Below are 65,606 nucleotides of genomic sequence, written 5' to 3' on the forward strand. Positions count from 1 at the left end.
GAGGCTCAGGAGCAGACAGAGCGCCTGGCCTGGCCTGCTGTGACTGGGGATGGGGGCAGAGGGGCGGGTGTGGGTGGGGTCATACCCTCCCCGAGAGGCTGGTGAACCCCGTTAGCCATTCAGTTTTCCGTCCACCTGTTTCCTGGCAGCATTTCACCCACTGTCCCTGCTGTGATGGGGCCGGGGCTCTGCTGGGCACATGCAGTCTAAGGCGCTCGGCCCCGCAGCTGCTCAGGCCTGCTGGTCGCTAAAGCTCCGGGTGGTGCCTGTTTTGAAAAAGGCATGATGTCTACACTGGCCACGTGGGGTCACCCTGGGGCCAGCTTGTCGGCTCTGCGGGCCCCAGCCAGGTATTAGCCGCAGCCCTGTGGGCACTTCTGTTCCGCATTTCTCAAATGAGGAAGTGGGTTGTTTTCCCGGAGCCCAGGCTTCCGCCAGACCCTGGGGGCAGGGTGGGGGCAGGAGGCTGATGTCCGCAGGCCTGGCTTGGGGCAGGCGCATTTCTGATCGCAGCCCATGTCCACACCCGTGTGCGCCCTCCCGTCTCCTTCAAACGTTGTTCAATCGCAAAGCATCTCAGACGTGCAGAAAGACCGGCCTCCCCTCTGAAGACCTCCCCCCGCACGCTGTCTGCACTGCGGGGCATGCGGAGGTGGCACTTTCTGCCACTTGTCAGTTCCACCAGCTGCAGGCCAGTCCCTGCTGGACCCCAGGCGGGAGAGGGGACTCCTTTGTTCTGCTGGGACTATGTTAGCGTGGGTTTGAGACGAATCAGATGCCTTTCCAAAAACAAAACAACTTCCCAAGCCTTCGAGGACCTTTGATAGGTGTACAGCCCCTCGTTAGATGGACAGGTCTCTGTGATCCAGCACCTCCCCCTCTGCCCCCCAACAACCCGGTACCAGGGTGGGCAAGGAGTTGTTAATCCCCTGGGCCGGCACTGCTGTGACCGCTGGGGTGTGAAGCTGTGACTCGCTGGTGAAGCAAACACACATATGCTCCCCAGCTTTGTTCCCCTTCTTATTAATACTTAGCCAACTGCCTCCTGCCACACAGGCACCTCGGGCTCAGCACCGGCTCCCACCCCACGCTGACTCCCCGGACTCCATCCTCTGTCCCCACCCCAAAGCCCAGCACGAGGGGCCTGGCAGGCAGGCACTGGGTGGGGGGAGGGCGCGTGAGTCCTCCTAGGCCACCAGCCCCAGGGCAGCCTCCCCACCTCCTCCTTGCAGCCCCTCGGCCTCAACCTCTTCTGGAGGCCGCACCCTGAAGAGCACAAAGACAGCAGCCTCAGGTCAGCAACACTCTTGCTTCCACACAGATGTGCATGTGTGTCTGGGACCTGGAGGTACCGTGGAGGCCGCTGTGAGGGTACAAGCTGCCCCCACACGTCCTGGCTCCTGGGCTCCTCCCAGGCAGGCAACCAGGGGGTCTGGAGCTGCCTGGGCCAGGCCCCCCCCAGCCATTTCCTGCCTCACCCCAGCCGCCACAGTGCGTGAGCTGCGGGCCCCCTCCCGCGTCTCTGGGTGGATCTTCCTGCTCCTAACACACGGACCAGTGGGGGCTGCCTGTAGCCCAGATTCCCACAACCAGCGGGCTCTGGACCCCCACCGAAGCTGGCACCCACCCTCTCACCACTGAGGCGGGTTGTAGGCCTCCTGACCCTTGAGTCAATGCTGGGGGAACAGACTGTCTGCTGTTTGCCGAGGGCCCGGGACCCAGTCCTGGGAGCCCCGTGGCTCTGGCCCGGGCCGTGGGGGCAGGGCTGCTGGGTGCTGCGGCGCACGGCAGGCCCTCTGACTCAGGGTGCGTGTGGGCCCAGTGACTCAGGCTGAAACCCTGACGGAGGCCTGCGGTCCGGAGTCTGACGGTGCTTCCCAGGGCCATGTGGCAGGGGGGGCGGAGGTGGGGGGCGGCAATGAGGTAGTGAAAGCTGGGGACAGAACCACGGCTGGGGCGGGCCCCAGCCCCCGACTCTGAGTGTGGGAGCGGCAAGGGAGCCTGCATGCCAGAGAGAGAACCCTCGCCCATCCCCCAGCCAGGCTCGGTGTGTGGGCCAACACGCGGCCGGCACCTCCCGGCCCCCCCTCTGGGCAGAGCCCAAGGCGAGCCCACTCTGACCCCCAGAACCCCAGAGCAAAGCAGGGTGAGCTGTCCATCTCGAGGGATTGCAGCGAGGACCCTGGAGTGGGGGGCCCCGCAGGGCCTGAGGTCTCTTCCCAGTCCCCCCAGCCCTGTAGGCCAAGGGGACCACCCGCAGGACGTCAGGTCGGCAAACACACGGCACTGCCAGCCAGGGGTGGGGGGCATGTTCTGGGTTCACGGACACCATGATGACAAGACCTCTCGAGGCCCAAGTCTTCAGCTCTGCCCAGTGAGGCCCCGCCCCTTGTTCAAGGTGTCCCTCAGCCTGCTGGACAGTGTGCGGCCACAGGTCGAAGGAGCCTGGTTTGGGGCAAGTCCTCATGGGTTCAAGTTCAGGGTCTGGTTGACTCGGGAGCCTTTGTCCCCAGCCTCTCGCTCACTGGGTCTCGTCCTCGCGCCTGGTCAGCTCCCTGAGTCGCAGGTCCTTCAGCTTCACCAGCTGCTCCAGCCGGACCACCTTCATCTGCAAAACCTTCAGGAAGACACGCATCCCTAAGACACTTCAGCGGGACCGGAGCCCCGTCGGCCCGCCAGAGCAGACAGCTGCAGCCCCCCGCTGGAGTGTCCGGCCAGCCCGACTGCAAGGCCACACGGCCAGAGGTCAGACCCAAGGCCGTGAGTGGGACACCCGAGGGAGACAGACTCAGGTGCCGCCGCAGGGGTGACAGCGGGTGCGAGGACAAGGATGGACGGGACTGGCTCCTCCCCCCGTGCTGCCAGTCCCTCCGCAGCCCTGAGCGAGCAGGCTGGCGTGTCTGGCTGACGCTACTGTCACTGCCGATGGACACTGTGCGCCAGGTTTACGTCTAAGAGTTAATAGTCAGAAAACATGAATGCGCAGATGATGTAGAATTGTACACTCGAAACCTATACAATTTTATTGACCAATGTAACCCCAATAAAGTCAATTGAAAAAAGAAAAGGATGGCCCTGGCCAGACAGATCAGTTGGTTAGAGCATCACCCTGGTATGTCAGGTTGCTGGTTCGATCCCTGGGCAGGGCACATACGAGCAGCCACTGAGTGCACAGGTAAATGGAACAACAAACTGATGTTTCTAGTTTCTATCTCTCCCCCAATAAGCCTACAGTTTCATCAGAAAAAAACAAATAGCACGTTTCCATGAAGGAGAACCTGCCCCAGCCTCCTCCGCCAGAGATGGCCCTGGCGCAGCCTCCCCTGGCTGGGAGTACGGACCTGCCCCCATGCCCACAGGTGAGCGACGTAGAAGAGGGCACTGGAGAAAGCTCGTCTGCCCCCACCACCAAGTCCAAAGTGAAGTCAACAGTGTAACAGCCACACTCTGGCTGAGGGCAGAGCACTGCAGCGGGCCAACGTGGGGAGTCGCGGTCTCAACACACACATCCCCCCCGTGAACCCCAGAGGGTGTCAGCCAGTGAGTGGCTGCACACATCCCCCACGTCCTGGCCACAGTCCTCTGGTGCTCTGAGACAGGCAGGGGCAGCCCGAGGCTGCCCACCAGGGAGACTTCCTCCTGGGCCAACAGAGAGGCCACCTGCCACCCCCCACCTGCCCCCCACGCCCAGGCCCTCCACTGCTGCCCCCCACAGCTCCTGGGTATGTCATCCCGTCTGAAACACGCACACCAGAGATAGTCACTGAATGACAGGGAGCATTGCTTTCCCATCTGGGTTTCATAAAATAAATAGTTAAAATCCACTTTGTTGGCACGTGGACCAGGGCCCGGGGCGTGGCCACGGGGGGGCTACGCAAGCCTCACTGAGGCAGCAGCTTCATGTCTCATCACTTCCTTCCTGCTGTCCCTCAGCAAAGGCAAACCACATGGTGACATCACTTCCCACTTTCTCAGGAAAACAGCTCATCGGGACAGCAGCGCCCACCTGGGCACTGCCCAGTTACCAGTTCCTGTGGCCCCTCTGATGCTGAGCTGGCTGCTGTGGCCTGTGCGCCCGCTCCACCCCCGTCTGCGCCGGAGCTGCAGCCTGTGCTCCCACCGGTGGTCCTGTTCTGGCAGCGAGGGTGTCAGGTGTGCGCAGGAGAACCAAGTGTGTGTTCTCAGACCAGGTGTGCACAAGAGAATCAGCCAGGAACCCTCAGAACCAGGCTTGCGCCCTCAGGACTCGGCGTGCACTTTGGGGACTGTCTTCTGCTCCCCGACTTGGCCCCCATGGCCCTGGGCCTGCTGTGCGGCACATCTGGGTGGGGTCTGCAGCCTGGAACATGGGCCCTGGGGTTTGGTAACCAGGGAGACTAGGCTATGAGTTCTTGGGGGGCACTATATGTTTCTGGAGTTTCTGAGTGTGTTTAGGAGATCCCATAGTTTGTTTTCTAAATAATCAGACTACCTTGACCGTCTCCTGCAGGATGGCCAGTGCCTGCTCCTTTTCCTCCAGCAGCTGCTGCACCCCAGGGTCCGGGTGCTCCCAAGGCCCAGATGCCAGGTCCTGACTGAAAAGTAAGCACCTGGCCTTTAGCCTGTCAGCTGGCAGGACAGGGTGGCCGGGGTACAATGGCAGAGGGTTCGAGAGACAGAGCCCACCCTCTGCATGCACAGTGTCCCGACTTCTCTGCGGCCCTCTGACTCTGAAGGGTCTTCACACCAGAGGGCACTGGGGGGCTCGGCAGGCCTGCAAGACAGCAGATACGGCTCACGCCCCACATGAGAGGCGCCCGGCCAGCAGCAGCACACGAGCAGTGCCTCGGGGGCCCGGGGCGGCCTAACGCCACCCTGAGGCTGCCGGGAGGCCTCCAAGAGCTCCCAATTGGAGATGTGCCCACTGAACACCAGCTGCCCTGTGGGGCCCCGGACAGAAGCTGTGGGCTCCCCCTGGGGAGGCCAAAGCCCGGGAGGCGATGGCGTGGGGCTCCCCCCTCAGGCCCCCAGAGCGAGCAGCTGCCCTCCTGGAGGCCTGCCAGCCCCACGGGCCCTGTGTCGCCTGAGCACACCTGCCCTCCCTGGCACACACGCCCGTCTCTGTGGTGCTGCCCCGCACAGGAGGCCGTTTCCCACACCCGGGGGCTTGAATCCTACCGGCATGCGGGGCGGGTGCGAGCCCCACCCACAGCCCTTCCGCATCGGCACTGGAGCCTCCTGCCTCCCGTGAAGATTTCAGAGGCTGGACAGGAGACGCGGCCCAGCAGGGCTCCCACTGGGCAGCATGGCTGGCTTGCCTCCCTGCTCCCCCCAGACAGAAAGCGAAGTGGTGGGTACAGGGGACAGGCCTGTGCAGGCCTGGGAATGGCCGTTGTGAAGGGTGCATTTCCCTGTCCCAGATAGGCTGGGGGTGGGGGCTTCATCACCGCTATTTCCCGGTCTCACCCTCCATCAGCAGATCGCGAGACCACGTCCAAATGTGACAGGGAGTGGGTTCGCAGGTGGTACCTACGGGGGCACCAGCCCCTGCGGCTGCACGGGGTGGGCCCTTGCGGACAGCGCCATCCACCACCTTCTCCCTCAGCGCACACAGGATGGGCTCGATGGCCCCAGGCATGCTGGTCACCACCTTTCGGATGTTGCCCTCTGACACACAGAAGCACAGCTTGGAAAAGACTTTCCTATGGAGGAAGCAGGGGTCGGGGCGCCACCCTCAGAGCAGTGCACCCTGGCTGTCCTCGGATGGGGCGCTGGGACTGCGGCCCCTTCTTGTCCCGCACCTGCAGAGGCCTGGTGGCCACCCATCAGGGTCGCAGAACACTGGGTGCCCTGTGTGGTCAGGCCTGGCGTTTCCAGTCAAGGCTACCATCTCCCTGATAAGTGTCTCGGGGACACTGCACAGCAGAAGCCACCTTCCTGCCTGAGTCACCCTTCGCTCTGAGCAAGTCCTGCTAGTTCACCTCCAGCGCCCAGCTGCCCACAGCCACCACCTCCCCTTGCCTCAACCTCCCCTCACAGCCCCAGACTAGGAGCGAGGTCCTCAGCATGGTCTCCAGGGATGCTTGGTGGCTCCGAGCGCCCTCCCCACCGTGCTCCAACCCCTTGGTTCACCACAGGGACTCGGGGACTCTGCACCCTGCTCCCCAGTACAGCCCCCTTCCCAGGCACAGGTCACCCCACTCCACTGTTCTGCCAGTTGCTCAGGAGCCCTGCCCCACCCTCCACAGCACCCTTCACACCTGACGCGTCTCCTTTATCTGTCTTCCCTCCAGCCCCCCGGCCCCACGAAGGCCAAGGCTGTTCACCGGTGACAAGTGAGAGGGGTGGCCAGTGTGGGCTGGACACACAGTCAGAGGTCAGGACTGATGCCCTAGCAAGAGGGTCTCAAGCCGACCAGTGCTGTCTTCTGGGTGGGGAACTCCCAGGAGCCCCAGGTTGGTGGTGAGAATCCGATGGACAGAAACACGGACACTGACAAGGTGTCAGGGGAAAACCCACAGCAAGGAAACACCCTGAGAACCTGCCCTGGAGATCAGGAGGGGTGGGGGAGCCATGGAGGGAGGGCGCTCCGGGAGCAAGGACTGGGGCTCCCACAAGAAAAGGGGGGAGGCCGAGAGCCTGCCTGTTGAGGGTGCTCCAGTTGCTGAGCTTCTGGTCGGTGTTGCAGGTGGCCACGTAGTTGTGCATGTCCACCAGCCCCGGGCGGAAATGCTTCACAATCTCCGCCAGCATCACTGGGGGTGAGGGTGGGGGACGCAAGGTGAGCTTGCTCCACCCAGCTAGGAGCCCCGTATTTCCTTCCATCATCAGTCTCCATGGCCCCGAGGTGGGTCAGGACAGAGAGCAGAGCCCGAGGGGAGTGATCGCTGGGACCAGGGTGTGGGTGCCCCAGGGGCCGGGCTGTGGGAGCCGGGCTGGAGTCAGAGGTGCTGGAGGGAACCCCGAGTCTGCGCCGCCGGCCCCAGACACAGCCGGGGAGGGGAGCTGCTGAGTAGCGGTGCGGAAAGCACAGCGCGGCCCCGCTCTGCTGCCACCTCCTCCTCCGCCCGGGGCGTCAGTGCCCCCACATTGCCCCCCAGTTTCTCCCGTCCTGCGCATCCCTTCCGGGGCGTCCCTCACGCCCTGCTCTGGGGTTTTCAGCACTCTGCCGGGAGCCTGGGGAGCTGGGACCCTTCGCCAGACACCGGCCCTTGCCTGGCCATCGCGTCCGGCCGGCCACATCCCTCTCCGCCTCAGCGCCGCGCCCGCCCTCACCGCCGTCGCTGAAGTCCCGGGCCAGGTGGCGCTTGGGGCGGCTAAGCGGGAGCCCGTCCAGCCAGGCGTAGAGGCCGCGGAGCGAGCGGGGCGACAGCGGCGGCGTGGCCGTGGCGCCCAGCATGGCTGAGGAGTGACTGTTGAAGCCGTTGCCAGGAGACGGCGCCGGAAGTGGCGGGTGGTCTGGGCCGTTGCCAGGAGACGGCGCCGGAAGTGGCGGGCTGTCTGGGCCGTTGCCAGGAGACGGCGCCGGAAGGGGCCGTTGTTTGGATTGCGGCCGGGAGACCGAGGCGGGGCCGGAAGAGCCAGCGTTCCGTGGGGTCGGCTGAGTCTCACCTGTGGGCAGCGGCTGGGCTCCCGCCAACGCGTTCCCGCGTCAGTGCACCCGGTCTGCTCAATTTGTGGGGGCTTATGGTAACGTGGTAGAGCAAAGAGGGTGTTAAGTGGCCGCCCTCGTACAGGGTACATTTCATTTTATTTTTTTAAAAATGTTAAAAGATTTTATTTATTTTTTAGAGACAGGTGAAGGGAGGGAGAAAGAAAGAAAGGGAGAGAAACATGGGTTGCCTCTCGCATGCCCCCAACCGAGGGCCTGGCCTGCAATCCAGGCACGTGCCCCGACCGGGAACCGAACCGGCAACCTTTGGTTCACAGGCCTGCGCTCTGTTAGCTGAGCCCTACCCGCCAGGGCAACATTTCATTTTAAAGCATTGGACTTGTTTGGCTTGTGCCAAATTCCATCCAATAAAAATCTCTCATTTAGATGCCGATCAATAATTTAATAGTAAAAACAGGATTTTTCTTAAATAACAGGGAAACAGGCTCCGAAGGAGGGGCCTTCCTGGAACATGCGCACGCGTGCGCACGCACGCACACAAGTGGGCACACGCGCGGCCTTCCGCCTGGAGGGGCCTGGAACAGCGGGGAGCCGGCGCCCACAGCAGGCGTGCTCTGCCTGCAGGAGCCTGCGCGCACGGCGGAAGGCGGTGGCCCTTTGGAGACGCACACTGGCTGCTGTAGGTGACCCCTCCTCAGCCCTGTGTGTGGCCCATGTGGGTGAGACCTGAGGAGCAGCTGTGACGCTGGGATGCTGAAGCGTGACCTTGGCCACCAGGAGGTGGCTCTTCTGCTGGGACTTCAGTGGACCCAATCCAGAGGGGCGCCAAGGGCCTGGGCAGAGGCGCTGGCATTGGCTGGCACAGGGAGCTTTGAACACGAACAACTTGCAGGCAGGTGTGCAGATGCCCCCACGGTGCTGTGAGCTCAGCCATCACCTCCTCTGGGCTGGGGGTTTCAGAGCTACCTTTGGGCCAACGACTCCCTCAAAGGAGGAAAAAAGAAACGGTAAAAATCACCTGCTACAAAAAATACAACTGAAGCTTATTTCCTTTTACACTTCTGCCTGCCGAGGGCACGAAGCTCCCCACTACCTGACACTGCCCTGGGCTGGGGGTGGGGGGTGGGGGGCTTACCTCGGTGGGTCCAGGGTTGGCCCCTCCAGCCCTGGGCTTGACTGGTGGCATGGGGGGCATGCAGGTTGGCTTGACCACCTGGGAGGAAGCAGACACAGTGGCGGTGGATGCCCCCTGCTCCAGCTAGGACAGAGCTCTGTCTTCCCGATTCTGCTCTGCTCCACTCAGACCACAGGCTGCTCTGCTGAGCTCTCTGCAGAAAAGTCCCACCCAGCACCATCCTCCCACCCGTGGCCACAGCAGAATGAAACCTGAACCAGCTGGACACGGTCGCCCTCTCCCCAAGGCCCCAACCCCACCCCAACTTTACCAATGAAAAGCTTTTAAACTGCCACAATGTAGGTCTTGGAAGTTCAAAACCAAGGCTTAATGACTAAAACTCGGGACGGAGGTGGAAGGCTGGCCAGGTCTAGCCCAGCCGTGCTCAGCCCTGGCTCACACCCCAGCACCCAGGACTCCTGGGAGGGGCCCAGAGTTTGCAGTGTTTGATAATCCAGAAGGACCCTGCTGAAGAGCCGGCTCCTCACAGCCTCCACCTGGCTATCACCACTTCCTGGCCCAGAAAGCTCTCTGTCCACTTGCCCCCATCTGACCTGTCAAAACCCCTCTTTAGACCATTTCTTGCAACTTTCTGTAAGTCAAAAACTAGTACTGAATAAAAATTAAGAAGGAAAGCAACAGAGAACATCTGCTAGGCGAACATCCCACCAAAGGTCGAGAAGGGAGAGCAATGTGGATCACTTTAAAAAGTAGGAACGGCTGCATCTCAAAGGATCTCCAAGACTTGAGGCCACAGGGAGAAACCCGCGGGAGTCAACATCACCAGTGAGACAGGGGGACACCAGGAGCCCCCACGGACGCTGGGGGGTGGAGCCTGCCTCAGGATGCGGCCACTAGTGAGAAGGCCCCGCCCCCCCGCTCTCCCCATTTGCCAGAAGCAGCTGCGGCAGCCGCATGCTGGGGACTGGCATCGGTACAGGGCCCAGGTGGGCTGTGAGGAGGCCCAGCAACTAGGAGCCGCGGGGCCTAGACCCTGTGATCTGCAGAAGGGACTCCGGGTAACCCCACAGGTGGCCAGGTCGGCAGGGGAGCACCCACCCACTCCTGTGGGATTTGGGTTGCTGGGGGTCTGGCCTGAGGGGGAGCGCACAGGTGCAGGGGGTCTCCTGAGTGGCCAAGTGGCCAAGTGCTCTCACCTGTCTGGGCTTCAGCTCTGGGAGGGGCTTGGTGGGAGGAGCAGGTCGGAGCTGGAGGGAGGAGGAGGAACAATCAGGAGCCCAGGCCCCTGGGCTCATGTCCTTGATGGACCCGCTGATCAGCATTCTGAACTGGCCGCACCCTGGGGTCCCCAGCCTACCAAATCCAGTCCCTGGACCTTCCACCTCCCAGAACCCAATTTTCGCCACCTGGCTGCAGGCCCCACCACTGCTCACCTGCACGGGGGCCTGCTGCGTGTACACGGGAACTGGGAGGGGCGGGCCGGACATGGTGACCGGAGGCTGCAGGAAATGGGGTTGTGAGCCTGGATCTCACAGGGCCGTGCCTCCAGGGGCTCCACCCCATCCCCCAATCCAACCCCCCAACCCCAGCTCAGGACTGGATGTCTCTGCCCCTCCCAGAGGGAGAATAAAGCTCTGCCCCGCCGCCGGTAGGGCCCACAGCCTGCTCATGGCCTGCACGGTCCCTTCTCCCTCAGCCGTGGGAGCAGCAGAGGGCGTAGTCTGGGCCTCAAAACTGTCCTCAGTCCCTGCAGAGGCCTCAAGCCTCAGATTCAAGTTCAATTCCCAACCACGTGGAAGCTCAGATCACATGTGCTAAAGCCTCCTTCCTGCCTCCCAACAGGGTGCTTGGGGCAGCTGCTCTGGGGCCCTGGCTCCAGGGGTTTGGTGGCCCGGGGAGCCAGTGGGTGCTTACAGCAGGGGGTGGCCGCTTAGAAGGCACTGCGGAGGCTGGAGGCCTGCGTGGCTGGCCTGGGGTAGCACGTGTGGTAGGGACCGGCTCCAGGGGGTCCACGGTGGGAGCTGCAGCTCTGCCCTTCGCTGGCCCTCTGCCCCCCTCATGGAACACAGGGTTAGAGAGCCCCATGGTAGTCTTGGGTGCCACGTTCCTGCCGAGAAGGTGAGATGGGTCAGTGCATTTGGGCTCAGGGTCGGACCCAGAGACTTGGGGTCCCTGAGAATGGGGTCCCCCGGCCAGGCCGGGGCACCACAGAACTACAGTGCCCGCCACCCAGCACATGGCGTTCAGAATAAACAGCCCTGCACTCGTGCTGTGGCCGGCAGGCACGGGGTCCAGATTCTCACGGTAGGCAGCCGGCAAGTGGGTGGTGGGGTCATCCCCAGAGAGCTGACGCCCCCCAGGGCTTCCCACATCACCCACCTGCCACCGAACTCGTCACCTGCCCACAGCCCAGCGAGAGGCCCCTGAGGACCCGCTGCAGGTTCCCCCTCCAGAAGCAGCGGCTGTTGCCCAACAGCGTGAGGAGGGAGGTGCTTGTTGCAGACACAGACATTTCGCAACCCCAGGGCACCCTCACCTCCGCCGGATGCGGTTCCCGGCCTTGCGGTAGATGACCGCACCTGCCAGCATGAGGGCCAGGGCCACCAGGAGCAGCACAGGCACCAGCACGGCCACCAGGAGGTTTCCGGATGCTGCGGGGCACACAAGGCCAGGTGTCAACAGGGCAGTAGGACTGAGAGGGCAGTGGGGCCCCCTCCTGGGGCCCCTCCCAAGCAGCTGAGCGCCCATCTGAAGACCCTTGTCCTGTGGGGCCACGGTGGGGTCACAGGCTCCTGGGCCTGACCCTAACCCTATGGGGTCAGGATGCTTGGGACTGCAAGTCCGAATCTTTAAATTAATGAGGCCCCAGTGGTTTGGGGGCACACGGCTTCCTTCTCACACCCAGGTGGCCCCACCGGACCCCATCAGGCCATATGGGCGTGAAGGCCCTAGGGAGTTAGCCCTACCTGTATGCACGCTTGCCAGCAGCTCTGCGCAGTGGGGTGGGGCCCAGCCTGGGTGGCAGTGGCACGTCCCCTTGTGGTTGCACACCTGGGGATAGCCAGGTGTCAGGAGTGGGCCCTCCGAGTGTCCCTGTGCTGCAGCGCCCAGTGCCCACAGAGGCCCCAGGCCTGTGAGGGACTCTGTCATGACCCCAGTGATAGGGACAGGTTCATGCGTCCAGGTGTGCAGGGCTGACACGTGCTGACAGCAGCAGCCCTCACCGGGGACCACATACCAGAGGGCCAAGCACGGGCGTGACCCCCACCCTCTGCAGGCCGGGAGCTCCAGCCCCTTTTTTCAAGCTCTTGGGGGTCTGATGTCTGTCCCCTACATCACAGATGGTCACTAAGAGCTAAGCACTCCCTCCCATCTCAGAGCAGAGCAGCCCCAGCCTACACACCCGTAGGTACCATGGCCACCTGGGCCTTGGAGGCCCACACAGGTCTCATGTGGGGCCCGCCGATCACCCCCCAGCTCTAGGTCCCTGCCCTCTGCCCGCCTGGGCTCGTCCTGGGCACGGCCTACAAGTCTCCCTCACCCCAAAGGTCCACGTACCCCATGGCCGTTGCACTGGCCAGAGCAGTTTCTGGATCTATAAACTTGGAGGTCCTGGCACAGCCCTTTCCAGCAAACCTGGAGGGTGGAGGGGTCTCATCAGGCAGCAGTCTCAACCCCCGTCGCCCCTCTCCCCCCGGCAGCCAAAGCAGACTGAAACCTGTAGGGGAGCTTCCAGGGGGGCCGCCGTGGCCACCACAGCCAGGATGGCTTTGTCTGCAGCCCACTGCTGCCACCAAGGCCACAGAGGACCGGGCCCAGCTGTCCCCTGGGGGGCCTTACAGATAGAAAGGTCTTCATGTTAACTGAGAACAGGCTTTCCTGGCGCCTCTGTGTGCACCACCTGAGTTCCTACTGAGAACACAAGAGTCTGTCCACACAGCCCTCCAGCCCTGCTTTGGACCACATGAGCTCACGTCTGGGACTACAGGGGGCGTGTGCAGCCTCGTGTCTGGCCACTCACCCTCTTGTCACCGCACTCGGTGCCTTCAGGCACTCGCTCGTACCCAGAGCCGCTGTCCAGGCCAAGAGCCTGGCAAGCACCTGAGGAGACGGTGCAGGAGGTGCGCCCTGGGGGCTGCTGCCCCCCCTTACAGAACAGGATGTCACACTTGGCCCTGTGGATGGAGGGACTCGCTGTAGTGCCAGCTCTGCTGGGTCTTATGCTCCCTGCACGCTGGCGTACACGGGGCGACCCAGGGGACTGCCAGGACAGGAGGCCTAGGACTCCGGGGCGGGCATGGGGTTCACTGATGGGGCATGCACACACCCAGACACAGTGACCCACCCTCCCTCCCACGAGGGCAGCACAGTCAGGCCTGGGGGTCCAGGAAGGCAGGGTGGGCCCCAGCAGACCTGACTCAGGCCCCTACTCCTCTGTGCAGAGGACTTTCTTGGGCCACCCCCCTCATGGGGACGTCGCAGGAGCCGGGCAGTCGGGCTCGGCCGGGTGCTCACCTCTCAGAGCCCAGGCGGATGATGTTCATGCAGTCCGGTGACACGCTGTAGGTGTGGCACTTGTCCTCAGCGGCCCAGGTGCCTGCGGGCAGCAGCATGTCAGGCCTCCCGCCCGGGGCAGGAGCCACCCCCGGCCCGCGGGTCACCTGCCACCCGCCTCACCTGGCCCCCACAGGTCCCGGCACCTCTGGGCCCGCGTGGGGCAGGCCCCGTTGTAGCAGTAGCCCCCCTGGCAGGGCGTGCCGTTCTCCTGGAAGGCGTCTTCTGGGCAGGCCGGCTGGCGGCCGTCACAGTGCTCTTCCAGGTCACAGGCGTCCTTCTGGGGTCGGCACAGTTGGCCAGCCGGCGTCACCTGGCCAGCAGAGGAAGGTCATTGAGGCAGTGGCAGGCGCCTGCTGCTGTCCCTGCCAGGCCCAGGGCCCATCCCTCCCTACCCCACAGACCTCGGGGCGCAGCTGGGCTGGGGGTGGGGCCCGGGCCATGCTCACCCTGCAGTTGTGGCAGCAAGCACCGTGGGCACACTGGGCCCCCTGGGCCAGCTGGCAGGTGGTGGCGTTGCAGCAGTGGTTCTGACAGTCCTGGGGGGTGGGGCAGTGCTGAGGGCCTGAACACCGGGCCCCCTCCCCCACGGCCACCCTCGTTGAGCCGGGGCCACCCCAGGGATCCCCTGTGGGCGCCGAGGGCAGGAGTGTGTCCTGACAGTGGCTGTGGGCGTGCAGGGCACCAGCGGGCGGGGATGGGGCGGTGCAGGGCCCGGTACCTGGGGCTGGCCGCAGTCACACTGTTCCCCGCGCTCCACAAACCCGTTCCCACACATGGGGCCGCCCACCAGGCGGGTGGGGTCCGGGGCGTTGGCCAGGCAAGTGGTCCAGGGCTTCTCCAAGAACGTCCCCAGGTCAGCCTGGCTGCACTGGCTGAACATTCTGGGGTACGGGGAGCTGAGGGAATGGGCATCTCTCAGGGGGCGGCGGGTGGTGGGCAGGCCCGCTGCACCCCAGGACACCGTGCTCGGCAGGAGCCTTCCATCAGGGGCGCTGGCCTCACCTGATGCTGGCCGCCATGACACACTTGGCACTGCCATGCGCTGGGCAGTAGCAGCCGGGCACGTTCTCATCATGGTCCATGCCCAGGTTGTGACCCATCTCGTGGGCCATGGTGCACGCCACGCCGATGGGGTTCATGCTGTGGTCCTGCTCCCAGAGACAGTGCTGAGCAGGGCCACCCACTGGGCCCGGCCACCCTCCTACCGGCCCTGCTGCCCCAAGCACGGGTGGCCTCACTTCCCACCAGCACTTCTTCAAACATAAAAGCATCCTCCCAAAGAGGCAGCCAGTCAGGGATTCACGGGGACAGCTTGGGAAACAGCAGGCGGGCCTGGGTCCTGTGGCCTCCCCCATAGGTGTCCCTCCGCCATCACTTAGCCTGGCTCCCTACCCAGCCCAAACCTCCGCACCTGGTTCACAGCCCCTGAGCTCCGGGAGCACATGGTGGACACCTTGGCTAGCCCCACGGTGACACCAGCGAAGTCGACCCCGCTGGAAACAAGAGCAGTGTGTGCAGGCGGACACTCCAGGAACACTGCGCTCCTGAGGCTCCTCGACCCCGCGGCCCTTCCCGGCCCCCGCTGCCCACTCACGTGATGAGCTGTGCGTTGTCATGAGCATGCCGCCCCACCAGGTGCTGCTTCCGCCAGGCCAGGAAGTTGTCCAGCGTGGTGCTGGCATCGGAGCTGACCTCAATCTTGTCCCTGCCATTCCAGATGTCCAGGCCCACAAGGACCACGCGGAACCCGAGCTCCTGATAAAGCTGCCGGAGAATGGGACCCATGAGTCAGGCTCCAGGACAGCGACACCAGGCACCCACCCAGAGTGGCCAGGCCCAGGTGCAGAGACGCGTCCGCTGGGTACACCCTCCACCTCGACAGCCAGGGCTTCTGTCAGGCTAGGTGACACCTGGTCTGGAATGGACCTGTGCTGCTTGGAGCCTGTGCTGCTGCGAGTCCCGGCAGCCCTTGCTGGGGGTTCCCCAGGGTGACACGGCACCTACCTTGTCCACATGGTTCACCACTTCCAGCACCCGCTTGCGCACAGCCTCTCTGCTCCCCAGCTGCTGGACCTGGGGGACAGCCGACCCTCAGCCAGCGCCTATGGGTGCCCCCTCCCACCCCCGCCACCCGCCCCACCCGCCCAGGGCACCTCTGCGCTGTCCGTGACCACATACAGCTCCACATAGCGGGTCTCTTGGGGCCGAGGCTGGTTCTGTGAAACGGCAATGAGAGGCCGGTCAGCGGCCCCCGCCACAGCCCTCGGGACCGCAGCCCGGTCTCCACACCGACCACCTCCCGGGCCCCTGCTCTGTGTGGGGGGCCTGTCTGGGAGGTGCCAGCCGCCTCTGCAGCTGCTGGGCAGTCAGGCCCAGGGGCCATGGCGACGGCGGGCAGCTGCCTCACTTCGCTGGGCGCACAGGGAGCGGGAGGGGAGCTGGGCGGGGCCTCACCCGGGGCCTGAAGGCTGCCAAGGTCCTCGGGCCCAGGACGCCCTCCAGGCTGGTGTTGCTGACCCCGCAGGTGCCCGCCTCCTGCCGCAGGTGCCGGGCCTCATAGAGCGCGTGCTGCCCCTCTTCCCCTCCTCCCCCAAGGGGCTCGATCAGGTGGATGGCTGCGCCCGCCTGGAAGAAGCCCCTGTGGGGAGAGGGCAGCAGGCAGCTCGGTCAGTGCCCGCCCCTGCATGCCGCCCAGGGAGGGACAGAGGACCTGGGAGGACAGGAGGCCCTGCTCTGCTCTGGAACATTCTGGGGACACTGTCCAGGGCCCGTGGGAGACTCATGCATCAGGAACCTGTAACTTGTAAAAGGAGCCTTGACACCCACGTGCGGAAAGCTGTCCCTAAGCCTGGCCCTCTCCTCTGGGCCTCTGTTTGCTCCTCTGGAAGGTGCAGGGTGTGCTGGACCCTGACCTCCCAACCCACCTGAGACCGTCACAGGTGCTGAGACTGGCAGCAGAGAGCGGGTGCCCCTCCACGTGGCCCTGGTAGAAGCAGTGGTCCTGTGGAAGGCAGGCATGAGATCTCTGCCGGTCCCACTCCCGGGGCCCCACTGACACCTTGGGAGGGCTGCCCAGGCAGTACCTGCTTCTGCAGCGGCTCGGTCACCTCGGAGCCATTGGCAGCCACGTAGGTCTCCATGTATCTCGAGCCCACCAGGTCCCTAGAAGAGAACCACTGTGGGGCCGGGGCCCACCTGCCTCCCCCCTCGTAGAGACTCCAGGGAGCTCGATGCCGGGACATCTGCGCTGGGGGCAGGCCCGGGCCCCTGCTCACCTGTTTTTCCGCAGGTGCAGGGTGAAGGTCTGCCCTTGGGCCCCGAGGGCATAACTCACGCTCTCCGGGTACAGGCCCTGAGCCCGGAAAACAGAAGGGTCCAGGGTGAGGGGTCTGCCCAGTCTGTGCCCCCCACAAGCCCGGGGTGAGCTCAGCGACAGGCTGCAGCCCAGGCCAGGCCCCCAGCCCAAAAGCCCCTTGGAGGACCCTGGAGCAGCTCAGCATCAGGAGCGTAGAGGATGCTGGGCCGGGTCGGATGGGCTGTACTGTGGGGGTCCTGGACAGGCCTCAGGCCTCAGTTTCCCCACCTGTCCACACGAGGACAACAACGACGCCCCTTCCCCAGGAAGCGAGGGGGGGGGGGATGTAGCCCAGCAGGAAACAAAGGAGGCGGGGGTGGGGGTGGGGAAGCCCCTCCAGCCCCAGGGGTCTGCCCCTCAGGAGGTCCCACCCTTCCTGGCCCTTGCCAGACACCTTGTGCACCTTGCCCTCAGAGTGGGGGGAGGGTCCAGGGGCTCAGGGCTCTTCCTGGGCACCGAGATCAGGACACACAGGCAGGCACACTCACACACACACACACATATTCTCTCTCTCTCTCTCTCTCCCTCTCTCTCTCTCTCACACACACACACACACACACGCATGGCCCAGGAATGACCCAGGCAGCTCTGGGGAATCCCGGCCCAGCCCGCAAAGCCCCAGGAAAGGTGTGTCACTCCAGCCATGCAACGCCACAGGCCACCAGGGAGTGCCCCACCCCTCCAGTCCAAGGAGGAACTTGACTTATCACTGCTGAGTGAAACTGGGGAGTGGCCTGGGCCTGCGGGGCTCCTGGAAGGAGCCGCCACCCCAGGGCCTGGCAGAGCAGCCCACAGGGAGAGGCCGGATGCAGGAAGGTGAGGCCTTGGGGAGGGAAGCCAGACCAGGGCAGAGAGCTCAGGTGGGTAGGGAGCGCCTCAGGGGTCTGCCCCAAAGCCCAGAAGCCCACCTGACTCTCCCCACACACCACCCCTAGGCCACTTCCGGGCCAAGACTCACCAGGCTGGAGGGCAGGGCGCGGCGGACGCGGGGTCCTGGCAGGCGCTGGGGCCACACCACCTCGTACTGCTCCACGTGGGGTAAGGGGGTGCTGGAGGCGACCACTGTGGGAGAGAGAGGTCAGCAGCTGTGTAGACACCTAGCCCCTGTGCTCGAGGCCCCTTCCCAGGTGAAACAGGGGAGGGTCTGGCGTTAAAAAGACAACAGAACCCCCACCCCAGGCCGCTCCCAGACAGCCCCTTCTCCTCCCAGGACTGAGGATGCACACAGGCCCTGGGGGCAGAGACTGCCCACCCTACACTTCCCACCTGGGAAACAGACCTGCCTCCCTGACATGGAGAGCACCCCTCCCCCCCCAGCCGAAGGACAAGACAGCAGGGCAGGCCCGGTTGAGGTTGCTGGATGGAGAGCAGCCGCCCAAAGACCTTGCTCTCCCTCGTCCAAGGTGTCAATGGATGTGTCTCTGTGACCATTACCTTGTAAAACTCCAGGAGTTAGAGGCCCTGGGCCCGCAGCCCTGCCTGCCCCCTGGCAGCTCTCTTGGCCGCCTCCAGCGTGGGGCTGGGACACCTCGGAGCCAGCGTCGGGGCAGGGCCGGCAGCACACCTGGTCCTCCCCATGGGGCCAGACAGCCCCCCTCAGCCCCAGGGCACTGCTCCTCAGTCCTTCCCTGCCGGGCTGGGGGTCCCAGAAGGAGTGGACAGTCACCCCAAGCCCCGAGGAGGACCCGCCTTGTCCCGGCCCCAGGCACTGCTCTCCCTCGGTTCCTCCTGAAGGTCAGTCTGTCCACCTCCCAGAGTCCCCCTGCTGAATGACCAACCCACCCGGGACCAACAGGGGAGGCCCGGTGACCAGCCCTCCCGGGACAGCCGCTCCCTCACACCCCCACCCTGTACTCACCCTGCAGCCACAGTGTGCCAAGCAGCCAGAGCCGGAGGTGGCTCACGGCCCGGGGGTCCAGGAGCATGGATGGGGGCCTCGGGGTCTCTGGAGGGGGATCAGGGGACGGGGAGGGGGTGGGGTGCAGGTGGGGGTCTGGGGGTCTGGGGTCCGAGGGCTTGGACAGGAACCCTGGGACCAGGGTGTATGAGCAGGACCTGGGGACCCAGAGGCTGAGAGAGGGGTGTGTGCAGCTCCGTGCGAGGATGCGTCTGGTCCCAGCGCTGGGCTGAGGCTCCTTCCCGGCCCCGCCCTGCCCCAGTCCTCACCCACTACTGCTCGCTGGGGGCGGGGTTTGAGGCACCTTGGGGAGGGTGCCCTGCCCCTCCTTCAAGTCCCTCCTGCCCTGTTGCTCTTCAGTGTTCCTGTGGCTACTTCTGGTCCCCTGGGGCCCCTGTGCTGTGCCGCTGCCCAGCACACAGAAAGGCTTCACAAGTGAGGACCGCATTAAGGCGGGGGAAGTGAACGGGCTAATCTGAGCCCTTTCCGTCAAGGCTGGGCCTTAGTGGGGGAAGTGACTTGTGAAAGGCTGTCTGGAGGGAAGGGGGTCAGAAGGTGGGGATGCCCTGACTTCCTGGGGAGCAGAAGGCTCCTGCACGGTACCCGGGAAATCCACCCAGGCCCTGGTCCTGCTCCTCGGGGAGGGAGCACCTGGGGCTCCAGCCCACCTTGCCTTCACAGACTCCACTCTGCGTAGAGGCCGCCTCCCAGTGGGCTTGTCCATGGAGCCGTCCCAGGACGACTCTGGAGGGCCTGCTCTCCCTGTCCTGCCAGGTGGGTCCCCCCAGGCTAACCTGATGCTGACTGCTCCAGGTGGGTCCGCGCCCTGGGAAGCCCGGCCTGCACTGAGCCCAGTGGGGTTGCCCCACATTCCAGACATGCTCCCTGGGATGCTGAGGTGACAGGCTGTGGTGTCCACAGGTGGTTCCAGGTCAGAGGTCAGGGTTCAGCAGGCCATTATTTCCCAGGAGGGTGGAAGACGGGGTGCCTCAGGCGGAGGCGACAGGCCCTGACCACAGCAGGGGTGCGGGTGCGGCGACGGGGCCTGGACCCGGGGCTCCAGGGAGGCACCAGGGAGGCCGGTGCTGCCCGTGTTCCGGGCCCTGAGCTCACCCACCACTTTGTTGTAAGTGCCATGTGGACCCCACGTCCTCCGTCAGTGTTACTTCTGTTCCTCAGTCCCAAGTCCCAAGTTGTCTGACAGCAGAAACCGAAAGGCAGTGTGTCCTGTGCAGGTGCTGCGTCGCCGTCCGGTCCCACAGCAAGCTGACCGCCCTGTGCACTGCTCACCCACGGGGACTTCACATTAGCAGCCAGGACCCACGTGGGCCCAGAGCCCACCTACCACACAGGAACCCCCACCCAGCCCTCAGGACACACCCAACTGGTCCCCACCCGCCAGTGACAGGTGCTGCTGGAGGCATCACCACCTGCAGCCGGGAGGTGCAGCCCAGGGCAGGGACAGAGTGGGCCTCAGGGCCAGGCAGGCGGGCCCTGCGCTGAGCGTTGGGCTCCTCTGCCCCGTCCCCACGCGGCACAAAGCCGTGACTGGCAACCCGGGCAGGCAGATAAGCCTGTTTGCTCACAGGCCACACCTGCACGATCTGCAGAGGAGGAAGCAGCTTGGGGCTTGCCCAGCCCTGCAAGGCAGCAGCCCAGGCTGGGCCAGGCACACGCACGCCCCGCGGGGACATCTGTGCACCTGGGCTGCCAAGGAGGCTACTCGGGACCCAGCAGAGCAGCCCCGAGGTGCTGCTCACAGCCGCGTCGGAGCGCCACCCACTGAAAAAGTGGAGAGGCTGCAGGTCCGTGGGGTGGGTGGGGCAGCCACGCCCCCACCGCCGGCCAAGGGGCCCGGACTGGCCTCAGGACAGAGAGCTGCTGCCCCCTAGCGCAGGGGCCCAGCCCTGCACCGTCCCCGTGAGGCCCCCAGGCAGTGACCCTAATGTTGCTCAACCACACTTTGTCTTTACTGGAGGCCAGAAACTCTCCCCCAAGTGCCCCCGCGCCACGTGAGTGGGCTCACAGGGGCGTCTGCCATGGAGATGCCGCGAGAGAAGACAAGGAGCTGAGTGCAGGTGACATCCCGACTTTATACTCAATGTAACAGCACATGCGACGGGTGTATTTCGGGAATGCTTGACTGGAAACCCCAAACTCACTGATCCTCAGCAGCCACCCACCCCGGGCCCCCACGTCCTCCTCAGCTGTGGTGAACGCAGGGCCCCGAGGCCGTCACTGCGCAGCGACGGCGACCTTGGGAGCTGGTGCCGGGGGCCCCCGTGGCACCGGCATGTGGGGAGCCGCCTTCTGGCTCCTCTCTGCTGACAGGCGCTCCAGGCGCTCTGTGTAGAAGCCGTTGAAGTCGAGCCTGTGGGGTGAGGGTGGGGCTGGGGTTACTCCTGCAGATGCCCGGGTGTGGGGGCCCCCGCCCTGCGGTGGCCATACGAGACCCCGTTTCCTCCACACGGGTGGATGCCACTAGCATGCTCACATATGCGTGCACACACACGTACACACAGGCACGCACACACCAGCCTCAGGCTCCACACAGCTTTGCCAGCTCAAGCAATGCTGAGACTGGAACAAAAAACATAACTACAGGCAAGACAACAGGACCTCCAACCAGACGTGTAAGCACCGTCAGCAGCAGAATGCGGGTCCCCTTGCCCAGCCCGACACTGGACTCTGCAGGCACCCAGCCTTGCCCAGCAGCAGGGGCCCGAGGGTGCACCAGGTGTTGGGGATGCTCCCCTGGCCACCTCCTCACTGTTCATCAGGAACTGGGGGTGACACTGTCGCTGGGCATGCAGGGCAGGGGATTGTGGGTGCAGGCCCAGGGAGTAGAGCCGTGGGTGAGGCTGACCGTTGCCACATCAGGGGTGCCGGGGGACCAGCAGCAGCGTAAGGACAGACACCCTCACGTCTGTGGGGACTCGGGGGGCAGGGAGCCCAGGGGTGGGAGCAGCGCACGCGCACCTGGAGATGACGCTGGCCATGCCGTGCTCACAGTCGCTGGTGCTGTAGAGGCTCAGGCGGGCCAGGAGGTCGAGCAGGTGGGCTGAGAAGTTCTTGTCAAACTTGGTGATGGTGGCCTCGAAGCTGGAGGCCAGCTGGGGCGCATCCACGTGCTCAGCCAAATGCTGCAAGACAGGAGTCCGGCTCGCCCTGACCTTCCCCTTGTGTTCCAACAGCAGAATGAGTTTCAGGATGTTTTCAAGGGACGGAGGGTCCGGTTAGGGCATCACAAAGTTCCTGTGCCCGCAGGATGGAGCTGCTCAGACCTCAACAGTCTGTGTTCTGCCCTGGCCACCCCTCACAGAGGGGACGGAATGGGGACACGGGAGCTGGCACCTAGACTCACATGCTGGCAGCGGCCGACGGGCAGTTAGGGATGGACCCTCCCCTGTGCCAGCTGAGCGCCAGCCCCTGCGGGCCGTCCCCACAGCTCAGCCCTGAGCCACCCCCTGCTCTGTGGACAAGCTGGCCTCACCTGGAGCGCAGCCGTGCTGGCGTTCGAGGGGGTTTGGGGCAGTAGAGTGGGGGTCTCTGTGGCTTATGCTTAGAACCTAACTTTAGGACGGTTGTCTTTTCATCAAAGGGAAGACAGAAATGAGAGGGTGGTAGCAGGTCAGGACCCCAACACTGCCAGGCCTCAGGGAAACAGGCCACACACCTTCCGGGCGAGCTCCTTCCGGGCGCGCTCCTCAGCCCGCTCGGCCTCGGTGGGCGGCCCCAGCATGGTGCCATGCTCCAGGGTCAGGCGGCCCAGCTCCTCGTCCAGCTTCATGCTCTGTGTAAACCTCTTAGGAGCCAGAAAAACCTGCTTTTGTTATAACCAATTTGCTGCTAGGGACACCCCACTACGTGCCCCTGGGAGGCTGTAGGTGGACGGACACCACTTCTAGGCTGCCCGTCCCCGGGTTATGGACTCCCCTCTGAAAACACTTGCTTTTCACAGCATTTTCCAGTTTGCAACCCAACGTGGCTCCTAAGTGAGGAGTCAGTCCCCATGCCCCCGTCCTCTCTGTCTTCGGCGCTCTCACCTGCACGTTCCCCTGTGGGCCCCACCACCTCAGACGCCCCAGTGCCCTTGGGCCCTGGCGAGCCCCCACGTCACCCCTTCTGCCCCACTCATTTTCTGTTGCACCGCTTGTGACAAGTGCCCAGTAAAAACCTAGTCAAATGAGCCAAGTTCTGACAAAAGAGCGCCATGTGTTCAGGACGGCCAGGTGGGGCTCAGGAAGGACACTCGGGGGCCCCCGCTGGCCGACGGACGGACGGGGCGGCGTGGGCGGGGCTGCGGCCGCACCTGCATGCAGTTGGTGAACATGACGCACACAGACATGAGCTTGGAGAAGACCTTGAGCAGCTCGGGGTTGGTCAGCATGCAGTCCTTCAGGCAGGTGTCCAGGAAGCCCGTGTGGTGGCCCAGCACGTCGTCGATGTTGGAGGCCTGTGTGGGCGCAGGGCCTGAGCACGGCCGCCGGCGTCCACGCTGACCCTCGCGCTCCTGTGTTCTGTCCGTTTCGGGAATGAACCTATCTACGGGCTTCTGGGGGAAAACTCCAGAATACCACTAAAAGGGGATAACACTGAATGCGCCCCGAAGTCCAAGGTTTCTATTCCTGACAGGAAGGAAGGAAGCACGGCCACTGGGCACCTGCCTCTGGAACCTGCTGAAGGGCGAGGGGTCTTCTGGCCGAGAAGCCCCAGGAGGCCTAGGACCTGCTGGTGGGGGCACGGGGCGCCCCGCTTGAGGCTCTGCAGCTCCCGCAGAGGGCAGGTGCCGCGCTGTTCAAACGGCTGGGCCCTGGGGCCTGGTGTGTGGGAACAGCCCCCCCATAACGTGCGAGGAAGGACAGCGCGTGTGCAGAAGGCACGGCTCCTCCTGACAGGGCTGCGCATGGCCTCGCTGACGGCACCCCTGCCCTGACTCCCACCCAGCACCTTGATCCCTGGAGACCCTACGCTCGCGACGCCTCCTGGCTGCTCTGGAGCCTCTGAAGGGCCGTGGCCACGAGGTCGGAACTCACGGATCTCAGGTTCCTCTCAAGGACGTGCCAGGTCGGCTCCATGACCTCGAACATCATGTAGCACTGGATGTTCTGAACGAAGTTCAGCATCCGCTGCCGCAGGGTGAAGGCGCCGGCGAACCTGGGAGAGCAGACGTCCCGGGGGTGCTGTGGAGCTGGCTCCGGCCCACGGCCCGCTCCCAGCCTCAGAGTGCAGGGGGTCGGCAGGGGCGCCCGCTCCCAGCCGCATGCCTGACGTGGCCCCTGGGGCTCAGACACAGGCAGACCACACCGGGGGCCCCAGGCCAGCGAGCAGAGCTCCTCAGCCTTAAAACAGACGGGCTGCCAGCACCACGAGGCCCCCGCGCAGAGGCAGCCAGCCCACAGGCTATGCAGGTAGCTGGGGGACGGAGCGGGCGCCCCTCGGGGACGGCGATAGCCGTGCACACTCCGGGTGGCGTCCGGGGACCGCTTCCCGAGGGGACAGAGGACACACCACTTGGCAGAGTGCAGCGCATGCTGCTTGGCGGCCTTGTTGCTGATCCAGACGCTGCAGAGCTGCCGCTCCACGTGCTTGCAGTAGAACATGTGCCGGAACAGCATCTGGTAGCGCGTCAGGGCCTTCCTGCCAAGGGGGAGAGGGCGTGGGGGTCCCACTGACGAGGCTCTGGCCGGGACCACAGTCGGGCAGTGAGTTCGCTGACACACAGCTCCGGGCCCAGCCACCACCGCCGGGCAACCCCACGGGGCACACCAGCTGCAGAGCGAGGCGGGGGGCAGGCACGTCTGACCCTTCCCCCCAGAACCTAGAAGCTGTCCCTGAAGCTGGCGCCGACGGACCAGCTCACCTGTTGATGATCAGCGACAGGGGCCATTTGACCACGTAGTCAAACGAGAAGGCCTCCAGGCCGCTGAGCGAGAGCTCGGTGGGGTCGGCCTGCACCATGGCCTTCTCCTGCTGGGTCTCAATGGCCAGCACCCGCAGGAGCTGCGTGATGAGGTCGTGAGGCATCAGGTCAATCTTGGGGGAGAGAAACGGGAGCATCAGGTGTAAGCCCTTCATCAGTACCTGCTGCGCTGGCCACAAAGTGCATTACATTTTTTTTTCCTGCAAAATAAAAGACACTTTTCGTTTTCACCACTAACTTTACTGATCTGGAAAGTCTGAGTATGTCAGCTGCCTCCTGTGTGGTGCCCGACTGTGGAGCATCCCCAGCGAGAAATCTCCAGCGCGGAACTCCACACACCCCTTCTGACACAGCACCTTCTCCACACACTGCACAGATATTCTTCTGTGTTTCAGTGGCGTTTTTACCTTTCTTGAAATAATAAAGCATAATATGCCAAAAATGTTGCATATTTTCTTCTATCTTCAATATGAAAATGGATGCACAAAAATTCACCAATTTTGACGAGTTATTTTTAAATGCACACTGATAGGACAGCTGTCACAACACAACCTAACAAAAGTTAATGAAGTTAAAGACAACTAAGTGCTACTAGAGCCATCATACGGAAAAAAAAACCCACAAAACTTTTAGGCCACCCAATAAAGGTCTCATCACTGTGCCCTCACTGAAAGCGGGGTAATACTGTACAGGAACTGTAATTGAAAAAATGTTTTAACTTTGTATAATTTACCATAAAAGAACACTGAGCCATGACTGCCACCCCCCCATGCCTGTCAGCGAGGAAAGCAAGCAGGACTAGGGTACGTTCCTCTGCATCTTAGAGTTTGGCTTGAAAAACGAACCATCCGATAAAGACTTCAAAAATGAAACCATTTTCTATGAAAGTAGAAAAAGAAAACCGCGGAGGACTGTGTGAATGAGGGTCCACAGGGGCACCAGGTAAACCCGAGCCCCTTCCGAGAGCCCCTCTCCCCACTCGCCCAGGCCCAGGCCTGAGGGGCAGGTTACCCAGACAGCACTGCTCCCAGTGCCCGCTTACTGGAATGTTTATCAGGGGCCAACCACCCGCCTGGGGCAGTGTGAGCTCCCACAGCTGAGAGTCACCGAGAACGAGGGAGGAGGTGGCCTGCTCACCGTCACCATGGGGCCTCCCGTGGGGCACCCAGGTCCTCAGGCTGAGGTCAAAGATCAGCCTACTGTACAGGGGCGTATATGTCTTTTTTCTTTTTAAAGATTTTACTTACTTATTTACTTTTAGAGAGGGGGAAGGGAGGGAGACAGAGGGAGAGGAACAATTGGTTGCCTCTCGCACATGCAACTGGGGACCGACCCCACAACCCAGGCACGTACCCAGACTCTGAAGCAAACCAGTGACTCCTCGCTTTGCAGGACGGCACCCAGCCTGCTGAGCCATGTCAGCCAATATATTTCAATCTAGTAATTTCACTTCTAGAAACCTCCCCTGCGAAAATACTCTTGCACCTAAGTCCAGAGCCCAAAATACACAGGCAACAATTGAAGGGACAAGCAGACAGCAGACCGGTGGGATGTCTGCAGGACACGTCCCACACGGCGGATGCGCTTCTCGAGTTCACGCACAATGGTCTCCAGGCTGGACCACATGCCACAAAACAAGCCTCAGCCCCGACAAAATCGAAGGCATAGAACGCACTCCCTGATCATAATGGAAAACACTAGAAATCAACAACAGAAGGAAAACCAAAAGTCACAAATACGTGAAAATTAAACACCCTTAAGAATGAACATGTCAAAGAGGGAACGGAGATTAGACAAGGCAATGGCCCGAAACGTCCGGGACGCAGTGAGAGCTGTGCAGCCGGCACCTGCAAAGACCTCAAGTCGATAACCTCACGTCCCCCCTTAAGAAACCAGAGAAGGAACCAACTGCACCCAGAGTGGCCGCAGAAGGAAACGACGAGATCAGGGAAGGGACAGAGGACAGAGAGCCAGCTCCCCGTCTCCGCACACCTGCGCCTTCTCCTCCCCCCTCTCCAAGCTCCACGGGCCCTCCGTTTGCCTCTAAGTGGCTTCCTGAGCCCGTTACTCCCACCTCTGTGACTCTGTCAAATTTCTCTCACGCGTGAGTCTGGGCTGAGTTCTCTTGGCCCGAGTTCTCGGGTGAGGCTGCTGGACCGAGGTCAGGCCTGGCCCACTGGCCAGAGGCCTGGCATGGTTTGCTGCCGCCATGAGGCAGGTCGCTGACTTGGAGCGACGGCGCTCACACCAGAGCACAGCCTGCTTCCCCACAGTTATTCTGCGACAGGCGCTCTGCGGAGTCTCCTGCCTCTCGCATCATCTGAGAGTCAGAGAAACCTCTGGAAGAAACGTAGCCCGATGGTGTTGCTGCGAAATTACAGGGGCCTCAGAGCAGGAGGCTCTTTGTTGTTGTTGACAGACTGTCCCTTCTCCGGGCTCTGACATGACTGCGCTCGGCTAGTATATATGCCATCACTGAGTGACGCTGTCACCCCTGCTTCACAGAGGTGCAGACGGAGCATCTGAGACAACGAATCACACACACAGCACACATACACACGCACGTGTGCACACACGCACGTGTGCACACACACACACACAGCGCATGCGCACACACACCCCCACATAAAAAACAATAGGAAAAAATGCAGGACTCCCAAAGCTGCTTCTCTGAAAGGCCAACAGGACTGAACTGACAGGCGCGCAGCAGTGAAAGCAGGGACGTTACCGCCAACCTTACAGATGCGAGTAGGGTCGCGAGAGGCAATTCCAGCTCTGGCTCTAGCGACACCAGTGACTGAAACAGACCCGAGAAGGAAGCGACTCTGCACAGACCTGCAGCCAGTAAAGGGACTGAGACGTCCTCACAGGCAAATCCCACCAAACATGTCAAGGATGGACCCCAATCCTCCGGAAACGTCCCCAAACTGAAGAGGAGGGAACACTTCCCTGCTCAATCTACGAGGCCAGTGCTACTGGGGACCCAAGCCAAAGACACACAGTGCAGTGCAGGCCAACGTCCCCAAAGAACAGGGACTCAAGAACCCTCAGCAAACCCCGGCAAACCGGATGCAGGCACTCGGGGAGAGGGCTGCACTCCACGACCGAGCGGGACTTTTCCTGAAACGCAAGGACAGCTCCACGCACAGAAGTCAACATGACACACAGGAAGGGAGGACCCACGACCGTCTCGAATGCTCTCGACTGAGGCAGAAAGCATGGCCGTCCGGCACGGGCCTCTCCTGGGCTCGGTCCAGCCCTCGCTCTCGGGCGCGGCCCACCTTGAGGTCGTCCTTGAAGGGGTCCGTGTTGGCGGTGCTCATGCGCAGGGCCAGCTCCAGCAGCGCCTCCAGGCGTGGGGGCGTGATGTCGTCCACCGGCTTCTTCAGCTCCTCCTCTGTGAGGTCCATGAAGTGCACGAAGAAGTCTCCCTGGTCCATTAGGAAGTAGCGCTTGATGGACCTGGGTGAGGTGACGGGCAGACGTCAGCAAGGCCACCTGGCACGCGGACCAGCCGGGACGTGGAGGAACGGTGGCAGGTGACTGAGAAGGCCATGTGCACGCAGAGGGCTCCAGCAGCAACAGGCGGTGTGGGTGCTCAGCTCAGTGCGTGGCCGGTCCAGCTCCCACACGACCACGTGCCGGGTCCTGCAGGGCATGCTGCCAGGAACAGGTCGCTGTGGGGGCCCAGGAGGGGGTGCAGAGGGGTCGCTGTGGGGACCCCGGGCAGGGAGCAAGGCTGGGCAGGATGTGTCCATAGGGGTCTGGCAGTAGGCCAGACACCAGCTGGCCCGCACCCATTTGTAAAAACAGGCGGCACTGCGGGGAGCCCCAGGTCTGGCCCAGCCTTCCACCCGTCCCTTGCCGCGCTAGGGGGGCTGGTGCTCCGGGGAAGTGCGCACCTCAGGTGTGCCACCAGCTCCTGCTCCTCCATCAGGAAGTCCAGCAGCACCTTGCTGGCGTAGTTAAAAGCCTTCTCAATCTGCTCCACGTACGCCCGCTCCTTCAAGGTGTAGATGATCTCTTTGGCCACTGGGCAGGTGACATCGTGACCGCACTCCCTGACCACGTTTAGATATTTTCCTGAAAAGAGACGGAGGCAGAGTAGAAACTCCGTTACACACACAAGCAGAGGACCGGTCACAGAACAGACTGTGAGGAAGCTCCAGAAACCTGCTCTGGCCACGGCGGAGACACCTGTCACCAACCAAGGTCGGACGCAGTCCCTGCGGAGGCTTGCGGTAACAGCTCACACCTGGATCTCTGAGCAAAACCACAGACACAAGCCCCAGCAGCCTAACAAGGACCAGGCTCTAAGCCACCTCTCACCGTCCCCGGCAGCTCCACTCTCAGCCGGTGCGAGGCCTGGCCGCCAGCCCAGCTCCCGGCAGCACCACGTGCGCCTTCCTGACCCAGTGACTGACCACGCACACGGCCGGCCCGGCAGCCTATGTCCTCAGAGGCTTCTCCTGTAAGGCGTGTGACGCCGTGAGACGAGATGCACAGGTTTGGTTTTCACCCCCCTTTCCAGCATTGAGCTAACACCCGTGGCACCTGGTCATTGAGAAGCCCCCCACCTGCACCTGAGCTTATGCTAACACGGGGTGCCTGGCTGCCCAGTGAGCTTTAGGGGAGGCTGGTGGTCAAGGAAGCAGCCAGGCGATGAGCTGGCTACAATGCTCGGCCCTGACTGGCGGCCGAGGAGGGGCCTGGGGCTGGGACTGGGATGCCCAACTGTGCCCACAGGACAGAGCTTCTACAGAAATCCTGAAAAGGGGTTTGAGGAGCTTTTGGGTGGCCGGTGAACATGCCTACCTGTTAGGAGGGTGGTGCACCCCAAGTCCACAGGGACAGAAGCCCCTGTGCTCAGGGACCCTCCCAGTCCTTGCGCCACAGATCTCTCATCTGGCTGTTCACCTGAGTCCTTCCTGATAAACCAGTAACCTAGTAAGTCAAGTGTTTCCGAGTTCTGTGAGCTGCTAGCAAGTTACTGAACCAGGGGCGGGGTTACAGGGATCCCTGCTCTGTGGTCACCTCGGGACCCAACACTCCTAACTGGCATCCAAGCGGGCCCAGCACTGTGTGTGGGGAGTCAGCGCCAGGGATGCGCTGGACTGCAGGACACCCCGCCGGGGTCCGCAGAGACCCGGGGCCTGCGTGTGGGTCCGGAAACCCCCCCACGTGCTGTCAGGGTCACGAGTATAGCAGGTTTTCCTTTAAGTAAGAGTCCCAGAAACCTATCGGCAAAGAGGAAGGAGCGGGACCTGCTGAGACCGCCCGCTTGGGTCAGGGACAAACGCAGTCACGGAGAGCCAGGAGCCAGAGCGCGCCGGCGCCTGCCCTGCCCGGGCCTCACCTGTGCTAAGCACCTTGCCCGCCATCTTCTGCAGGAAGGACGGGATCTGCCGCTGCACCACTGTGTACCGCTGGTCCCAGTACCGGTCGTTGTAGTCCTCCTGGATCTTCTCCTTCCGCAGCTCGTGCTCCTCCACCATGAACTCGCTGCAAGCGTGCAGGCGTCCTGGGTCACGACCGTGGAGGCCAAGCAGCCTCACCGCCGTGAACCCTCTGTGGTGAGTCACCGAGCCTGCCAGCCTCACCAGGGTAGCGAGGCCACCCGGGGCCACAGAGCCGGGGCGAGGCTGGTTTGTCTCTACTGCAGCCTGTGCCTGGACCCAGCACTGCTGTCCAGCACAGGAGTGGGCACAGGACACACCTGGGACGCGGTCCCGTCCACCAGAGCCCACACCTCCCATCCGGTCTCAAACGTCACCTCCGCCCCAGGACCTAAAATGGCTCTCCTCACTCAGCCAGCACAGCAGCTTTTGTTATCTGGGTCATTAGTAGAGAAACTGTTTCTGAACCACAAATTTAATTTTTAAATATTTTGAAAAATAAATCTCAACACAGCAGAACTGTGAGCTGACATGTTTTGTTTCATGCACTTAAACTGTCACATTGAGGGGCCACAGAAGGAGGCCAAGGGACCAACAAGGCGCCTCCACGTCCACCACACAACGGAATGAGCTGAAGACCCCCCCAGCCCCACCTGTATGGGTCATTGATGATCCCCCTGTAGATCCACTTCTCCAGAATCTCAAAGTAGGGCACGCTGGCGGCCTTGGTGAGGTAGAGGCACAGCTCCTGCGCCTGGCTGTCCCCCGTGTAGTTGAAGCTCCGGTCGTGGAGGAGGCTCAGGGTGGAGCCCCCGACACACTCGCCTTTATCCACGGAGGTGGCTGTGAGGGGAGGAGGCGCTCAGTGCTGAGAAAGCGGGAGCCGCACAGAGTCCAACCTCCAAGCTCTGCCGGGCCAGGTGCCTCTTAAGGGGACACACTCAGGCCATAACATCGTAGCTGCTCATGAAGCTCACCAATGAGCGCTTCCAGTTTTCTCCCATGAATTAGTAAAACACGGAGCAACACTATTTTGGCCTCCCAACCACAGTGACAAAAGCAAGACACAGATGACCAGCCCCGTGGCCCCAGTGTCCCTCCTGTGACATGACCCGCCTCCTCACACCATGAGCTGCCACTCAGGCCCTGCCTGCACGCCACCCACCCCACCCCACAGCACCCCCGGCTGAGTGGAGACACACCGAGGGAGGCCAGGATGTCCATGGTGCGCATGGCCGGCTGCAGGTAGAACCAGAGCTTCTGCAGGGACAGCAGGCCTTGCCTCTGCAGCTGTTCCAACTGCGTGACCAGGATCAGGTGCTCCTTCACCAGCGTCCGCATGGCGGCCGCCAGCGCGTGGTTCACCTGCCCATACTCGAAGGAAGCCTTCTCCTCGATGAACCTGCGGGGAGGAGTGTCAGCGCCTCTGAGAAGCAGCAACTGCCTTTCCCGACGAGGCCGGACATTTTGTCCCGGCACAAATGCCCCACTCATGCTCACGCCCAGACTGGGCTCCCTGTCCTGGCCCTTCACGTTGCCCCACGAGTGAAGCTGGGTCAACACCTGCTCGGAGCCCAGTGCGTGCAAGAAGGCCGGCGCCCAGCACCTACCTGGCCACGGTAGAGTAGCTGGCAGCCACTGGGAGGATCCTGTTCACCAGCTCCCTGATGGACAGGTCCAGGTTGGGGTCCACGAGGAAGGTCCGGCTCTGTCTCCCGGTGAGGGGCTGGGCGCTGATGTACCTGCCGTCCACGCCCACCAGCACGTAGAGCAGGTCCTCCACGACGGCCGCCTCCTGGGAGGCCAGGGGCAGGGAGCCTGCGGGCCGCAGACACTGCTCGGGCCGCTCGCCTTGCCTCGGGGCCCCTGCCCCCACAGGCCTCTCTGCTGAGGCAACCTGCCCCCTAACGGCACGCTCTCACTCCAACCACCACGAATGTGGGGACTAGCTGCTCACTTGGCCTCAACTGATCCCACCGGGGCACCAAAGGCTGATTTCAAAACCACGAGGAGGAGAGGCGCTGGAGCCGGCAGACCAGGGAGCCGGGACCAGCCTGTCGGGGCCTGAGAGCACTAAGCAGGTGGAGGGCCTGCTCTCAGGGACGCGCCACACTCAGGGGTACAGTCAGGGTCTGAAAAGCACTCCCCGTGGGGTCACGCATACAGCAGTCACACGCTGCTCCGGGACCAAAGGAAGATCTTCTTTACGGACTTTAAAACGTTGACAATTTCTACCGTAAATACACAGCATGGGATGCTTCCCTTAAGACAACCCAGGAGACCTGAGGACAGTCCCAGGAAGCCAAGGAGGGCTCCCACCCAATGCCTCATGGCCCAGGCAGCTCCCAGCCCTAGAACCACCCACAGAGAGGTGGCCGAGCGTGGGGAGCCGGTGGCAGCAACCGGGAGAAAGCTGTCTCTGCAAACTGCCCCGCTGCCCACGAGCGGGCTGCCCAGGGCACCTGAGACCAAGGCCTGGCAGCGTGATGGCACCAGACTCTGCAGGTCACAGACGCCGCCAGCAGCACGCACCGTGCACCTGCACGCCTGCCCGTGGGTCAGGGTGGGCTCTGGGCACAGCGGCCTGCCGCCCACGGCCCACCGCGCGGGCAGTCGGAAGCAAACACTGCACGTACCGATAGGCGCAGCTGTGTCTGTGCTGAGGCCTGATCCGGTCAGAAAATCGCCGACCAGCGTGGGCCTCTCGTACACCCACGCAGGGAAGACGGGGAGGCGCTGGCCCGAGTTTTTTTTGTTCTGCTTCTCTCGGAGCATCTTTCTTGTGAGTTCTAGAGACTGGTGAGGACATTTAAAAAAACAAAGATATACTTTTAGTACAAGTAGTTAAAACTAGTAACACGGAACATAGGAGGGTTCAGTGTGTATGTGTAGAAATGCACACGGGACGGGGACCCAGGGCCTTGACAGGGTGTCAGTCTGTGCAGGGCCCCTACGTGTATGAACGGCAGTGGCAGCGTGGGCACCTTGCCAGCGCAGGCCGACTCTCGGGAGCCTATGCCTTCTCCTGTGGGCCAGAGTCTAGACACGTCCTGCTGGGTGAAGACATGGCCCCAGCGAACTGATGGCTGGAGAACGGGGGCCCCCACCCAAGCCCCTCAGGGACAAGGGACAGATGGAGAGCACTGCCCAGGGAAAGGCTGGCTCCAGGCACACGCACGGAGCAGCGGTCCTCCCAGGGGACTGGCCGCCAGAGGCTGACCAGGGCCGGTGTGAGCCGGCTTTCAGAAGCACCGGCTCAAGAGCAGGGAAAAGGGCACATGCCCACGCGGTTTCCTCATTGGTCACACAGGGTATCGGTGGGAGGGCTCTGTGAGGTGCTGGACACAGGACATGCCCCACTGGTGCTGGCTGCTGTCCTTGTCACCGCGGCTGCGCTCAGACCCTCAGAGGGACACAGCTCTGCGGGGCTCTAAGGCCAGAGGCAGAGCCATGAGCACCAATGTATAGAGAGCAGGGCAGGACGTAAGTTCAAAAGCAAGAAAAGCAGGAAGCACAGGAGAGAAAAGAACATCTGGAGAAAACTGTCTACAAAGTGTTACTTTAAAAAGGCAAACTGGGCAGCTTTGCGCAGTGGCCGTGTCGCAGCCAATGAGGTTTATCCGAGGCGCCATTACTGCTAGGAAGACAAGCTGTCAAAGACGAGCGGAGGGAAACGGGGAGTCGCAGTCCGTGTTGGTTGAACCCACACAACCGCGTGGCAGCGGGTGAGCCGGCCGCCCGCATGGGACGCCCCCCTGCCTCCGTCCGTCCACCCACGCCCCGGAGCCTTACCCACACCCAGCCAGTCCCGACTCATGTCCACATTCACTCTTGTCTGTAACAGACAACAGTGAGACGTGCCCCCGCAGCGGCGAGTGTGGGACGCGGGCGGCGGGTCCTGGTACCTGCTGCCAAGTGGAGCCCGCGGCCACGCTGCCGAGCTGCTTCCGCAGCGCCTCGAGCTCCTGCAGGGAGATCCTGGCGGCCGGGGCGGGGGTGCTGAGGCTGGCGCTGCTGCTGGCTGCGGCCGCGGCGGCCAGCTCGGCTCTCTCCCTTGCATTCTGCTGTAGGTACTGGAGCGTCTGCACACACAGGACCCTGTGTGACACGGGGGCCGCACGCGTGCGCCCGGCCTGCACAGCCGCCCGTCAGGTCCCCCCAAAGCTTCCTGCCACGAGGTGCCACGTCCTCTCCTCACACAGAAAGAAACACTGCAGTGTCCCCAGGGCCACTGCCCCCTCTACACCTGACTGCCCTGCCTGTGCCCGGCACTGGAGGCAGAGGGAGATAGCTGCGCCCCCGCCCGAGCAGCCCCGGGTCCCCAGAAGCAGAAAGATGGGCCCCCCGAGCCCCGGGATGCGCCACACGTGCTCTTCACACGCACCACGCACACAACTCAGAAGAGAACAAGGCACGTGATGACGAGAAAGAAAAGCCCCCCAGGCCTCCCGTGTCTGTCCCCACAAGTGAGGTTCATTCTGTGACAGGCGGGCAGGGCAGTGGCAGAAGCACCAGTGACAGTGGACTTGCGAGGTATCATCTCTACTGTGCGAGCCACGGGCTTATGACTCGCCGCAGGACCACCCCACAGAGCACCCCCAACAGACACGCCCGGACTGCACACGGCAGCGGTCACAGTTACCTCCGTGTCCTCCGTGAGCTTGGAGAGCAGGTACACCAGCGGGTCAAGGGTCCTCGTGTTCTTGGACTTCAGCTCCTCGTATTTCTTTAGAAAGTCTTCAGGCGTGCGAGAAAACTCTGCTATTTTAACCTCAAAAGCACAAACACGAGTGACTCAGTGACGATAATGAAGAATTGTAAAACCATCCTCCAGAAAATTAAACATAAAACCCCAAATACTGTGAAATTAGGCTAAATAACCACGTATCACTGAACTAAAACCAAGGAGACTCATCACACATTCTGTGAAGCCACGTTTCCTCCCGGGTCTGTCACACCCACTCTCCGAGGCTCACAGACAACGACCACGTGTCTTCTCCCTCAGCAGCTCACGCCTTTGCTCTGCTCTGTGCCCTCTAACGCGTACCAACACGTACAGGCTCAGGGATTCTATTTCCTCACTGATTTTTTTAAAAATATGTTTTATTGGTCATGCCGTTACAGTTGTCCCAATTTCTTTTCCCTTTGCTCCCCTCCACCCAGTACCCCCCTCCCTCCAGCAGTGCCTCCCTTAGTCCATGTCCATGGGTCGTGCATGTAAGCTCTTCTCTACGTCCCCGTCCTTCTGCTTCTTAATCCCTGCACCACTTCCTTCCCTCTCCCCGCTCCCCCTTCTGCCTCTCAGCTGACCCCCGCCCACCATGTTCCCCAAACCTATGATTCTGTACCGACTCTGGTTGTTTGCTTAGTTTGCCTGCTTACATTCCCCAGCTTCTGTTGTTGATAGTTGTGACACTGTTGTCATTTTGAAGATCACAGTTTTGCTCTTCTTTTTCTTAAGTCCCTTTGACATTTCATATAATAATGGCTCAGTGATGATGAACTCCTTTAGCTTTACCTTGTCTGGGAAGGACTCCATCTGCCCTTCCATCTTAAATGATAGCTTCGCTGGATAGAGTGATCTTGGTTGTAAGTCCTTGTTTTTCATCACTTTGAATATTTCCTGCCAGTCCCTTCTTGCCTGCAGTTTCTTTTGAGAAATCAGCTGATAGTCTTATAGGCACCCCCCTGTAGGTAACTCTCTGCTTTTCTCTTGCCGCTTTTAAGATTCTCTCTTTATCTTGAACCTTTGGCATCTTAATGATGATGTGTCTTGGTGTGGTCCTCTTTAGGTCTAGCTTATTTGGGACTCTCTGTGCTTCCTGGACTTGTATGTCTATTTCCTTCCCCAAATTAGGGAAGTTTTCCTTCATTATTTTTTCCCATAATTTTTCAATTTCTTGCTCTCCCTCTTCTCCTTCTGGCACCCCTATGATTCAGATGTTGGCACATTTAAAGTTGTCCCAGAGGTTTCTAAGCCTGTCCTCATTTTTTTTCGATTCTCATTTCGTCCTCCTGTCCTGGCCGACTGTTTGTTTCTTCCTTATGTCTAATTTGTTGATTTGAACCCTGGTTTCCTTTCTTTCACCACTTGTTTAGTGTGGATTTTCCTTCATTTCAGCCAGGACAGCCTTTATTCTTTCCCCGTCCCGTCAAGTCTGTGAGCATCTTTACCACCAGCACCTTACACTGTGCATCTGTTAGATCATCTATCTCCTCATCTGTTAGGTTCCTTATCTGCTCGTTGCTTAGTTGTGTCACTGGGACCTTGACCTGCACCCCTTTCCAGGCTGTACTTCTCTTTCTCCTCATCTTGAGTTTTCTGTGTCTGCCTCTGTGATTTAGGTAGGGCTGTCGCACCTTTTATAGGGGGCAGAGCCTTACCTATTCATTAGTGCTGGTGACTTGCTTCAGCGCATTTTTGCCCTGTGTGTGGGGGAGGGGCCTGAGAAGGGACAGTGTCCGCTGCCGCCACTTCTCCAGGCACTTCTCCTCTTCGAGACTGCTAGCTTCTTCCTCTGCCCCAACTCCCACTGGCTTTCCCAGTCAGAAGCAATGCGGCTCTATTTTCCCTGGTGCTGGAACCACTAGCTACCCGGTCTGGTCTGGGGCTGGGATCGTTTCTCAGATTTAAGCTACAGGACTATTTTTTCCCATGGCTAGAGTCACTATACTGCTAGCTGCGCTGCCAGTCTGGCTCCCACCAGCCACATGCCACCAAGCACCGCCCTGGCAACTGCTGCTCTGCTCCTCGTACCGTTCTGGCTGATTATTTCTTCTTCATTCTGTTGCTGAACTTGCCTGTAGTTTTGATTTTCCGGATTTTCTGTTTTTTAGTTTTGAAGTGGCTATAAATTTCTTATTTGTATATATTTATGCCTTCATCTTGGCCGGAAATCCTCCTGAGTTTTGATGCTCCCCTTATAATAAAACACTGTGTTCCTAATCACTGTGCTCAGTGAAGTTTTGTAACTACGCTTGTGCTATCATTAAGCTGTTTAAGTAACTGAACACTCACAATGTGTTTTCAAAGAGATTTCAAAATTACCTTTTACTACAGAGCTATAAATTTATACAAAATTATATATTCCAAAATTATTTGATTTGATTTTTTAAAAAAAGATTTGCCCTGGCTGGTGTGGCTCAGTGGACTGAGCACCGGCCTGTGAACTGAAGGGTCACCGGTTCTATTCCCAGTCAGGGCACAGGCCTGGGTTGGGAGCCAGATCCCCAGTTGGGGGAATGTGTGAGAGGCAGCCACACATTGATGTTTCTCTCCTTCTTTCTCCCTCATTTCCCCTTTCTCTAAAAATAAGTAAATCTTTTTTATCTATTTTTATTTTTATTTTTTTTTAGAGATGGGAAAGGAGGGAGAAAGAGCGAGGGAGACATCAATGTGTGAGAGAAACAGCCATCGGTTGCCTCTCACATACCCCCAACCGAGACAAAACCTGCAACCCAGACATGTGCCCTGACAGGAAATGGATCCGGCAACCGTTTAGTTTGCAGGATGACGCCCAATGCACTGAGCCACACCGATCAGGGTTATTTATTGATTGACCTTAGAGATAGGAAGAGAAAGAGAGGATGGACGGAGAGAGTGGGACAAACACTGATCTGCTGCTCCACTTATTTATACCTCGATCCTTGTTACGTGCCCTGACCGGGGATTGAACCCACAGCTTGGCATATCAGGACGATGCTCCAACAACCAACTGAGCCACCTGGCCAGGGTGAGTGAATTCTGTGTTTTCTGAATAAAGAAAAGTAATTCACTTGGAAGGGATTTCAATGTGGTTACTACCAGGGGCATTCTTTTCCGTCAGAGAACCGTCTGTGTCATGATGTGACTACCCGTCAGACACAGCTGCATGACGGGCATGCAGGGCACGGGGAGGGGCCTGGGCTCCCTGAGTTTCGGTCGACCCATCAGCCTGGGCCGAGGAGCAGAACTGCCACAGGGTCGACAGAAAGACCTGCCGAGGCTCCGGCATCATCACCGGCTTGGCCAGGCCACCCCGTCAGGGGGCTGAATGTGCCGCGCAGGGACGGGCCCTCACCTTGGCACTGTGCGCAGACACCGTGGTCGTGACATACGGGGTCCGGTTCTTCTGCAGCAGGTCAATGTAAACCTCAGCCCCCTCCCCTCCGTGCACACGCAGCAAGCTGAGCAGCTCATTGACATCGTGGTGAATCCGAAACTCACTCATTGTTTTGGCTCTGAGACATCACAGTATGCTGTCCTGAAGGAAAGAGGAAAGCCATTTATGAAAACAAAACCAGCCCTGGACAATCAATGTTACTCTCCCTCTGTCTCCCCCCTGAAAATAAAATCTTTGAAAAAAGAAACAAAACTATATTAACATAAAAATTTTAAATGAATCAAATTCGGCTGTCATGTCTGTGAGAGACCAAACAGTCCTGTGAGCCACAAGACACCCCTACTGGCCACTACTGTCACCGCCTCTTGCTGAGGGTCCACCCTGTAGGGCTTCTTCCTGGTCCTCCCCTCCCTGCAGGTCGCGTCCCCTGGTGTGGTCTGTCATTTGTCGCGGGCACTGTCTCCAGTGGATGAGTGGCCTTTGAGGACCCACAGCTCCAGCCAGTTTCCTGGCCCAGGCCTCAGCATGGGAGCCCGCAGGTGCAGACTGTGAACCTACAGGCCCGGGCCACCATCACCCTGGGCGACCTCAACAACACGGGGCCCTGGGCCCAGGGCGGGCAGACTCAGCGGTCCTAGGTCTGTGAGGGAGCGCCATATGGGCCGAAGCCACTGGCCCGTCCCAGCACAGGGACTTACACCCCAGCGCCAGCCCACGAGGCGCACGCCGGGTCCCCAGGCCCTGTGCTGCTCTGGTTTGCGCTCTGCGCTCTGGCGCCAGGACAGGCCCTTCTCTTGCCCAAGCTCAGCTGCACACACAGGAGCTTTCCATAAAACTGCGGCGCGTTTCCTGGGCATTTGAGCTGGGTGTGGTCTCACTTCAGCTCAGCCTGCCCTGTCGACCAGGTGTCCCTGGTCTCACCATGAGATACAGGACCCTCTGGCATCAACGCCAACACTGTGTCCCCAACGGACAGCAGTGGCCTGCACGGGGCTTTGCTCCCAAGGATGACAGTTCCAGTCGGCCATTACCATCAGCAGCACTGACAAAGGGAGTGAACAGACACCCACGGGCAATTAGCAACAGATCCAAACAACAAAGATGAGCAAACTGACCCGCTTCACATAAACATTTCAATCTCCCCACGCGGGTTCCTAACTTCAGACCCACAAACAACAGAAGAACCGCTGGAACCAAAGACAGAGTCATTTCTGTCTGAATTTCCCGAGAGGGTCTTTCAACAGATTCTCAAAGGCTCTGTGGCCCAAAGAAGGTGAGGGACCACGTGCCGACAGCTGAAGAGACAGCCCAGCACACGCTCCACAGCTGATGACTCATGGTCCTAAGGGTCACTGTGCCCTTGGGGGCTGGAAAACAAGCTCTCTGGACGCAATTACAGTTCACGGTACAGAAACATCAAACGCTGGCCAGAGGCAGCGTCTCCACACAGAGGTGCAGGAGGGGGCCCAGCGGGTCCCCAGGAGCTCCCAGACAGTCCCTGCAGCTGCTGGCGGGCGCGTGGATCGCGCAGGGCGCCCGGGGCAGGAGGGACGCGGGCCAGGGGCTGCGAGCCGGTCCTTTCCCGGAGCCCTCTGGGGAGAACAGCACGCCCTCCCCCAACCCCCGAGATGAACCTCAGCCGTTCCCGAAGAGCAGGCGCTTTCTAGGTTATAAAGCAGCTCAAATGTTGCTGCTGCTCCCACCAAGGCCAACCGATGGGAAATGTTCGTCTCACCTGAGAAACGGCTGCTTTGCAGGAGGAACCGGCTCTGAAGCACCGACACCCTAAGCCGCCACGACCTCGTAACTCCCCGAGATGCCACAAACCACGGCAGGCAGAAACGACCACTCAGCATGCCCCCGCTGCCCCTTCGAGCCCAAGGAAACCAGTCCCCACACCCCACATGGTTTCTGCGGACTGTCCGGTACGCGCCGGGTGCAGGACCCTTTGGCCGCGGGAACGGCCAGTGTCCCCCACTGCAAGCAAGCACCCCTCCCCCAGGCACAGCGCGCGGACAAAGCCCTGCCGAAGGGGGGCCGCGATTCCTGGCGTGAAGGCTTATGAACACTCCGAGGCGCCTGCTGTTCTCTGTGGATGTGGGAGCAACTCCTGCAAGAACAGGGGCTCGCACCTGCAGGCAGCGTCCTGGGAACCCTGTGCTTGGTTGTCACGGTGACTGGAAGGGGCCAGAGGCCAGGACGCTAAACACCGGCAGCTTCTGCACCAGATGCAACTTGGAGGAACGTTTAACGGCAGCGGCTCGCTGGGGGCTTCCCTCCACCCGCTGCGACGGAGGGGCCGGCTTCGGAGCCAGAGCAGGCCCTTCCTCCGCCTCACACGCGGGAGCGGCCGCGTCGCTGCGCCAGGACGCCTAGTTCACACTCGCTGGTGCACGGGCCACCGACCCCAGAGGGAAGCGACAGGGGCCCTGCTGAGAGCTCAAGCCTAACGGCTCAGATTGGCTGGAAAAAGTTCAAAACTCAGAGAAGAGAGTAAGGGCTGAGATGCAGAGCCCGGGTGTGCCCACGGCTCACGTCTGGCCCGTGAATGACTGGCCGGGATGCGGCCGCAAACAACCGTCCCCTCCAGGACGGAGTCACCGCCATCCCTAACGACCCCGCTCTCATTTCTGAAAGAAAGGCGCCCGCACGTCGTGCCGACGCCGACCCGCTGGGAGCACCGGGCTCCCCAGTCAGCCTCGCGCACCCTGGCGTCCCCTTCCTACTGCCGTCGGGGACCTGCTGGCCGCTCCGGTTTCCGCGCCGGGAGCACCGGGCACGGCGCCCTGTGCGGCGCAGACGCTGAGCGGCCGGGGGAGACGGGAAGGCGGGAGGAGCGCGGGGCTCGACCGCGGGGGGCCGGGCCGGGACTCGGGGAACGCGGCGCCACCGAAGGGCTTTAAGCAAAGGAGGCGTCCAGTGAAACCCGAGCTTTCCGAGGGCCGGGAGCGGCCGGCAGGGAGGGCGCGAGCCCCGGCAGGAGGGAGCCTGCACGACCGGGTCTGGGAAGGATCCAGACGTCCGCTCAGGGACTAAGCCGCCCCGGAGCGCGGCTTCCGCTCCGCACGGGCCGGGGGCGAGGCGGGGCGGCCCCTCCGCGGCGGCCGCACTCACCGCCGGCGCAGCGCCACCGCCAGAGCCCGCCGAAACCCGCCGCGCAGCCCGCGCCGGAGGCGGAAATGGCTCGCGACGTCACGTCCGGCCCCGCCCCGGCCGGCTCGCGGACGGTGGCCGGCAGGCTGTGGCGCTCCCTGTCGCGCAGGGCGATGCAGCTGCCGCCCGCTCTGCACGCCCGCCTGGCGGCGGGGCCCGGGGCCGCGGAGCCGCTACCCGTGGAGCGGGACCCTGCCGCTGGGGCCGCGCCCTTCCGCTTCGCGGCGCGCCTGGTGAGCTTCCCGCGGGAGCACGAATTCTTCGAGGTGCGGGAACCGAGGGAAAGGGTAGTTGCCGAGGGGCGGAGCCTAGAGCCGCGGGGCCGGGGCATGGGCGGGGCCTGAGGATGTGGGCGGGGTCGGAGTGGAGTCTGGGGCGGGGCTAAGGCGGGGCGGAGCCCGGGTGGGTGGGGCCTATAGTTGTGCGCCCGCCACGGTTCTGCAGGACGGGGACGTGCAGCGGCACCTCTACCTCCAGGACGTGCTCACGCAGGTGGCCGGGGAGCCCGAGAGGCCCAGGTGAGCTTCTCTGCTCCCCGCGTCGCCCCTCTTCGCTCCCCACCTCGCCCACTTCCCGGGCCCCCGGGCCTCCAGGCCTCCCTTTCCCTGGTGACCTGTCCTCTGCCTGGACCACCGTCCAAGCGCCGCTTTGTTGGCCGTTGGCCTCGCCACCACCTGGCTGGCCTGTAAGAATGTAATTCTGAAAGAAGTATGACTTGGAATTTCAAAAGAAACATCCGAAGCTGTGTCAGGTCACCGAAAGGGAGGGCAGCGACGGCCGCTGTTCTCCGTCAGCAGCGGTTTCCTTTGCCAGGGTGCCCGAGTTCACCTGTCAGGTGGCGGGCTGCTGCCAGGTCTTCGACGCCCTGGAGGACTACGAGCACCACTACCACACTCTGCACAGAAACACGTGCTCCTTTTGCAAGCGCGCCTTCCCCTCGGGACACCTGCTGGACATCCACATCCTGGAGTGGCACGACTCTCTGTTCCAGATCCTGTCCGAGAGGCAGGACATGGTGGGTGCCACAGCATCCTGGGGGCTGGGCCGGGGCGCTCTCACCAAGGGTCAGAGCTCCCAGTTCTGGGGTTAGGGCAAAACCAGGGGTCGCCTTCCCTGCCCTGGCCCCCAGCCCCGTGGATGGAAGCGGCGCCGTTTTTGTTTCAGTATCAGTGCTTGGTGGAAGGCTGCGCCGAGAAGTTCAAGACCAGCAAAGACAGGAAGGATCACCTTGTGAGACGTCACCTCTACCCTGCGGACTTCCGGTTTGATAAGCCAAAGAAAAGCAGAGGATCAGTGCGGAGGTGAGTGTGCACGCACTGCAGGGGGCGGCCACCCCTGGGCTCAGAGGCCGTGGGGTTTGTAGACACTGCAGGTCAGCACCTGTGACCCTCACTGTCTGGTTTGGCTGCGGGTAATGGGAACCCTGCCCAATGGGAGCTGTTAGCCATAGGGGTGCAGCGAACGGGGGCCTGTTCTGCTGCAGCCGCCCTGCTGTAGGGAGCGCCTAAGGCGACAGCCTGTTGTCCCAGCTCCGCAGGGAAGCACTGGGGAGCCATCGCGCTGTCCCCCTGGGGCTTTAGGGCATCATCCTGCTTGCCTGCACTCACATCTCCCTCGATTGTATCTGACCTGCACCCAGCACAGCAGCTCCACCTCCAGGTCACCTGCCAGGTGGGCCTCTGGGAGTTTGTCCCAGTCTGTGAGCCCATGTAGGGCTCTGGCTTTTCAGTTGTCCTGCTGGTATGTTGATGAACTTGACAGCGGCCATTTATTACACATGATTGTTTAGGGTGCATGGTAGGGGAACATCCCCAGGAATAATTCTTAAGCTTATACTATGTTGTTTTGTCTCTTTTTAAAACTGGTTCAGGTTAAATTTTGTAACTATCTGAAAATTACATTGGAAGTTGCATTTTCAGACAAGTTTGTTTTTCTCAAACAGGGTCTTGGTGTTTAAAATAATTGCGAGAACGCGCTGCAGTGTGGGAGGTTTTTATAAGGCCTTGAGCATGAGGGGAACCCCTTCTTACCGAGGGATCATTTTAGGACAAAAAGTCTGTGCTGGGCCAAGACATCAGTGTTTGGGGGAAGGCTCTTAATAGTGTATCGTTAATTTTAGTTAATTTCTCACTAACTCGTGTGGAAAGATGTTTGTCATGCTTCATTGGCATTTATCACGTGGCACCATAAAGATACAGTTTCTAAAGGCAAAGTCTTAATTGTTACACTTGAATTTGTAAAAGATGGCATTTGTTGTATCAATACTCACTTTTGATCTTGGCATAATTCTTCTAGTCCTGGTAGCCTGACAGTTACGTGATGCCAAAATAGTTATAAAATGCCTGCAGGAAAAAGTAGTCTCCTCCTGGTGAGTTCATGTCTGGACTACATGGGGCTAGCCCACCACCATGCGGAGCCCCGCTCACTCCTCTGCCTTCCACAGCCCCGCTGCACCCACGGCCTCCCAGCAAGTGTCGGCAGAGGCCCTGGGGGATGACAGGGAGCCACTGGAAGGGGACGCCATGGAAGTCTGCTCCGAACACGTGCCACCTGCAGCAGAGCCCACGGGTGAGAGGCGGACCTACGGCCACAGGTCAGTAGCTGACATCTCTGAAGCTCTGCACCTGTGCTTTCTACGGTGGATTCCGGGTGTGACCCTGGGGAAGTGGACGCTGGCTCAGTGGTGGGGGGTGGGAGCTGGGAGCCTGGCTCTTCACGGTGCGTGGGGGCAGCCTGGTGACTGTGGCTCCCTCTGCCTCCGGGGCCCTGCAGGCAGGAGTGCAGAGTGCCACCCCTTCTGGGCAGAGAAGCTCGTTGCAGTTGCTTACATTACACCCTGTGAGGCTCTTTCTAGTATTAATTGTGCTTTTATTGGGTTAAACTTGAGTTCGAATCTAATTTTGGGGAAAACGTTGGACAAAGAAGGACTTGTGTTCCTCAGCTGCCTTCATGCAGCTGCTCATCCTTTGGCCAGTGAGTGAGCCCTGATGCCAGGGGGCAGTTAGGGTTTCGGATGAGGCGGGTGACAGGAAGTTACCCTGGGGCGCTGGCAGGAGCTGGTCCCCACAGGAGGCAGGTCAGAGGCTGGCCAGTGGCAGAGGGAACCACCCCAGAGCTGCGGAGCAGTCTCTGAGGAGAAGGAGCCGCCATCGGGAGTGTCCCGTGAGTGGAAGAGAGAGCATTCTGGACCAAGAAGAAAACGCGCAAGACTGCTCTTGGGAACTGCGCGTTTGTTGGCAAAGGTGTGATGCTGTAGTATGAAGGTTTTTTTCCCTTTCAGAATACCTTCCACAATCTGTTTTGGTCAAGGGGCGTCACGAGGGTTTAAAAGCACCAAGAGGAGAAATAAGCACCAGTGACAACTGAGCCCGAGGGCGACAGTCGCAGACAGCAGGGCCGGCGCCCTGGTGGACGAGGGTCAACGGTGAGCCTGCTCATGTGGCCACCCCAGGACCAGGCCTCTGCCATCCTCGGTCCTTGGGGGAATGGCTGTGTGACACCAGTAACCAGTGTCAGCAGCGAGAGACCGCGGGTTCCCGGAGGTGGTGGCCCTGATGAGCGCTCCAGCTCCCCTCCCTCTGTAGGGGCCGTCCTACAGGCTTCCTATTTAAAGCAAATGTTTTTCACAAAAGGCCTCTAGTCTTTTCCATGTCGCTGAACGAGACAGGAATGAGCAGTGACTACGCATGAGCATCTGGGTTTTGGCTGCAGCTCTCAGGAAGGGTTATGAAGTCTTGGCTCCTCTGGTGGGGACAGTGGGCGGAGGGCTGGCCACCCTGACAGCCCCAGGTCAGCCTGTCCCGCAGTCTGAGTGAACCCCGCTGGGGGGCGGCCTGAGCCTGCGGTCAGTGCTGGGAGGCGGAGCGCCAGCCCGGTGGGCAAGTGCCCCAAGGAAGGACAGCGCCAGGCAGGAAGGACGGCGCCCAGCAGAAGGAAGGGGCCAGCACCAGAGCTGACAGAGCAGAGCCCAGAGACTGCAGTCCCCCCACCGACGCGACCACCAGGCGGCTCAGGAGGGAGCACACGCAGAGGCGGCATGTGGGCAGAAACAACAGACCAGCGCTGTTTCCATCAAGTAAGGGCTGTCAGCCTAGGTCTGGCCGAGTGGGGAGCCTCCAGAGGCCTCATCCCTCGCAGGCGGATGCCTGGGTGCTTCCGTGCTGTCTGTGCCCGCCACCCCCACCCCCACCCCGGGCTCTGGCTGGGCCGGCAGCAGGAGGATGCCCCCTCCCAGCGCAGCTCCACCTGCCCTTATCCTGGGCTCTGGGTTTGACCAGAGGCAGCTGCCCAGCTCTGATAGTCACACCCAAAGCCCTTGGAGACCGGAGGGGGTCTCAGATGGTGTCACATCACACAGTGACTACACACGCTAGAAACTCCTGCGGGGTTGCTGGGTGCTCAAGGGAAAAGGGTAAAACCTAAGGACAGGTCCCAGCATATTGAACTGAGGCCTAACGAACACTTTCCTTAATGGACAGTGGCCAGCCTTGGCTGAGGGTCGTGCCCTAGAGAAAGCAGCTAATGTGCAACACCACTCGCCTGTCCGTCTCCCCCAGAGCCCCTCCCAGCTCCTGTGCGTCTGTGCAGTGAGCTCTCCGCGCGCGCACGCTGGCCTTCCCTGCAGCAGTACGTGCTGCCAAAATCCTCACGTCCACGCGCTGGCCGCCACATAGGACTATGGTTTAGTCTCTGGGGACTCAGTCCTGCGTCCCCATCATAGCCTCACCCGACCTAGAGAATTGCTTGTTTTTGTCTTTTTCTTCTGAAAAACGGAATATAAAACTTCAGTGTGAAGAATGTTGCTGACAAATGAAAAAGACTGCCAGCAGAATTCATTCTGTTGCTCACTTCTCTGCTGCAAAGCCTGGGCATGGTATCCGGGTCCCAGTGGAAGGAAAGACAAGCAATGGAAGCACTTAGGAAAGGAGGGGCTTGTCTGCAGACACACGGGAGCCAGAACGCAGGACTGGCGCCAGGTGCCCACGGTACTCGAGGTCACCAAGTCTGTCATAGGCTATTGGAGGTGGAACACGTGACGATCACATGTGGTCTTACATGAAACACTCAGTGTTTTATCACTTGGGTGGCCAGAACCTATTGGGGTGACGGGTTCTTCCTAACTGGCGTGTGAAGTCCCATTTGGAGCAGGACGTGGTGTGAGTCTTCGCTGTCACAGGGTGGATGCACTGTTCCAGCAGCAGGTCTGCATTCCTCGTGGCCTCACTCAGACCTCGTGACTCTGGCTCCTGCTCATCCTCCAGAGCCCGTGGTGCAGACTCCGGCCCCTTATTCTGCCTCTTTCTTCTCCCTTTTTGTGCCTCATTTCGGATGAAGTGAGTTTTTCTCATTCTGTTAATTGGGAAGACAGCTTCTAGTTATTGTTTTAGTAGTTAGCCGCCAAAATTTTAGTAGAAATACTTAACTTGTTCAGGGCTAAGATGAATTGTTATCTATCCCCTTCCCCCAACAGGACAAGGACTACGGACGCTCGCGCCATCCTCCTGTGCCGCCTGCCTGACCCCGCAGGCTGTGGGTGCTGCGCTCTGAGGGTCTGTGTTGTGTGAATGCACCCATGGCCCCGGCCCCTCAGGCCTCCCTCGTGGGCACTTACTTGGCCTAACAACTGTCTTGAGCATTGCCTTTACTGAGAGTCGGGAGTCACAATGTTCTCCATTCTATTTGCCCGAAAAAGTTCTTACGTCCTTGTTCCTAAAAGATATTTTTGCTGGGAACACAGTACCTGGCCGTGTTTCCCTAAGCAGGCTGGACGCGTCCCACTGCTCTGCGCTCGCTGTCCCTGCCAAGGACCCAGTTGTCCGTCTGCTTTTTCTTTAGAAGACAGTTTGTCTTGTCTTTGTCCTTGGTGTCCACTCGGCTGTGTTAGGGAAGATCCCTGTCTGGTTGCTCTTCACTGGGCTTTTCTCCCTCGAGTTATTGCCTTCACGCCTTCTGTCCCTTCTTCTCTCTCCTAAACCTCCAGCTAAAAGCTGTTAGATACATGTTTCTTAACAGCTCTTGTATCTTCTAGTCCTCCTCTGTCTTAGCTACATTTTAGATCATTTCTTCAGATCCACTTTTCAGTTCACTCGTTTTCTGAGCAGCGTAGGGAGTGTGTCACCGGCTGCTCTAGCCAGCCTGGTGAGACAAGAACCAGCGATGGGAAATTCGTGCCACTGTGTGTAGTTTCAGCTCCATTTAACAAAAACCTGTACAGTAACTTAAACGAGGCTTCCCGGCCTCCTGCAGCCAGGGCCCCTGTCTCAGGGTACGGCACTCACCACCCAGGTTGTAAAAACAGGCTCACTGGGAACATGGTGAGACATTCCAAAGCACGACCTGGAAAGAAATCACCCCTTGAGTATTTAAAGGAATAATTTAGCTGTTTGCTGTGGTTTTGAAAAGCACATGCTTCAGGCCTTGGCCGGGCAGCTCAGCTGGTTAGAGCATCGTCCCAATATGTCCAGGTTGCGGGTTCGATCCTGGTTGGGGCACATACAAGAATCAACCAGTGGTTGCATGGATAAGTAAGTAGAGCAGCAGATTGATGTGTGTCCCTCCCTCCCTCTTTTCGTCTTTCTCTAAAATCAATAAATACTATTTTTTAAGAAACCCATGTAGTTCACACATGCTGATTCAGTTTCCTTCCACATTTTACTGCCTCTGAAATTGAGCAACTTACCGCCACTGGCTGCATCAGCTAAATTTGCCACGCGGTTGTTCTTCTTAATGGTCTAATAGGTGGAAGTACAGCGTGCGTGCAGAGAGCCAGACAGCAACGACCATGGGTCTCGGTGAGTGAGACCACACTCCAGAGTGGAGGTAGCAGAGCTTCAGGCATCTGGACAGCTTCACCTCATCGCTTCACAGCACAGCGTGGCCAGTCACCAGAGACACTTCCTGGGGGCACTCACGGATTTGGGACTAGGGCAGGGGCGTGGGGGCCGGGAGGGGACCAGGGCGCAGGACAGAGTGCTGCCTTGTGGGGTTTTCCTATGAAATACTTCACATGTACAAAACATTTGCAAAATTACGTGTCCTGGCCAGGGAAGTGGGTATCGCCGCCCCACCACCCAGTTTAAGAAGCCCCCAGGGTTGCATTTTTAGAAGCTTGTGAGGAATTCTCTACCCTCCAGGCAACTGCTGCTTTATGTTCATTCAAGATCTACAGTCAAGTCGGGGCCTGGCCCTCCAGAAGTCCTGGAACAGGACTGAGCCAGCCGCACCTGAGAGGCCCGCGGGCACAGGGCCCTGGGCTGGGGTCCCTACAGTAGGCAAGGCTGGTGCAGGGGCACCTGTGGCTGGTGCAGGTGGCTGGCAGGGGCCCTGAAAGCCAACTGTGCCAAGAAGGGACCCAAGGGCCTAACCGAATCCCCCCCCGAGAACCAGAGTGCGTGTGCCCCAGGTCCTCCCCGGAGGTGACACGGAGGTAGCGCTTGCGGGAGACTGGTCACCCAGACCAGGGAGGCCTGTTTGTCACGTCTCACTTGATGAGCCTGATGAGACACCCAGGCTCAGCAGGGGGTCACGGTCTGGGGTCGTCCACAGTCCCACCCTCCCTACTTTGGCTCTACCGGGGTCATCCACGCTGCACAGGCCACTCCTGGTCCCCAGGCTAGCTGGCTTCTGTACCCGCAAAGGTGGGGTCTGCCTTGAGCTTCTCTCCTGTCCCCCTTATCCAGCCGGTCCCCCAAGGACAGGACTGGTATCTCCAGATCCACCAGCAGCAAGTGACAGGGCCTGGATGGGGAACAGGCACCAAGACTCCAGTTTGGGGTGTCTGTCCTCTGACGAGGGGTGACAGGTCTGGGGCTCACGGAAGCCTCTGGGCCTTGGAGACCTTCCACACGGGCTAAAGGAGATGTCAGGCAGGCTGCACGGCCCTGGAGTCTGGCCCGGGAGGGTCAGGCACCCTGTCCTCCATCAGAGGAAGACGGGTAGGCAGCCTGCACCCCAGGGAGGGCAGCCCTTTGCACAGCAGGAGGGTCCTGGTACCAGCAAGTTCGCTTCTGCCCACTCAGCAACAGGGCACGCAGCCGGGGCCTCCCGTGTCTGGGCTCCCACAGGACTGCAACCCTCGAGCAGTAAGCTGGCTCAGCTGAGGGGTCCTGGGTGGGAACCCCACCAGGTAGGTGTGCTGTTCACACGCGGCTGGTTCAACCCTGGCTGCCCTGGCCGCGCCCCAGGACTGTGGGGATCAGCCAGTGCCGCGGGGACGCAGGCCTGCGAGGTGGCAGGGCTGCGTGTGGACCTCTGCTCCGTGCGTACACCGCCCCCCAGTGGAGCAGGGAGAGCCGGGTGCTCGTTTTCCTCTGTGGCTGGTGTCCCTGTCACCTTTGCCGGGGATTTTCTCATAGATCGCGGCCATTCTCACACCACTGGTAAGGGACCGTTGTTCTGTCCTGGTGCATGGCCCTGATTTTCCCATGGGCCCCTCTCCAGAGCCTCAGATGTGAGAAGAGGATCGAGGTACTGGGTGGCCTGAAAAAGCAATGGCTGTGCTCTGGGCTCCAGGGGCTCACGGGGCGGGTCTCATGGCTCTCAGGCCCCTCAGCCCCTGGGGGCTCCCTTTGCACCTTGGCCCCACCGCCTTCTCTGGTGTATTTACAGGGCGGGTCTGTCCCCTTGAAGACCTTGACTGGAGCTGGACTCTGAGTAAACACGCCTGGGGGGATGGTCAGCAGCGGCTGCAGCCCCTCTCACCACCAGCCTTCAGTTCCAGCAGCTTGCACTTCAAGAACTGGGTTAGTTTCCATTTAAAATCTGTTGTGGCCCTGCCTGGTGTGGCTCAGTGGATTGTGCACCAGCCTGCGAACTTGAGGGTCACCGGTTCGATTCCCAGTCAGGGCCCAGGCCTGGGTTGTGAGCCAGGGCCCCAGCTGAGGACGTGTGAGGAGGGGCAGCCAATAGATCCTTCTCTCCCTCTCTTTCTCTCTTCCTTCCCCTCTCTCTGAAAATATAAATTAAATAAAATATTTAAAAATAAAATCCATTGTGAATTTTTATTTTTCTTGGAAACGCAGGGAGAATGATGGCTAGTAACATGCAATTTAATGCAATATCTTCTGGGACTTCTCCACACCTGTTTCCTGTGTGGCACCACCAGCCTGGGGCCTGAAGGTAGAGAGGGGCCCAGAGTCTGTCCTTGCTGCAGCACTGAGGCGGGCTGAGAGGGCAGGGGGCTGCCCACAGCTGGGGTCAGGCTGATGGTTGCGTGGGCTTCTGTCTATCCCAGGCACCTTGACTGCCCTAGTCCAGGGGGAGAGCTGAGGCAGCCCAGGAGACGCCTCTGGTTTGGAGGGACCCTGAACCTGGCGCTGCTGGCCTCTTGCGGGTGCGCCAGCAACTCTTGCTCCTCCCTGGCCCCACACTGGCCGTGGGGCATCTCTCCCTGCAGGGTCCTCGAGGGAGCCCAGCGGGAATGGCTGGTGGTAAGCACAGAACACCTGGGTGCTGTCCACACCCATCAAGGCCACCTGGCCTCTCTGCATTGTGTGGACACCCCACGCACACACCCACATCCACATGCCTACTCAGATACCCCGCCACACACACACCTCATAGACAACATCTCACCTCATTTTTCTGTACTAAAAAAGTAAATATGGGAAAAAATCCCTAACACAAGCGTGAAAGTTTCCATTCTGCCATGAAGGTAACACACCTAGTCAGTGAAAGTAATCAGTGCTCTTAACTCCTGCAGTCCCGGCACCAAACTGTTCCCATTCCTTTGTTCCAGAATCAGCTTCTTGCCGAGGAAGACAGTCTGGAGAATCCTCCCCGGTGGTGATGGTGCCCAAAGCAAAGGCAACGGAGCCCCCGACCAGCCCCAGCCCCGGGCAGAGTAAACTTCAGAATACTTGATTGGCTGCCTGCACAAAATAGGAAGCTCTACCTCCTGCCCATTCCGAGGGCATTGTATGAAACTATGCTCACTGTCTTTCAGGAAAGTTTGTCTAGTAGGAAGATGACTTTTAAAAGATTTTTAAGGTTTTAAAATATCTGTAAGATACCCACAAATAGGTTTGATGCATCGATTATAACTATATCAACAACAAAAACCTGAAAATTTTTTAAAAGGCTGACAGGACCCCGGGAGTTTACCCGGGCTTGAGTTTCCGCGAGAGGACCAGGGCGGGGCGGGGGCGCAGCTCGCCTGCGCGCGCCCTCCCGGCAGACCCCCAGGATACCACCAGGCAAAGCGAGTGTCCAGGCCCCCTAGGAGAGGTAATACACGCCGTAGGCGGTGACGGGCGCAGCGAGGAGTCCCGGCCCCTGCGGCAGGTTGCCTGTGGCCCCGCCAAAACGGCCCGGGGAGCCTTGCAAGTGGGCGCCCAGGGGGAGAGGTAGGGCGATCGCAGGCAGCAACGGCTTGGCCACCAGCTTCAGCTTCTCCAGCTCGGCCTCCTGCAGCCGCTTGGCCTTGGCCCGGCGGTTCTGGAACCAGATCTTCACCTGCGTCTCGGTGAGGCTCAGGCTGCTGGAGAACTCGGCGCGCTCGGCGATGGACAGGTACTGCTTCTGGCGGAACTTGCGCTCCAGCGCCAGCAGCTGCGCGGTGGTGAAGGGCGTCCGCGGCTTGCGGTTGTTCTTGTGTTTGCGGAGGGTGCAGGGAGGGGGGCTGGGGGCGCCTGGGAGGAAAGAGAAGCACAGATTGGGCGCTCAGACGCCGGCAGTTCGCTCCCCTTTCCGACACTCCTGGACCCCCTTCCCGGCTCCGTGATCATGCCCTCAGAGATCTCGAGACCCCAAAAGACACAGAGATACAAGTTAAGGCATCAGGGAGACGGTGCGGGTAGAGGCAGGCCGCTGTGGACTTGGCCTCTGCTCCCCAAATCAGCGGCCTCGCACCCCAGGGGGGGGGAACTCTGCCCATTTGGAGAAGAGAGGAGCTTGGGCTGGAGGCCGTCGCAAGAACTGAGCGCAGAGGCGAGGATTCGGCGAAGCGGAAGCTCACCGTCGCGGGGACCGAGGGACGGGTCGGGAGTACAGGGGCGCCAAGAAGCCGCGGGGCCTTTCGGTGTACCGACTCGGCTCCCGGGTAGAGAGGAGGCCTGGTTGCGTGGGACACGGGGGCGGCTGCAGGGCAGGCACGAGCCGGAGAGCTCAGGTGGGCTGGCTTCTTCGTTGCAGTCAGGCCAGGCGCTTAGGGGCTGGTTACTTTGCGAAGTTACGAACGACAGCGCCCCTCCCGCCCTGGTCCTCCTAACTTGGGCCAGGCGGGCTCTCTCGCGGCCCGGGACCGTGCGACAGGGCACTTACTTGGGGAGGACGAGCGGGCGGCTGGCGGGAACCAGGCCCGGGGCTCCGCGGCGCCCCGCGGCCTCTCCTCCCGGGGCTCCGCGGGCTGCGGACCCAGCCGGCGCTGCGCCTCCAGAAGGGACTCGACGCTGAAGGGCAGCGGGCCGAGCCCCGAGCGGTCCCCGCCCAACGTCCTGAGCCCAGAGGGGTTCATGACGAGCGACGCCGGGGCCATGCGCGAGCCGGCAGGAGCGAGGCTGGAGGGGCCGCAGGCACGACGTGAAGGTCGCGCGCCTTGCGGCTCCCCGGGACTTGGAGGCGACCCGGCCCTCCGTGCCCTATAAAAAGGCGGCGTCCCTTTCATGAGCCGCTGTCCAATCGCCGCGGCCGCTGTCGCGTGGGCCTAGGCGTCCATTGGCTTCGCTGACCCGGGTAACGGATAGGGAGGGGCTAGGCCGTGGCCCGGTACCCGGGCATCCATCGCCGGCCCCAGCCCTCCTGGCGCGCCCCCGTCCCTCTCCCGCCGCTCGCCGCCCTCTCCCGGGGCGCTGCGGGCCCGGCCCGCGCTCCTCCTGACCAGGAGGCTGCTGGGACACCCGGGAAGCCCGCGGAGCTGGCCCCGGCTTCCACACCGGAGGGGCCGACGGCGGGCGCGGCCCGGCGCAGTCGTGGCCAGAGCACCCGCCTTTGACCGCGCGCGGATCCTGCGCAGCAAAGAACTTGGCGCCGTCGTCCGCGCCGCGCCGGCGCCTCCCGCCGCGTCGCCCCTCTGTCGCTGGCAGGCTGCGCCTCCTGCTGCGCCCCAGCCCCGAGCCGGAACCCTACCACGTGCCTGCTTTGGCCCACGCGCTCTCACCCGGACTGGAAACTGGGCTTCCATCGCCTTGAAGTAGGGCCGCGGTGCTCTTGGCCCCCGGGTGGCTTTTCAGGAACCTGTAACTGCAGAGCATCCTGCGGGGCAGGGCCCGCCCTCCCGCTGACGGAGTTTCCCACGGCCCGGTTCTTGCCCAGCGGCCGGGGCCGCGGGGAAGGCGACGGGGCCCGACCTTCTACCCGCCTCCGACGCAGGGCTAGGGGCACAGAAGGGGCGCCCCAGGCAGCTCCTGGCCAGGATCGCGGAGTCTGTCGCTGGGTGCTAGGCTCACCGTCAGTCTCTTCTGCTCCGCCCTCGCTCGGAAGATCGTTGTGGGGCCGGGGACCTGGAAAAACCCCGTCGGCCTAGCTGCTCCGGGTGGCGCCCGCGGACCCAGGCAGAGGCGGGATCTCCGCACCGGGCTCGGAGGAGGAGCCGAGACCCGACAGAGACCTGTGTTTAGACCGATTCTTTTTCCAAAACTGGACCAGTCTTTGCTTAAAAACCTTCCTGGGTGCTGCAGACGAGGCGGCGCTCCACGGTCTCTCGAGTTTTAGAATAAATCATGAGATTGGTTTGTGGATAACGATTTAATGTCTTGTGAATATCCCAGAACACAGAAACAGCAACCTAAACCGGTTTATATTTATTTTTGAAAAAACAAAGTTGCTTTAATGAAATCCAGCTTTGGGGACAGTTTAACCGTCCAGCTCAGCCAGAAAAATTCAATTAGAAAGTTTTCTCTCCATGCAAATTTAGAAGCAAGGCTGAAAGGGGCCCTCAGACCGGCTCCAGGGCCAAGCCTGGTGTCTGGGCTGGATCAGCTCTTTCTATATTCCAAGATGGATTGCCCCTTTCTAATGTAATAAAGATGTTCTGAGTTGATTGAAGATAATTGCATCATTAAAGCATTTTCTTTGAAGGTCTCTCTCCTGGTAGTTTATCTTCAGCAGGCCACTCACGGGAGTGTTTGAAGAAGAATTTTAATAAGGATGACAGCCAGCTGCCCAGCCGGCCCCACATCCGCTCAGGACCCTGGGAAGGTGGTGTCTGGGTGGATGAGCTGTGGCCTGGCTGTGGGGAAAGGAAGGGGTGCTGGGGCCAGGCATGAGTGCCCCCTTCAGTCACCCTTCCTGTGGGTGTCTGGATTAATGTCTGCCCCTCCTGCAGAGAGCAAGGCTGGGCCAGTTCTGACCAGGCCCCACCTGGCGCAGCACCCGCAGGGGAGCAGAGGAGGGGGAGGCTTCAGCTGGGGCGGAGCCCGGGGTAGCCGTGAGGACACAGACCCATAGCTCAGCCCAGCAGTATCTCCAGCCCCCAGAGGTCGCTGGCCAGACGGGGCCCTGAGATGGGAGGGGAGAGGGGCAGGCGGTGGTGAGGTAAGAAGGGACCCCACTTCTGTCACATAGTGGCTTTGGGCTCAGAGACCTGTGTCCCATGTGTAAAGGGAGCCCAGACACGTCTCTGACCCCCAGGAGGGGGCCATACCTCCTCTATTGACTTATTTAGCTCTAATTCTTTATCATTGTTTTAGTGGCTGCTTTAGGGCTGACGGTGTCCACCTTCAGTTTCTCACAGTGCGCCTGCAAGTGACATCGTCCCCACTGCGTGTAGTACGAGAGCTTTAATTGCCCCACTGTGTGTAGCAAGAGAGCTTCAGCCCTGGCTGGGGGGGCTCAGTGGACTGAGTGCCGGCTTGTGACCCAAACGTCCCCGGTTCGATTGCCAGTCAAGACAGGCCTGGGTTGTGGGTCAGGTCCCCAGTGGGAGGCGTGCAAGAGGGAACTGATCGATGTCTCTCTTGAACAGAGATATTTCTCTCCCTCTCTGTCTCGCTCCCTTCCCCTCTCTCTGGACTGTACAGTGGTATCTGGTATCTCCACTTCTCCCTCCACAGCCTGGTGCTATCGTCAGACCTTTTACTTCCAGGTGTTATAAATCTCACACTGATTGACATCATTTGTTTAAATGGTCAATTGTCTTTTAAAGAGATTTAAATAATATGAAAAAAGTATATTCTATTTCTCCGTGTTGTTACAATTTTGGTGCCTCTGCACCACCCGGAGCAGAGACCACAGGGAGGCCAGCGAGGCCGTGCTGAGGGTGCATCGCAGGGCAGGCCTCGGCCTGGGCGGAGGGGAGGCAAAGCTGGAGCGAAGAGAGAGGGAGGGCGGAGGCCGTGCAGCTCAGAGCCAGCCAGGCGATGGGCCACAGGGGCTGGCCGCGTCCCCCAGCGTTCTCCTGGGAGTTCAAAGGCCCACCCAGAGTCTAGGGGAAGAAAGAGCATGTGTTGTTCTGGCCATTTTAGGAAAACGAAATGCATGTGGAGGAGCCCTTTGTCGGGACCCTCTGGCTGAGAAGGGACTGGGGGTGGGGTGGGGGGCTGGAAAGGTGAAGACGCCAGGCTGCAGGAGGCTCTGTGTAGGAGGGCAGGGTGTGGGGGAAGGTGGGAGCTGCGCCAGAGGGTGGGTCCTGGGCTGTGGGCCAGAGTCTCATCTGGGAGCCCATGGACGACTGGGGCCCCTTTTGCCTCCATGTCACCTGAAAGCCAGCTGGCCACACTGGTCAGGGCATCACTGCTTGTCTTGGTGCTGCAGGAAGAGGTGTCCCAAACCACCTGCAGCCCGGTACTGGGTTTACCCCCCATCTCTCCCACCCCCCAGGGTGAGGGCTGTCCTGGGTCTGGGTGGGAGACAGCAGCTGCCTCTGAGGGTGGGGGCCATGTGGGCGGGTGGGGGCTGTCCCGTCCCACCCTAGGCAGCCTTTGGCCCACCCCCAGCCCTCTCACTGTTGAAGGGACCCCTCATGAGCCCCCAAGGACCGTGGAAGGAATGTGCCTATTGATGGGCGCCAGCTCAGTAGCATGGGTTGGGAAGGCAGACCCTGCAAATGCAATCTGCGGGAGAGACAGGGGAGTGTTTGTAAGCCACGTGCTCCCCACCCGAAGGCCTCCTCCCAGCTCCGCCTGCAGCACCCCAGAACCTTCACCAGAGAAGATTGCATCCAAATTTATGCCCATGACACCAGGCCCATTTAATCGCCGTGGTGTCTTCTGGGGGAGGCAAGATTGCTCTCCCAGGCGTGCCCACAATGTGAGAGGAGTAGTCAAAGGGCCTGAATAAATAGGCAGTACCTTCGGGGACAATGGGCAGCCCCGTCTCCAGGCGGGAGGGACCTGTGGAATCTGGGGCTGATGGGCTCTGGAGTGGAGGCGTCCTGGCTGGGGCCAGGACCGGTGCTTTGTGTGCAGGGTTAATGAGCTGGAAAACACAAACGGGCCTCGCAGGCTATGGAATCGCTTCGGGGCAGCAGATCACTTGGCTGCTGGGAGAGCCCGGAATTGACTTCCTTTGTCCCCAGAGCCAGCACACCCTTGCAGAGACTGCGCTAGGTTCTGGGCCTCCTCCAGGAGGGCTCCAAAGAGTCCAGGCTTCAAAGGACTCTGATGGGGTCAGGAACTCAGGAACAAGGGGGCTCTGAACACACAACACAGCAGACGCCTTTCTCCTGCCTCTCCATTTCCACCCTCCCCTCCACCCCGCCCCTGCCGTGTACACCAGAATAAAAATCCGAAAGGCAGGGTGGGGAGGACAGCCCTGGGACCCTGGACCAGGCTCTCACATGCACCCAGTCCTGGCCGTACCTGCAACCCAGGCATGTGTCCTGACCGGGAGTTGAACCGGTGACCTTTCACTTTGCAGTAGGAAGCCCGACCAGAAATCTTGCTGCAGGCTTGCTAGTGGTCTGTGGAGACTCTGCCAGCCAGTCGGGCCCTGGGTGGGTGGGCTATGCTGGGGAGGTCTGCGGAGGCGTCACTCTCGCTGGTGCAGAGCAGCCGTACGCCACGGAGAGGCCAGCCAAGGCCGTGGACCCAGACCTTCAGGTGAAGTTCAGAACACCTGTTGGGTATTTTCTGTGGGGCCTGGAGGTCAGGGCTGAAACCCTCGTTCCAGGACCCCACTCCTGTGGTTTCCAGAAGCCCAGAGAAGCTAGAAGTGGTTTAAGGAAGGCCTATGAATCCTGGGAGGGGGTGTCTCAGGACAGAGGGGTGTGAGGGGCAAGACACAGGATGCCGCCCCACAGAATTCTGAAACGAGGGGAGAGTAGAGACCCCATGGCCTGGGGACTGACACCAGCTTTTGTCCTTTGTCAGTTCCCCTACCGCCAGGACACTGACATTCAAACCCATGTCATTGCAAACCAAATGCAGCTCCAATGTGGCTAATTTTCATTTCCTTCCAAGGTTTTCTGTTTCTTTCTTCCTCCCTCCGGAGGGAAGTTCTCTTTTTCCCTGGTAATTAGCAGCATCCAATGGTGAGGATCCTGAGGGTGGGGGAGGTACCCGGGGGCCCTGCCCAGGCCCCAGGCAGGACGCCCGGCCAGCCACGCTCTGCACACTGGGGCAGGTGGCAGGGTCTCACTGCTGAGGTCTGTGCACTTGAGTTGGCCTTGGAGGGGGTGCCCAGGCCTTAGGCCCTCCCCCACCCTGAGCTCCACTCCCTGCTCACCCACATGGGCTGTCTCTGGTCTCCCCCACCCTCCTGCAGCTCAGAGCTGAGGACCAGGGTGGGTTGCAAGTGGGAAAGCGGTGAGAAGGGAGGTCCCCAGTGGTGCCTGCAGCCCCCAGACCTGGAGGACCTGGAGCTCGAGGTGCTTTCCTGGTTCTAGTCCTGGCTCTGCTGAGGGGCTGTGACACCTGACCTGCCATCTTAACCTCCCTGGTCCTCAGTTTCCTGTTCGGTCTCTGCCACATGAGGAGAAGCAAACTTACATAGCAACCCATTTGTCTGGTCAGCGAGGCCCCTGCCCACTTCCCTCCCACCCGTTCCAGTCAGCTGGGCCCAGAGGCAACAGGGGGGCTCACGGGAGAAGAAGCAGGTGCTACTCCACCTGCTGCCCCGAGGCACGAAGGGAGTGGCCATCCCTGTCCTGGGTCTGGGACCCAGGGTGCTACCTGGCTATCTGGGCCTCGAGTGGGGAGGGGGCCAACGGCCAGTCTCTGGCTCAGCAGACTGACCACAGCCCCTCTGCCCACTGAGAAGCAGGGATTCCTCAAAGGTGCCCTCAGCTCTCCCTGACCCATCGTCATGCAGCAGGGACAGGGCCCAGCCAGGACAGGCGGGCAGGAGGGCCACGCAAGCCGCTGAGCCTCTGTGGGAGACTTGTAATCCTGCCTAATCCTGTCAGGCCTCAGATCCCTGCAATCGAGGAAGACCACACACGTCACCTCAGGATGCCAGAGCTTGGCATGGCCACAGGCCAGGGCAGTGGCACCCACTTGGCCCTGAGCCCCTCGGGGCCCAGGGAGCCAGGGGCCAGGACCCACGCATAGGCATTGACCTGACGGGCTGGCTTCTCTGTGGCCAGTGCTCAGACGAGTGAGGCCCAGGGCCTCCAGACTCCAGAGCTGGGGCCTCCCACCCCCTTGGGTGGGTGGGCCTGGACGGGATGGAAGACTTATGGCTGTGCTGGAGTTTCAGTCACACTGAACACAGACCCTGCCTCAGGAAGGACATGAGAGTGCCTCTGCACCAGGGTCTTGGTTTCTGAAAATGGCCACGTTGGAGGCAGTAACTTGGTGTGAGAGCCCAACAGCCAGCCACAAAAGGGGCACCCGCCCAGCCTGCCCCCCACCTCCTCAGCTCAGGCCTGGTCACAGGGCAGGAGGCCTCGGGCCAACTGGGCCCTGTCCACCCTCCACAGTGGCTTCTCCAGGGACAGTAAATGAGAGCAGCGATGAGCAGACAGTCACACCAGCTCACTCCCCACACTTGGGGGCCACACTGGGGTGGGGGAACCCAATGTGTAAAATCTGAGCAGGGACTCTAGTGCCAGGAGTGTTGTGGGGACAGCGGCAAGGCAGGGTTGCGGCACGGTGGGAGAAGTTGAGGCCGCAGGGGAAACAGGGTCACAGGGTCATGAGAACCATGGTTGGGAATTTGAGTTTTATTCTAGATGTGGGGTCCTGGGGGGTGGTCAGTGATCACTCTGGTGTTCAGGTCAGAGGGCTGTTGTCTGTCCTGCCTAACATCCCCCAGGACTGGGGAGACCTGACGCGGAGCCTTGCCCCTCCCTCCGTGGGTGGGGTCTACAATCGGCAGTTCTGCAGAGACTAGGGGACAATTAGGGCTGATGGGGTCCTGCAGAATTCCTCCTGATCAAAGAGAACAGGCAGCTGCGTGCATCTGCAGATGGTTCACGGCCCAAGGCTTGTTTCATTTGAAAACAATCTAAGATACAGGGACATTAACAATCGAGTATCTAATTTAATCCTGGTCTAAAAGACCACTTAAGACTGAGCAGGTTAGCGAACTTTCAAGCCGTGGGTCTGCGCGCTCACTGCGTTTCTTCCTGGTGCTGGGGGCCTAGGGGCGGGAGGCTGCTGGGGGGGCATCTGGGCTAGAGCTGGGGACAGGCCCACTGCGGTGCTCCCAGACCCCAGATGGGACAGGGTGACAGGCACTTAGTGGGGGAAGCTCCCTGCCAGGTGGCATGGAGGGTGGCACCTGTCTGCTCAGAATGTTTGGGCTCCAGGAGCCATACTGCGTCCCAGACCGACCCACACGTGTCATCTCCGTGCACCTGGGGCCCGTGTTGGGCTGCTCATGGACTGGGCCTTCCCTAAGCCCGGGGTCTAGATCATTTTTCACTCCCTTGGTGGCCAAGCCTGAGCAGGGGCCCCGTTCCTTGTGCCCTGTTGAATTGTTGTCCCTTAGCCTCACACCAAGTCACTGGACCAATTCTGGTGCAGGCAAGAAACCCTGGCAGTGCCTGTCCAACCGGAAACTGGCAGGGAGGAGATCGGGCTGCCAGGCTTGCAGGGCCAAGGCCGATGGCTTCCTGTGCTCTGAGGAGAGACTTGCTGGGGGCCAAGGACAGCGGCAGGACCCTCAGCTGAAGTTCGAGGAGGTTCGGAAAGGGGCTGCGACCTAAGCCGAGGGATGTCCCAGGCCTCTAAGGGCTGAGGCTCTTGCTGCCACATGACTTGGTCACCAAGGATAAGCCTGTCCCTCTCATCCTGCCAGGGCAGGGCTGGGTGGTCTGCATTCATACATGACCCAAGGAAGGACCCACACTCTTTCCTGTGAGGTATGCTGAGCCCCAGGAGGCAGGCAGCCATGCCCTATGCACCCCCGTGTTCACGGGGCTCCAGAGGGCATCCCGCCCATCCAGGATGGGGTGGATATGAGGGGCAGAGAGCCCACCTCAGACGCCAAGCTGAGGCTGGGTCCCAGATCCCCGAGCAGTGAGCGGACTCTGGTGTCCCTCCCCAGGGGGCTTCCCCACATCCCCAGTGAAGACACTTTGGTGAGGGTCACTTCCACTACCTTACCTCTCCCCAGAGCCCCCAAGGCCAGTCCTCCTGCTCCTCCTCCACAGGGAGTGGGGTTAGGAGGAAGTGGTGCTGAGCTGGGGGGTGGGGTGGTCCGTGCAGGTCCCGCACCTGGGGGTCTTTTAAGTATGTTGAGGGCGGGGGTTGCTTTCCCCTCCCCCAGGCTCAGGCCTTTGGGGCTGGAAGGCCACTGCCTATCTCGGCGGGCAGAGGGAAAACCAGGCTTCCTGCTACAGGGTGCTGTGGCCACAGGGGCTCCCCCACTTCAAATTCTCCTTCGTGGTTACTGAACAGGCAGTTCCGGTTTGGGAGAAGATGGGGATGGTGACTCCGGACGGCTGTGGCCCGTCGCTGGCTCTGCCTCCTCCGCCGGAGATCCTCGGCTTCCCCGCAGAGCGCCGGAGTGCGGGGCTGGGAGACGCACCCGGACAGGCCCGGTCGCCGCCAGGCGCAGGGCCGGGCTCCGCCTCGGGATGGACCCGCCACACTTGAGCGCACCGCCGCCCGGCTGGGAGTGCCGCCCGCGCCCGCGGCCCCTTTGTCATGCACATGAGGGCGCCGGGGCTGAGAAAGAGTCCCCTTCAAACCCGAGTCACCGATGAAGAGCACTTTTCTTTCCCAGCCTGCGGGCTTGGCACAAGCCTGCTGTTTCCAAGTGGCCTCTCATTCATTGTCCCCGTGGGTGCCCCCCGACAGCCCCTGGCAGCTGCTGCGCTTTCAAAGGCTCAATAGAGTCTCTCCGCAGGTGAGCCCTCCTGCCGGGGGCTCCCCGTCAAAGGCTCTTTGAGACGTCACCGGGGAGCGGGCTCCGAGCGTGTCGCCGCTAACAGCGCCGGCACAATGGCCGCGCCACTCAACGGGCGCCCCGGCGCGCCCCGCCCCCGCGCGCTTCCGTGGGGGGGGCTCCCCGTGCCCCTACGGCCTCCCCTCCGCCGCCGGCCTCGCCGCTCCGTACCCCGCCCCGCCCCCCGACCTCCCGCCGCCCGCCCGGGTAATTGCTTCTTTGAAGTCCGGGCCGGCGTCGCGGCGCCCGGAGCGCCCCCACCCTGCGCGGGGCCGCCGTCCGGCCGCTCGGTTTCAGCTCCTTTTCATCGTCTCCTTTTCAACTTTATTAAAACCAGCCCGGTGTCCGCGGCCGCAAGAAGTCGGCCCAGCGGGGCCTCTCGCTGGAGGGGCGGAGCGGCCGGGGCGGGGCCGGGGGCGGGGCCACGGGGGCGGGATCGCCGGGGAAGCTCCACCCGTCCCGGGCCCCTCCCGACCCTCAAGTTGGGGCGCAGTCCAGGCACCCCAACGTGACCAGGTAACCCTCCCAGGACTCACTGTTCAGGAGCTGCGTGGGATCTCAGTGCTCTGATCGTCTTGGTTGTTATGTTCTTTTTTTGTGTGTTTATTGAAAGAATGACGGGAAGATGGTAGAAATTCCGATAGCTTTTGGAGACAGTCCACCAAGCCTCTCACCCCAATCTTCCTGGATGGGATCTCAGGCCTCAGTGGTTGTGCTGGGCTCCTCTGGAAGGGCTGGGTGTGAAAGACCCCAAGGTCCTGCCCTTGGGACTCGAGCTGGAGGCTGTAGGGGCATTTAGCTCCTCTTCCCCCAGCACCCAGCTCTGCCCTCTAGGGTGAGGCCTGGTCAGCAGAGATGGGGTGAGAGGAGGTCAGAGAGGTGGCATTGCTGTCTGCACGTGTGTTTCTTGGAAATCTATTCACCTGGAACCAATCAGCTCTTCCTGCAAGTGCACCGTGTGTGGGTGTAAAATCGCATCTTTCATTCACTGGTTCATCCATTCTTTAGCCAACAAACGCCTGCGGGGCCTCTGCCTGGGTGTGGCCAGCCCCAGACTCGTCGCCGTCGTCGGCAGCCGACCCTACAGCTCTGGCCCTACAGGAGCTGCGCAGCGGCTTTGGCCACAACCCCAGCTCTCAGTGGGGTTTCCTGCCCTGAGGTTTTGGGTTTGGGGGTCAGTCTCAGGGGCTCTAGGAGCTCAGGTGCCACTATCCAGGGACTGGGCCTGATGATGAAGACCACTCCTGACCCTGGGCGGGAAGCTCAGAAGGTGATGTCGCAAGCCCAGTGGCCACTTGTCGGAAATGTATCCACTCAGCCTCCCGAGCCAGATGAAACCACGGCACTGGTTTGTATGTACACCTGAAATTTATTTATAAGAAACTTGTTTAGAGTAGTTTTACATGTTTTTGTTTTTTAATCCTTGCCAGGATATACATACCTTGATTTTAGAGAGAGAGGAAGGGAGAGAGAGAGACACCAATGTGAGAGAGAAACATCGATTTGTTGCTTCCCATACGTGCCCCAGCCTGGGACTGAACCTGCAACCTAGGCATGGGCCCTGACTGGGAATCAAACCCAAGACCTTTCACTGCACGGGATGACGCTCCAACTAACGGAGCCACACCGGCCAGGGCTATTCTTAGAGTGGTTTTATACATACAGGATGTTGTAAAAGCAGTAGAGAGTTCTATGGCTTCCTGTGCACCCCCCACCTGTGAAATATGTGAAATATGCTTTTAAAGATAAGTTTATTTATTCAAACTCAGAAGCTTGGCCTCCCTCCAGGGAGGAGGGGTCCCGCTGCCTGGAGGTCTCGGAGACAAGGGTCCTGCTTATCCCCAGGTGTGGGAGGGGTGGGAACGCTGTAGTGTCTGCAGAGATAGGCTGGTCTGGCCACCCTCGGGGGGGGGGGGGGGGCCCAGCTGTGGGGCAGGACTGAGCAGGTGTGGCTGCAGGAGCTGCACTGGGCGGTCAAGCGCTGGCTCCTTAGACCTGTGCTGCCCCTCCCCTGGGCGGGGCAGCCACAGACAGGCACAGCGGACACTCTTTGCTGGGCACTTTCCTTGCCTGAGAGCACATCCGGACTGTGTGGCCTGGCAGGGGGCGACCCCCAGGACCAGGTATGCAGATGGCACTGAGGGGGGTCAGGACCCCTTGGCCTCCAGCTCACAGGAATTCCCTTCTGCAAAGTGCAGGTAGTTCCCAGCACGTCTGCTCCCCGACGCAGGAGACAGGTGTTAGTTAGCTCAGAGAAGGAGGGGTCCTCCAGGCCAGTCCTGAGTCCCTGCCCCCCTACCTTCCAAGTGTCATGGGACTCTCCCCGTGCTCCCTTGCTCTGCTCCCTCCCCCGTAGCCTCTAAGCCCTGCTGAAGGGGGGCTGCTGACCGTGTATCAGCCCCACACCCATGGGGCTCCAGGGTGCCAGGGCCACCAGACTCAGGGCCTTCCTCACATGGAGTCACCTCCACCCCCACGTGAGGCTCGTGGGCCACACCTGTTGATTTCCTCCGATGGGGAACAAGACCAAGAGTGCTTGGAGCCCACTGTTCCCCGAGGAGCCAGGTGGGCGCGGCACAGCTCTGGCTCCAGAGGGGCCTCACAGCTGGGCTGGGGGCAGTGACCCTGAGGCCCTGAGCGGCTGTGTGGGGACACTGGCCGGGCTGGACGACTGTGCCTGAGAGGCAGAGCACGTGGGACCAGCCTCAGCGCCCACCTGTCGTGGCTGCAGGACAGCCCACGCGAGGGCCCAGCGCCTGTTTGCGTCTCCGGCCGCCGCAGCACAAACCCCACTCCTGGCCCCACGGGGGTGGCTGAGAGCGGGCCTGTTTCCAAACACCTTCCAGGGACAAATGGGAAGAAGGGAGCATCCGAGTCTGCAGCAAATCAGCGGATTACAGCTCGGACCACGTGGAGGACTGTTAACAGAGGAGCCCCACCTGCAGCTGTCCTTGGAGGCCGGTTAACCTTGACACAAAGCTTCTCACGGTGCCCCTCAGTTCCAGCCAGGATTTCTCTCCTGTGTTGGCTGTTTTCTCAGTCTGGAAGAAGGCAAAGGATCATTCTGATGAATGCAGAGCAGATGTGAGCTTTTTCTCTGGGGTCAGAACTGGGCCAGGTCCTGGGCAGCCCAAGCTGGGGTCCCATGTCTGACTTGTTTCCCGCTTAGGGAGGGGAGACCTGAGAGCCCGTGGTTGCCCCCTGTGGCGAACCTGAAAGCAAGGAGGTGCCGGCCTCAGCCAGGGGGGCAACAAGGAGGACACACACCTGGCCTTTGGGCCTTTGACTGCCCGAGAGCACATCAGGGACCAAATCTGGGCTGGGGCGCAAGGCAGGTGGCCTGGTGTGGAGGTGCTTTGCAGGGCACTTGGCAACAGCTGTCCCTGGGCAGGAAGGGCTGTCCCTGCAGGCAGGTGTTCCCAGATCTGGCTCCACCCTTGTGTCCGGCTGTGCCCACATCCCAGGAGGCGATGTATGTTGAGTTGCTGGCATTGGGGAAGAGGCAGAAACACTGTGGCAGTGGGCACTGGGCCTCACAGTGGGTGCAGGGCTATGCTCCGTTGGCAGCTGACACCCCCGCCCCCCAGGAGAAGCCGTGTCAGGACCGGTGCGGATTCCTTCCGGGTGCTGCGGTGCCCGCATCCCCTCCAGCAGCTGTGCCGGGCTGGCTCATAGCATCCAGCCTTTTCTCTTCAGCTTTCTGAAGTCACTCTGAGACTCGTGGGGTCTTGCCTGCCCAGGGTTGTGTCAGGAGGGTGCTAAGGCCCACTGACAAGGAACCCCTCACGTTTTCTCCTGCCCTCTGACCTCACAGCCAGCCCTGGCCCGTCCCTCTACCAGTCCCATGCTCAGACACAGGCCACAGGTGTCCATATGGCAGCTTGGTAGGACAGCAGACATCCTCCAGTCCTTGGAGCAAATCCTTGGAGAGGCTTCCCCAAGAGGAAAGACCAGGAGGCAGTGGGCCTCCAGTCGTGGGCCACCCCCATTGCCCAGGGCTCCTCCTCTGTCCCCTGGCTGTGGCTGGTGAGGACGCCCAGCCCCCTGAGTGACCCAGACGACCTCAGCCACATAGGCCCGGGCTGTGGGCAGCGCACTCTCTGCCCACCACTGGTGGAGAGCCCAATGCCAGCATCCCTGCTGGGCAGAAAGCTGACTGTGCCGCCCGCCAGGAAATGCCAGGCCCATCCTGCTGTGGCCTTGAGAATGAAGAGGAAGTGAGTTCCTGGCTCCCCACGGCTGGAGCTCCTCAGAAGCCAAACAGGGAGAGGCAGTGCTCAGGAAGGTGG

At 61.0% G+C, this 65,606-nt stretch overlaps 6 protein-coding genes and 1 pseudogene across 7 annotated transcripts; 2 read left to right on the forward strand and 5 right to left on the reverse strand.

The window, feature by feature from the left end:
* Nucleotides 1-2,259: 2,259 nt before the first annotated feature.
* LOC150010812 (sperm flagella and cilia-associated protein 1-like) lies at nt 2,260-5,869 on the reverse strand. Its single transcript, XM_090279452.1, has 5 exons — nt 5,781-5,869; nt 5,513-5,681; nt 4,666-4,919; nt 4,472-4,574; nt 2,260-2,617 (listed from the first exon to the last, which is right to left on the reverse strand). The coding sequence occupies exons 1-5, from the start codon at nt 5,867-5,869 to the stop codon at nt 2,522-2,524; spliced, it is 711 nt and encodes a 236-aa protein (XP_090135578.1). The 3' UTR covers nt 2,260-2,521.
* Nucleotides 5,869-7,463, reverse strand: LOC150010813 (sperm flagella and cilia-associated protein 1-like). Its single transcript, XM_090278809.1, has 2 exons — nt 7,255-7,463; nt 5,869-6,734 (listed from the first exon to the last, which is right to left on the reverse strand). Exons 1-2 carry the CDS (start codon nt 7,376-7,378, stop codon nt 6,385-6,387), a joined length of 474 nt encoding a protein of 157 aa, XP_090134935.1. The 5' UTR covers nt 7,379-7,463; the 3' UTR covers nt 5,869-6,384.
* Nucleotides 7,464-8,465: 1,002 nt separating this feature from the next.
* Nucleotides 8,466-19,061, reverse strand: ADAM8 (ADAM metallopeptidase domain 8). Its single transcript, XM_090278811.1, has 24 exons — nt 18,497-19,061; nt 17,597-17,700; nt 16,559-16,635; nt 16,367-16,445; nt 16,208-16,284; nt 15,738-15,921; nt 15,437-15,499; nt 15,288-15,356; nt 14,878-15,047; nt 14,695-14,776; nt 14,286-14,431; nt 14,002-14,179; nt 13,730-13,819; nt 13,404-13,593; nt 13,242-13,323; nt 12,748-12,901; nt 12,285-12,362; nt 11,693-11,777; nt 11,263-11,377; nt 10,641-10,833; nt 10,160-10,225; nt 9,923-9,973; nt 8,727-8,804; nt 8,466-8,575 (listed from the first exon to the last, which is right to left on the reverse strand). The coding sequence occupies exons 1-24, from the start codon at nt 18,561-18,563 to the stop codon at nt 8,525-8,527; spliced, it is 2,529 nt and encodes an 842-aa protein (XP_090134937.1). The 5' UTR covers nt 18,564-19,061; the 3' UTR covers nt 8,466-8,524.
* A 1,547-nt stretch (nt 19,062-20,608) lies between these two features.
* TUBGCP2 (tubulin gamma complex component 2) lies at nt 20,609-41,152 on the reverse strand. The gene is made up of 18 exons (XM_090278814.1): nt 41,071-41,152; nt 37,915-38,097; nt 34,497-34,625; nt 33,760-33,936; nt 32,491-32,650; nt 31,465-31,672; nt 31,057-31,256; nt 30,508-30,697; nt 29,815-29,960; nt 28,361-28,541; nt 27,740-27,920; nt 24,399-24,571; nt 24,047-24,175; nt 23,572-23,692; nt 22,848-22,991; nt 22,212-22,340; nt 21,515-21,678; nt 20,609-20,906 (listed from the first exon to the last, which is right to left on the reverse strand). Exons 2-18 carry the CDS (start codon nt 38,062-38,064, stop codon nt 20,771-20,773), a joined length of 2,718 nt encoding a protein of 905 aa, XP_090134940.1. The 5' UTR covers nt 38,065-38,097; nt 41,071-41,152; the 3' UTR covers nt 20,609-20,770.
* LOC150010816 (U4 spliceosomal RNA) lies at nt 33,435-33,495 on the forward strand (annotated as a pseudogene).
* A 33-nt stretch (nt 41,153-41,185) lies between the features above and the next one.
* ZNF511 (zinc finger protein 511) lies at nt 41,186-44,742 on the forward strand. 2 transcript variants are annotated; one of them, XM_090278812.1, is made up of 6 exons: nt 41,186-41,375; nt 41,554-41,627; nt 41,923-42,124; nt 42,274-42,410; nt 43,553-43,702; nt 44,390-44,742. In XM_090278812.1, the coding sequence occupies exons 1-6, from the start codon at nt 41,223-41,225 to the stop codon at nt 44,466-44,468; spliced, it is 795 nt and encodes a 264-aa protein (XP_090134938.1). In that variant the 5' UTR covers nt 41,186-41,222; the 3' UTR covers nt 44,469-44,742. The 2 variants fall into 2 exon arrangements, with proteins under 2 accessions (XP_090134938.1, XP_090134939.1); XM_090278813.1 differs by having other exon boundaries at nt 41,186-41,342.
* Nucleotides 44,743-51,154: 6,412 nt separating this feature from the next.
* On the reverse strand, nt 51,155-52,675 carry LOC150010818 (homeobox protein MSX-3-like). Its single transcript, XM_090279593.1, has 2 exons — nt 52,369-52,675; nt 51,155-51,737 (listed from the first exon to the last, which is right to left on the reverse strand). The coding sequence occupies exons 1-2, from the start codon at nt 52,580-52,582 to the stop codon at nt 51,325-51,327; spliced, it is 627 nt and encodes a 208-aa protein (XP_090135719.1). The 5' UTR covers nt 52,583-52,675; the 3' UTR covers nt 51,155-51,324.
* Between the last annotated feature and the right edge of the window lie 12,931 nt (nt 52,676-65,606).

This window comes from Furipterus horrens, unplaced genomic scaffold, assembly GCF_987537825.1.
Source record: "Furipterus horrens unplaced genomic scaffold, mFurHor1.1.pri manual_scaffold_5, whole genome shotgun sequence".
Classification (NCBI taxonomy): domain Eukaryota; kingdom Metazoa; phylum Chordata; class Mammalia; order Chiroptera; family Furipteridae; genus Furipterus; species Furipterus horrens.

Bases quoted from the DNA above. Each gene is read 5' to 3' on its own strand.
- ADAM8 (XM_090278811.1), bottom strand. From the start codon at position 18,563: ATGCTCCTGGACCCCCGGGCCGTGAGCCACCTCCGGCTCTGGCTGCTT. The intron at 15,500-15,737 runs GTGAGGCCCCGC...GCCGTTTCACAG, and splicing joins TGGCAGCCTTCAGGCCCCGG to AACCAGCCTCGGCCCCAAGA. The intron at 12,363-12,747 runs GTGAGTGGCCAG...TCCACCCTCCAG, and splicing joins CCGAGTGCGGTGACAAGAGG to GTTTGCTGGAAAGGGCTGTG.
- LOC150010812 (XM_090279452.1), bottom strand. From the start codon at position 5,869: ATGGTAGCCTTGACTGGAAACGCCAGGCCTGACCACACAGGGCACCCA. The intron at 5,682-5,780 runs GTGCGGGACAAG...CTTCCTCCATAG, and splicing joins TGGCCACCAGGCCTCTGCAG to GAAAGTCTTTTCCAAGCTGT. The intron at 2,618-4,471 runs GTAGTCTGATTA...GTCTTCCTGAAG, and splicing joins TCCTGCAGGAGACGGTCAAG to GTTTTGCAGATGAAGGTGGT.
- LOC150010818 (XM_090279593.1), bottom strand. From the start codon at position 52,582: ATGGCCCCGGCGTCGCTCGTCATGAACCCCTCTGGGCTCAGGACGTTG. The intron at 51,738-52,368 runs GTAAGTGCCCTG...CTTTCCTCCCAG, and splicing joins CGCCCGCTCGTCCTCCCCAA to GCGCCCCCAGCCCCCCTCCC.
- TUBGCP2 (XM_090278814.1), bottom strand. From the start codon at position 38,064: ATGAGTGAGTTTCGGATTCACCACGATGTCAATGAGCTGCTCAGCTTG. The intron at 29,961-30,507 runs GTGGGGCTGGGG...GCACGCTTGCAG, and splicing joins ATCATCAATGACCCATACAG to CGAGTTCATGGTGGAGGAGC. The intron at 27,921-28,360 runs GTGCGCACTTCC...CACCTCACCCAG, and splicing joins GAGCTGGTGGCACACCTGAG to GTCCATCAAGCGCTACTTCC.
- ZNF511 (XM_090278812.1), top strand. From the start codon at position 41,223: ATGCAGCTGCCGCCCGCTCTGCACGCCCGCCTGGCGGCGGGGCCCGGG. The intron at 41,628-41,922 runs GTGAGCTTCTCT...TTCCTTTGCCAG, and splicing joins GGGGAGCCCGAGAGGCCCAG to GGTGCCCGAGTTCACCTGTC. The intron at 43,703-44,389 runs GTCAGTAGCTGA...TTTCCCTTTCAG, and splicing joins AGGCGGACCTACGGCCACAG to AATACCTTCCACAATCTGTT.
- LOC150010813 (XM_090278809.1), bottom strand. From the start codon at position 7,378: ATGCTGGGCGCCACGGCCACGCCGCCGCTGTCGCCCCGCTCGCTCCGC. The intron at 6,735-7,254 runs GTGAGGGCGGGC...CCTCACCCCCAG, and splicing joins CCGGGACTTCAGCGACGGCG to TGATGCTGGCGGAGATTGTG.